Source organism: Anomalospiza imberbis, chromosome 9, assembly GCF_031753505.1.
Source record: "Anomalospiza imberbis isolate Cuckoo-Finch-1a 21T00152 chromosome 9, ASM3175350v1, whole genome shotgun sequence".
In the NCBI taxonomy this organism is placed as follows: domain Eukaryota; kingdom Metazoa; phylum Chordata; class Aves; order Passeriformes; family Viduidae; genus Anomalospiza; species Anomalospiza imberbis.
The window spans coordinates 30542747-30610296 of record NC_089689.1 but is presented as its reverse complement, the minus strand read 5'-3'; the positions used below and the strand labels follow the sequence as shown (position 1 = coordinate 30610296).

At 55.3% G+C, this 67550-nt stretch overlaps 4 protein-coding genes across 7 annotated transcripts in view; 3 read left to right on the top strand and 1 right to left on the bottom strand.

Moving 5' to 3' along the window:
- Positions 1–18238, top strand: part of WLS (Wnt ligand secretion mediator) — a 28076-nt gene extending 9838 nt beyond the window's left edge. For both annotated transcript variants that reach the window (XM_068198971.1, XM_068198970.1), the window contains exons 2-12: positions 3408–3680; positions 9168–9292; positions 9736–9897; positions 10658–10794; positions 11127–11295; positions 11454–11551; positions 12067–12130; positions 12340–12483; positions 13766–13849; positions 15303–15456; positions 16065–18238. In XM_068198971.1, the coding sequence (XP_068055072.1) occupies positions 3408–3680; positions 9168–9292; positions 9736–9897; positions 10658–10794; positions 11127–11295; positions 11454–11551; positions 12067–12130; positions 12340–12483; positions 13766–13849; positions 15303–15456; positions 16065–16174 (1520 nt within the window). In that variant the 3' untranslated portion in view covers positions 16175–18238. The remainder of the gene's footprint in view (positions 1–3407; positions 3681–9167; positions 9293–9735; positions 9898–10657; positions 10795–11126; positions 11296–11453; positions 11552–12066; positions 12131–12339; positions 12484–13765; positions 13850–15302; positions 15457–16064) is intronic.
- Positions 18239–22486: 4248 nt separating this feature from the next.
- Positions 22487–23657, top strand: DIRAS3 (DIRAS family GTPase 3). Its single transcript, XM_068198969.1, has 2 exons — positions 22487–22611; positions 22764–23657. The coding sequence occupies exon 2, from the start codon at positions 22849–22851 to the stop codon at positions 23443–23445; it is 597 nt and encodes a 198-aa protein (XP_068055070.1). The 5' UTR covers positions 22487–22611; positions 22764–22848; the 3' UTR covers positions 23446–23657.
- A 9301-nt stretch (positions 23658–32958) lies between these two features.
- Positions 32959–50825, top strand: GNG12 (G protein subunit gamma 12). Of its 3 annotated transcripts, none has more exons than XM_068199043.1 (4): positions 32959–33023; positions 40875–40928; positions 48826–48945; positions 49809–50825. In XM_068199043.1, the coding sequence occupies exons 3-4, from the start codon at positions 48850–48852 to the stop codon at positions 49932–49934; spliced, it is 222 nt and encodes a 73-aa protein (XP_068055144.1). In that variant the 5' UTR covers positions 32959–33023; positions 40875–40928; positions 48826–48849; the 3' UTR covers positions 49935–50825. The 3 variants fall into 3 exon arrangements, with proteins under 3 accessions (XP_068055144.1, XP_068055145.1, XP_068055146.1); XM_068199044.1 differs by having other exon boundaries at positions 32961–33023; positions 40875–40932; positions 48829–48945; XM_068199045.1 differs by having other exon boundaries at positions 32991–33023; positions 40875–40932.
- Positions 50826–52596: 1771 nt separating this feature from the next.
- On the bottom strand, positions 52597–54494 carry GADD45A (growth arrest and DNA damage inducible alpha). The gene is made up of 4 exons (XM_068199042.1): positions 54353–54494; positions 54168–54269; positions 53870–54083; positions 52597–53308 (listed from the first exon to the last, which is right to left on the bottom strand). Exons 1-4 carry the CDS (start codon positions 54394–54396, stop codon positions 53195–53197), a joined length of 474 nt encoding a protein of 157 aa, XP_068055143.1. The 5' UTR covers positions 54397–54494; the 3' UTR covers positions 52597–53194.
- Positions 54495–67550: the final 13056 nt, after the last annotated feature.

Here is a 67550-nt window from a genome sequence, read left to right as displayed (position 1 = left end):
TTAATGGGAGTGCTGGAGGTGCTGGGATGGGAAGGTGCAGGATGTGATTCCCAAGGTGAGGGCTGGTGGGGAGCTGAGAGGGGGTGGAAATCCTGGAACTTGAGGGCAGAGGAAGGAGGTGTTGGAGGCTTCATCACAGGAGCTTTTTGAAGATCTGCCTAATTTATTGAAATTAAAATACCGAGTGATGGTGGCTCTTGCCCAAACCTAGGTGTATGTAATATCCCCCCCAAAAATGCCAAAAAATTGAGCTCGCTTGTCTCAGTAATTTTTTCCCTAAAGATTTAAGTCTAAAACCAGAGAAGCAGTGTGGTTTTTATGTCTTTGAGGACTAGCTCCTGAGGGAAGCTCCTTGGACCTTGTTTTCTGCTGTCCTGGTGGGATCAGGCCCTGAGCACCCTGCCCTGGCCTCCTGGCTGAATGGAAAGGATGAAATTCTGCACAGGAGTTGTTTCAGTCAGTGAGGCACAGCTGAGGTGGCCCTGGCAGTCCATGGGAAGCCCTCCCTGGGCAGTGGGGGCCACACTGGTGAAGTTGTCCAGCTTTGCAAGTATTTGCTGCCTAAAACCATCGCAGGGAGCAGCAGGATCTGCTCTGTCCCTGTAATTTGGGATACGTTTGGGATTTTTGCAGCGAGCCAGGCACTTTGGAGGCCCAGCTGGAGGAGATGCAGAGGCAGAAATTTAGGGGAAATTTAGATAAATAGATATTGGGATTTAGGAATTGTTGCTGGGAGGGTGGGCAGGCCCTGGCACAGGTGTCCAGAGCAGCTGGGGCTGCCCCTGGATCCCTGGCAGTGCCCAAGGCCAGGCTGGACACTGGGGCTGGAGCAGCCTGGGACAGAGGGAGGTGTCCCTGCCAGGGCAGGAGTCTGGAATGAGACAAACTTTAAGGTCTCTTTCAGTCTGTGATCCCGTGGCAGTGCTGGCAGCTCCAGCACCTCCTGCCCATGGCTTTTGGCACTTGGCACTGCTGGTGTCCAGGCCCCTGGCACAAGGGGTCTCTGCCCCATGGCTGCTGCCAGCCCCTGGGGCCAGAACTCCCTCCTGGGGGCTCCTGGCTGAGCTGGCTCCCAGAGAGCTGCACTCCCCCGGCTCCTGCCAAACCTTCCTCTGGAAGCTCTGCTCCCCTCTTACTCCGAGTGGCACCCGCATTCCTGCAGCTCTCATGGCAGCGAGCAGCACAAGGCTGCTGCACTGTGCTGTGCACACAGAGCTGTTCACTTACTCAATTATTTACAGGCTGACAGAGATCCTGGGATCTGTGGGGCTGCTGCACCCCCCGGGCTGGCGGCAGAGGGGCTGGGGCAGCCCTTGGCACCACAGCACAGCCCAAATCCCTGGGTGCGAGCTTTGTTTTGCATAGCACTTTGTAATGCTCTTGGCTGAGTTGGCTGCAGCTCCACAAAGCATTTTTTTTCCACTTGGTTCAACGCTCACTTGGATTTAATGGGCCAGGAGCCAAATCAGTAATGGAAGCCAAGTGCCGACGTTTGTTTGGTGCGCGATTCCCGACGAGGAATATGTATAGTAATTGTCTCATGCTCCTCAAAGCTGTAACTTTGGCAGAGGGGAGGCTGCAGGGAGCGTGCCAAGTGTTTAAAATCATAATCAGGCAGTGATGAAAACATGTATTTATGGCTATAATGAGTTGCATCAAAGCAAGAAACGTTCGGCTTCTCTGTAAGAGGGAACGCTGTCTCTTGATTCAGAAATGCCTTCGAAATCACCCAGAATGTGTCAGAGTTAAAGAGCTCAGAGAGCTCGGCTGAAATGCCTGGCTTACTTCACAGCAATATTCCCGATACTCCCTTCCAGCTGCAGTTTTAGCTCTGGTTACTGGGCTCTGCATCAAGGCACAGCGGAGGAATCAACATTTATTGCAGTGTTTTATGCACTGTGGGCATGTCCTGAGTGTCCTGTAACCTGGACTTGCAGCTTCATTTGTGTTTGTTTGTTGAATGCTTTGTTTCATTCTTCTTTGCTGTTTCTTGATGCAGTATTTAGGGTGGATAAGGTTCTTCCCCCAGGGGGTGCTGGGCACTGCCCAGATCCCCAGGGAATGGGCATGGCCTCAAGGCTGCCAGAGCTCCAGGAGGGTTTGGACAGCGCTGCCAGGATGCCCAGGGTGGGATTTGGGGTGTCTGTGCAGGGCCAGGGCTTGGATCAATGATCCTCGCGAGTCCCTTCCAACTCAGGATATGTCCCAATTCTGATACCAAGAACGTGTTCAATTTTGGGGTTGTTTTAATGTCTGAGTGTTGTGTGATTCCAGGATGCAGCAGTGCAACAATGCATCCCAGAGAGCTGGGATCAATCTGGGAGTGCTCCTGACTCCTTTCAGTGGGGAAAGCTCTCCAAGGTCAGCGAGTCCAACCATTAACCCACCTGCTCATGCCAGTCCCCTGGAGCCCACCGTTATCCTGGCATCCCTGTGCCTTTGGAGCTGGAAGAAACTCAGTGCTGTGAAAAAATGGAAAAAATGCAGTTCATAAACATTTGGCTTTTGAGTAACTTCCTCCTGCCTGGCGTTGAGTCACCGCTCCCTGCCCGTGGGAAGCCGTGTGGATGTCACCCTGTGCCGAGGTGGCGCGCTGGGCAAGGTGCTCCACGGGGCTCCTGGCTGCCATCCCAAACGGCTCCAGAGCTGCTGGGATGATCCTGCTGTGCCCAAATTACGAAGGAGCCAGGGCTGAATCATCTGGGTGTAGCAGTGCGGGGCTGGGGGCAGCCAGGAGCCCTGGCTGGGAGGGTGAAGCTCACTCTGGGGTTGTTTTCCTCCTTGGAATACTGGGAGTTTGTAGGGTGGTGTTATTGCTGCTGGGGTTTTTTTGGGGGGGGGTCTGTGATCTGTAAGGGAAGTCCTGGATGATCAGAATGAGGATGGTGACAACTTGAAAATCACCTTCTGCAGAGTCTCACTTCCCATGCCACTCACTGCCCTGGAGGAAAATCTTCCTGCCTGAGGAGATGTGTGGCCTTGCATGGTGCAGATCCCCATGGTGAATGGGGCCCTGCAGGACCACGAGGTTTGGGATTAGTTTATCCATCCAGGTTTCTCTGGGCACATGCTTTCTGTGTGGATTTGCTTGAGTGAGCAGAGGGAAAGGAAAGATTTCAGTAAATCAGGCTGATTTTGTGTGACCGAGGTATCTGAGACTGAACCAGCAGATCCCAGCTCTTCAATTAATCCTAATTTGATCCCACTACAAAGTCAGTAATATGTCTCTGGATGTAATAAACTTAATTACTTGACTGTGAGATCAAAGAGCTGTGAAGGAGCAGCACTGGGTGCATTTGTTTTAAATTGCCTTCAAAGAGTTGAGCGGGGAGCTGCGAGTTTTGGTGGGGAAACCGCTGTATCAGATGTCTGCAGGTGCTACAAGTGTGGTTCTTTTGCATTGCCAGCTCCCAGCCCCACGACAGCTGTTCCCTACATGTCAGTGAAGTGCATTGACGTGAGGAAGAACCACCACAAAACCAAGTGGCTGATGCCCTGGGGACCCAACCACTGCAAGAAGCTGAAGGACTTCGACGAGGCCGTGAGCCGGCAGATCGAGGCCAACGACATCGTGTTCGCCGTGCACATCCCGCTGCCCAGCAAGGAGATGAGCCCCTGGTTCCAGTTCATGCTCTTCATCATGCAGCTGGACATCGCCTTCAAGATGGACAACGACCTCAGTAAGTGACTGGCAGAGGGAGCTGCTGCCTGGCTCTCGTTTCCCAGTGTGCCTCCCCTAAAGGGGTTTTTACCTCGTGCCGTGAGTTGTGTTGGTGCCACACAGTGAGGTGCTGCTGGAGCAATTCCTGAATCTGGGAAGTGGTGATCCAAAGTGGTTTGGGTTGGGAGGGACCTCAAAATCCATCCAGTGCCACCCCTGCCATGCCAGGGACACCTTCCACTGTCCCAGGCTGCTCCGACCTGGCCTTGGACACTGCAGGGATCCAGGGACAGCCACAGCTGCTCTGGGCACCCTGTGCCAGGGCCTGCCCACCCTCACAGCCAGGAATTCCATCCCATTACCTAACTTTAATTGCCCTTCTCTCTGTTTGAAGCTATTATATAAATACTAAATAAATATGTAACACCCTCCCCACCCCACACACAAAACACACAACTCCCCCCTCCAAACTCAGAAATAATCCTGCATTAAACCTGCAAAATTACATTGAGAGCAGCACGGGCAGGACTGCTCTGGCCCTCCCTGGAAGGGAAGTTGTCCATGTGTTTGCATGTTTTAAAGTGTTTGGGGAAGATCCCTCTCTAACTGTAAGCTCCAGTGAATAAACAATTTGCTTTCCAGACTGGTTGAGCTGGGTGTGTGGAGCTCCTGCCCTGGCTCCAGCCTGGCTGTGGGGCTGGCTCCATGCTCAGGGATCCATGGGGTGGAATCAGTTCAAAGAGTTAGATGGGGTTAGGAGCTTTTTTAGCCATCTTTGTGTCTTGGCCCCTTCCTGCTCAGTGTGGAACTGTTCCTCCAGCTATTTATCCTAAAATCCCAGACTGGTTTGGGTTGAGAAGGACCTCAGAGCTCCATTTCCATCCCCTGCTATGGGCAGGGACACCTTCCACTATCCCAGGCTGCTCCAAGCCCTGTCTAACCTTCAGCACTTGCAGAGATGGAGCAGGGATGATTTAATGCATTATCGTTAAGATAAGTTAGAAATGAGATTGTAGAAAGCTTTCACCTGTGTTCTTATCCCTATAATTATCTCTGGAATACAGAGAGAGCAGCTTTGTGCCTTTGTTAAGGCCTCACCTCCTTCTACTTGAACAGATGATTGCATTAGGGAAACAGCTCTTTATCCCAAGGATTTTCAAGCTGAGCCACCGTGCCGGAGTCAGGAGCTGGCCGAGCCCTTGGGGCAGGCTGCTGGAATGCTAACCCAGCCTCTGGCAGCATTTCTGGCTGCGAGAGCAGAGCCTTTGCTTCGGCTTGGTGCCCTTCAGTGACTGAGTCCTGCAAAGGTGGGAGGTTTTTTTGAGACCTCAAAGCAGAACAGCTCATCTAGGGCCACCTGCTGGGTAATAAAAAGGAGGTTTGGGGATTGTCCAACACTTTGTACCAAGCTGAAGGCAGGTGCAAATTAAGTGCAGAATCTCAGGAACTAGTAACGCATTTCTTGCTTGCTAGATTGTGTTGTAACAGCTTTTGAAGAAATAAACAGCAGATTTGTTCAGCTGAATTAATTGCACTTGTGTGTCTGTCCCCTGCTGTTAAATGAAAGGGCCTCATTGATCAGGTGATTGGGATCAGCTTCTCGAAAGGGACAGTGATAAGGATGTGAAAGAACCTCAGATCTTCTTTTAAAGCAACAAATCAAGTTTCTTCTGGGGCTCTGAGCCCTCCAGGCCTTCTCCTGCTGTGGCTGATGCCAGCAGGGGCTGGTGCCAAACCAGGGCCACTCCTGGAAGGCGCCACAGCTGCTGAAGCCTCTGGTCACTGTCCTGAAAACTGTCTTGGAGCTGCCTGAGATCATCCAGGAAAGCAGCTCTGCTGGGAACTGCACAAGATTTATCCTCCTGAAGAAGCTGCTGCCTGGGGCACATCCTGCCCTCCTGGCTCCTGTCGCTCCACTGCAGGGTCTGAAGGTGCTGTGCAGGGTCCTGGGCTCTGCCAGTAACCCTTGGCCTTCACCAGGGAGGTTTCCGGGCCACAGCAAACTGTCTCCTGCTTGTTTCCTCCAATGCCCTTGTCCTCTTCCCCTGCAATTCCTAAGCAAGGCCAAGGCAAAGAGTAAACCTGCATTCAGTTTTTCAGGGTGCTGGGTGCCAAAACCCTCCTGGGGCAGGGGCAGCTGGGCTGTGCCTGTTGGGAAATGTTGGTGACTCATGGCTGACTCCTCATCCACAGAGAGCTGGAGTCAGTCCTGTGTCAGCTCTCCCCATCCAGAACCTGTGTCAGCTCTCCTCATCCAGCCAGAAAGGGTTGTTCTGGGACAGAGGGAAAGGGCAGCCCTGGTAAGAGCCTGGCAGGGGCTGAGCCTCCTGGAATACCCAGTGGGATCTCACCTTTCAGAGGAGCAACCAGCCCTAAATCACCTTCACCTTGGGATCTCCCTCTGGACTTGCAGTGGTTTTGAAACAGATTTTTTTGGAATGCAGATGTTTAGAAGCTGAGTTTATCCTTCCCAAAAAGCTGGGAGAGACTCAGGCTGTTCCTCTGAGGAAGAGGCTATTTCTGTGCTGTCCCTTTCCTTTCTTGATGTATTGTGCACTCAATTATTAAAACCCTTCCCAGAACTGGGAAAGAAGGGGGCCAGAGGAAGGAGATGGAGTTTCTTTGCAGCTGGAAAGCAACTGTGTACAGTGAGAGGGCAGAGTGCTGCAGCCTCCTTTTCTAATTCATCCAGCCTTGGGCTTTTTGGTAGGTTTTGTAATTTTAGGGAGCTAGTGAAGCATGGAAGTGTAATGGAAATAATTCCAGCATTTCTGTTTGCCTGCCATAGGCTTCTCCCCAGCCAGCTGTGTTAGTGTGCAGCTGGCACAGAGCCCCCTCCTGAAACAACTCCACTATTTTTAGGCCATTGTAATGTAAGTGAAGATATCCTGGGCAAGTATTGTCCTATAAAGTGATTCATGGAAAAGCTCCTGGGCAGGAAAATGCCAGTGGGAAAAATGACACTGGTGGTGCTTGGAGCATGAGCAGGGAGTCCCTCGGTGGGGGGAGGTCACAGAGCTCAGGGCTGGGAAACCTCCAGGAGCGTGTCTTGTCCTCATTTGGGTTGGAAGGACCTCAAAGCCCACCCAGTGCCACCCCTGCCAAGGCAGGGACACCTCCCACTGTGCCAGGCTGCTCCAGCCTGGCCTTGGGCACTGCCAGGGATCCAGGGGCAGCCCCAGCTGCTCTGGGCACCTGTGCCAGGGCCTGCCCACCCTGCCAGGGAAGGATTCGTCCCTGATAAATCTGATCCTGTTCCCTCTCAGTTTAATGCTGTGCAGGAAAAGGACACCTTGCCCTCCCCAGAAAATTGCCTGTTCACCACCTGATTAATGGGAATAAGGCACGAATCTTCTTAAGATTTGGTTCTCTGTCACTGTCCTCATTTGTTCCTCAGGGACAATGGGAGTTGCTGATGGAAGGCTGGCGTAGGGTTATCATGGAATCATTTCAGTTGGAAAAGACCTTTAAGATGGAGTCCAACCACAAACACAGCTCTGCCATCCGTCTGCTGTGCTGAAATATATGGATATATCTGTATTTTATGTTGACAGCCCTGAAGGGTCTTTGCACAAAACTCATTTCCTAGGGGAGGTGTCACCCCAGCAGAGAGACTGATGGAATTCCAGAGGGAGCCTCTAATCCATTGGTCTGGAAAGGCATGCAGCAGTTCATCTTCTGCCTTCTGGTTTTCATACTCCATGGCAGCAGCAGCTTGGACTGCAAAAATGAAATCCTGAAAGCTGTTTTTCTTGGATATAATCCCAAGCATTCCAGTTGGTTTTATGGCTTCTGAAATGGAGTTCATGGTTCTTTTTAGCCGGGCCAAGTTCAACCTTATGTTCCCATTTATCTGTTTTGCTGGTCTCCTAAACAGCGGATCTGAGATGGCAAATTCGTGTTTCATGGAAACCCAACTCCTGGCAGCTCTGGAAAGGGACTGCATATGGATCTGGAGGGTAGAGGTCACGTGCACCAGAAAATGCTCAGAAAAATCCTGAAGTGTCCACATCAGATGCACAACCCGGCCACCTCCGAAGGGCGTAAAAATAGAACTGCCAACCACAGATCCCATCCACGCCCCTTCCCATCCGGTGGGATGAGTGTGCCACCACGTATTCCCAACACAAATATAGCTGAAAAGATGGGCTCTGGAGCCATCTCCCAGTGCTTCTCCACAGTGGATGGTTCTGGAGCCATCTCCCAGTGCTTCTCCACAGTGGATGGTTCTTGAGCCATCTCCCAGTGCTTCTCCACAGTGGATGGTTCTGGAGCCATCTCCCAGTGCTTCTCCACAGTGGATGGTTCTGGAGCCATCTCCCAGTGCTTCTCCACAGTGGATGGTTCTTGAGCCATCTCCCAGTGCTTCTCCACAGTGGATGGTTCTGGAGCCCTCTCCCAGTGCTTCTCCACAGTGGATGGTTCTGGAGCCATCTTCCAGTGCTTCTCCACAGTGGATGGCTCTGGAGCCATCTCCCAGTGCTTCTCCACAGTGGATGGCTCTGGAGCCATCTCCCAGTGCTTCTCCACAGTGGATGGCTCTGGAGCCATCTCCCAGTGCTTCTCCACAGTGGATGGCTCTGGAGCCATCTCCCAGTGCTTCTCCACAGTGGATGGTTCTGGAGCCATCTCCCAGTGCTTCTCCACAGTGGATGGTTCTGGAGCCATCTCCCAGTGCTTCTCCACAGTGGATGGTTCTGGAGCCATCTCCCAGTGCTTCTCCACAGTGGATGGTTCTGGAGCTTTTCCAGCAGCTGTGGCTGTTAAGGGTTTGGTGCCATGCAAAAGAAGGCTGGGCTGTAACATGCACATGCTCATTTTGGAGCATGTTCCTCGTTCAGAGCCTTCCCTGGGATCTGTGCCTGGTAAACAGGAGGATTCTCCAGCTGGTGGAGCTGGTACAGACTTGCCTCAGGTTTTTAAACATGTTGATGCTCCTTGGCAGCCTCAGCTGCAGCTCCAGTGCATGAACTCGCTCAGTTATGGCTCCTCAGTGAGCCTGTTCCAGCCTGAAGGAGCCTGATCCAGCCTCATTCCCTCCTGGCAGCAAGGAGCCCCTGGCAGTGTCCTGCCGGGAGCACCTTTCCCAGCAGCTGTGTCCCAGACTGTCACTGTGCACACGGCCAGGAGGGGACGAGCTGCTGCTCCCACAGGGATGTGTGACCTTGCCAGGCCATGAGCTCTGTGTGTGTCACTGGCGTGCGAGCTGGGCCATCTGCAGAGGCAGGAACAAGTCAGGGCAGGTGTGGAGGAGCAGGGGAGGGCTCTAAAATGTTCTGTAGGTGAGGAAGGGAGAGCTCCAAAACTCTTCAGTAGAACAACTGAAGCTAAACAAGATGTATAGAAAATATCAGTGCTGTTGTGTGTGACTGGTTCTGAGTTTTTTCCCAGCTAGGCCAGCATAGCTCAACTTCAGTTTGTTAATTATCTTCACAAAGAAACTTTGTGTCGTGTTTTTTAATGACTCTGGGAACCTTCTGAGCCTCCTGTCTCCTTGCTGTTGCAGAGGAAAATGCAGAGATCACCCTGGATGTGTCACTGGCCTATCGTGATGACATGTTCGATGACTGGGAGGAAATAGCACATGCCATAGAGATCAGGAAGCTGAAGTGCACCTTTGGCTCTCCAAAAGTAAGGAATCTGAATGACACTGGTGGTGGGGCTGAGTGGGAGTTGTCCTCTTCCAATCACAGGACCATGGAATCGCCCTTTCCATGAAAAAAATTTCCCCGTTATCCAAGCTAAACCTCCCCTGGTATGACCTGAGACTGTTTTCTCTTGTCCTGTCACTTTTTATCTGGGAGACAAGGCCAATTCCCCCCCCTGGCTCCCATCTCCTGTTAGGGAGCTGTAGAGGGTTCATCTTGGAAGGCTCCCATTAAAGCCTGAAATGTGAACCTGTTTGAGGTCAAACTGTACCTACTCAGTGATCCTAAACAGTCAAAACCACGAGGAGAAGTGTCCCTCAGCCACTGTCTCAGGCTCTGGGTGCTCCCGGTGCTCCCAGCTGGAGGGCTCTGTGGTGTGCTGGTCCCGGGGGCTGAGGGCCGTGGTTCTGCTCCTGCCCTTTGCAGACCGTGGAGTCCGAGGGCCGTCACTACGACTGCGACTTCCTGCCCTTCATGGAGATCGGCAGCGTGGCACACAAGTACTACCTCATCAACATCCGCCTGCCCGTCAACGACAGGAAGGGCATCAACGTGGGCATCGGCGAGATCAAGGACATCCGCCTCGTGGTGAGCATCCTGTCCCTCCTCTGCCACCCGGCATCTGTGCCCGGGCTGCTGCAGCTCCTGCCCCAGCTCCTCTGCCTCCAGGGGGACTGTCCTCCTCCCTGGGAATGCCCTGCTCTTCTCAGGAGCCCTCTCTAGGCCTCCAGAGCTGGCCTCTTCCCAAGGCTCTCAGCTCCCTGTGTCCTCTGCTTCCCGCCACAGTCTGCCTGGGATGCAGTCCTTGTTACGGACAGGGGCTAAGGAGGAACAGGAGGGTTCAGAGGGGGCCTGGTCTGTCCTGGATTTGGCTGTGGCCATGTGTGGGAAGGCTGTCAGTGATGCTTGCTCTGCCCACCCTCGAGGCTGGGTGAGCAGGGATGCTTTTCCCAGCTGGAGCCCTCCCACCACGGCTGTGGTGGCTGCAGACAGCGGTGGGAGGACGCGTGGCTGGAGAAACATGTTAATGAGCCAATGCTCTTCCCACCAGGGGTGACTTGGCTCCATGAGGATCTTGTTACTTGTCTGGGAGTAATTCTGCCAGCTTTTTCCATGCTGTGTCAGAATTCCCTCTCTCCCTCGCCATGGAAGCAGTGCCTGCTGGCATTTGTTCTCAGACCTTCTGGAACCTGCCCAGGTGGCCTGGGGGCTCAGTGGGCACCCGTTCTCCGTCCATCACTGGCCAAACCATCATTGGGATGCACTTGCACGTGTGTGCCTCTCCTGACACTCCATGAGGAGAAGCACAGGATGATGGTGTCAAACCCTGTACCCTGGTTTTCCTCAGGGCATCCATCAAAACGGAGGCTTCACCAAGGTGTGGTTTGCCATGAAGACCTTCCTGACGCCCAGCATTCTGATCATCATGGTGTGGTACTGGAGGAGGATCACGCTGATGACGCGCGCCCCCGTCCTGCTGGAGAAGTGAGTAGGGGCCCGTGGTGGCCCAGGGGACCCAATGAGGTGGTCATTGCTCCCAGGCAGAGCCCATGGTTGGGAGATAGGAATTGTCTCTTCTCCATCCCCCCCCCTCCTCCCAGGCACACTGGGAGCTGGAGACCTCCACAGCTTCTCTCTCCTGTTAAACCCCTGGAGAAAAAGGAGCTCAGTCCTAGGTGGTTTGGTGGCAGTAGGTGACACTTCCCAAAAAGTGCTGGATTTCCTTCTGTTGCTCTCCACGCACAGCTTTGGCTTTTGGGGCTCTGTCCTTCCCTCGCACACTGGGATGTGCAGAGATGGTGTTTGTGCCTCTCCAGGGTCATCTTTGCTCTGGGAATTTCCATGACGTTCATTAACATCCCCGTGGAGTGGTTTTCCATCGGATTTGACTGGACTTGGATGCTGCTCTTTGGAGACATTCGACAGGGCATCTTCTATGCCATGCTGCTCTCATTTTGGATCATCTTCTGTGGGGAGCACATGATGGTGGGTACCACACCCATGGGAAGGTGGTTTCCAGCCCCGCTTCCAGGAAAACCTGGCAGCCGATGGTTGGACATGATGCTGGCGAGACTTGCACCAGCTGAGGGGATTCCAGGCTAACTTGCTTTTCCTTTTTCTCCTCCTCCCCACCTGGTGACCAGGACCAGAATGAGCGGAATCGGCTCTCGGGCTACTGGAAGCAGGTTGGACCCATCGCTGTGGGCTCCTTCTGCCTCTTCATCTTCGACATGTGCGAGAGGTGGGTGCAGCTGCACTGCCCAGGCTCGGCCATCCCAGAGCAGAGTTTCCTGGCCACCTCCTGCAGCAGGGACCAGCAGTTCAACCCCATGGCTGGGTGCACAGCCCCATGTCCCAGAGCCAGGAGAGGCTCCTGTGGATGCTCCTAAGTGTGCTGGCTGTGGAAACACTTCCCACCTCACCTTCTCCTGACCCACATGGGAAAGCAGCACAGCTGGCTTTTCCCCTGCAGAACCTTGGGGAAAGGTTCTTCCCCCAGAGGGTGCTGGGCACTGAACAGATCCCCAGGGAATGGGCACGGCCCCAAGGCTGCCGGAGCTCCAGGAAGATTGGGACAACGCTCTCAGCCACAGGGTGGGATTGTTGGGGTGTCTGTGCAGGGCAGGAGCCGGATCAGTGATTCCTGTGGGTCCTTCCAATGCAGGATGTTCCCTGATTCTGTGATTCCCAGGCTGCAGAGTGGTCAAGGAGCCCTCTGAGCCCTCTGACAGTTGGTGTTTTCTCTTCTCTCTGCAGGGGAGTGCAGCTCAAGAACCCCTTCTACAGCATCTGGACCACTGAGGTGGGCACGGAGCTGGCTGTATCCTTCCCCTGGTTTGTGGGAGAGGGAGGTGCTCCCTCCTGCCAGGTCCCTGGGAGGTGCGGGCAGACTCCCTGCTTTTGGGGCGCAGGGGCTGGCTCAGGCACTGCAGGAGATCACTGGGGAACTGAATATCACAATCACCTGGATAATGTTTTCTAGGATTTCCTGTTAGCTTGTAGCATGTTCCCTTAACTTCCTCTGCACAGATGGCCTTTATTATAGTCGCAGGGATCTGCCTGTGCCTCTATTTTCTCTTCCTGTGTTTTATGGTCTTCCAAGTGTTCAGAAACATCAGTGGGAAGCAGTCGAGCCTCCCTGCCATGAGCAAGGCTCGCCGCCTTCACTACGAGGTAAGGGTCCTCCTTGGGGCACAGATTCCTTGTTTTTAAAAGACATTTTGGACCTCAGAGTCTGTTCTGAGACCCCCTTTATCCATAATCTCCTCATACTTCCATTTCTCCTCCTCTAATATTAATTTTTGTGTTTAGTGGGAGGTCTTGCTAAGACCATCTGGTTTTTCAGGGTATAAATTTGGATTTTTGGGGTTGTTGTTTCCTTACGGAGTTGCTGGAGGGTCAAAGCACAACACATTTTCTCCATTATCCCCATTTTTAGCCCATGATTTTGTATGTTTTTCCATCCTACCTGATTTGTCTGCTGCCAAAGCCGAGGAGCTCACTCTCAGTGCTTAACCTGCTTCTACAGGGGTACAAATATTTATCCCCAAAGTCGTTCTGTTAAATTATGGTCACTTCTTCTTTAAACAAGTCGTTATCACCCATCAGGAATGCACATAAAAATTAGAAAATTGGACTTGTAAGAATTTGAAGGAGATACTGAGTGTTCTTCCCTCTAGCAGGAGGCACAGGGGTTCAGCTTGTGGTGCAAAGCTGCTGCTGTCACACTCCACGCCCAAACATCTGGGGAGCACGGATCTGGTGTGGAAGAGTTAAATTAATAGTCCTTTGTTGTCGTGGTGTGGCAGGGTAATTACGCAGACACTGACATTTCCACCTAAATTCCAGAACCAGGTTAAAAAAACCCACGCACTCACCCAAAGCCAAAAGAATTTGTAAGTAAAAATGTAGAACCAGTGAACGCAGGGGCGGTGGGCAGCGGGATTGCCAGCCAAGGAGTTTGTCTCGGAATCTCCGTTCTGTGCTAGCCAGCCAGGGTTTGCAGACGCTGGAATCGCTGCAGCCGGGCTGGGGGTGAGGATGAGTGTGGTGAGACCCCGAGCCCACGCTGGGGCACCGGCCCCGCCACGTGTTTGTTTCACAAGAGCCGTGAGCCGTCGGGCCGTGCCCCCTGCAGCCTGCTGTGCCACCTCTTCCGCTCAATTAACTGCTGCTCAATCAGTCACCGGGCAAATGTCATGGAAAGGCAGCGCTGTCCAGACGTGCCCACCCCGCGCGGAGCTTCCGGCAGGAGCGCAGACGTGTGGGGAGCGGAGGATATGGGCTGTGCTGAGCACGGCACAGGAGTGGGTGGAGGTTGTTTTGCTTTGGGGTTTCGTGGGTTGGACCCTTGTTTTATTTTTTATTTTTTATCCTCGTGTCTTGTCTATCCGAAAACCAAAAATGGGTTTTGTGGATTCTGTTAATGTGACCAGTGACATTTCTCTCTAAACAGGGGCTGATTTTTAGGTTCAAGTTCCTGATGCTCATCACCCTGGCCTGTGCAGCCATGACCGTCATCTTCTTCATCGTGAGCCAGGTGAGGGGTGGCTCTGGGCTCCCCGGGAGAGCATCAGACGCCGCTCATCGCTGGTCAGACCGGACTGGCCTGTTCTGAGCACGTTTGATAACAAGTTGCTTTTGAAGAAGTTGTTTTGGTTTATTTGAAGCTCTGCCATGCAGTTGCTGAGGCTGGAGCCAGCACAAAGGCCCTTGGCTCCCAGGGAGCGCTGGGGCCGCGCTGTGCAGAGATCGGCCAACAGGCTTTAGTCATTTCTGAGAACTCAGCGAGAGGAAAATGTTCTGTTCACACTGAAACACTCGGGTGGCTTTGTGTGCCCACGGAGACGTGACAGCATCCAACCTTCTCTGGGCTGACTGCAGCCCTGCTGTGCCCAGCAGTAGCTGTACCTGTTAGTCCTGTGCACCGATGTCACCTCTGTACCAAAGCGCTTTCATCACTGCTTGAATCATGGAGTCACAGACTGGCTTGGGCTGAAGGGACCTTAAAGCCCATCTCGTCTTCTTCCACTGTCCAGGCTGCTCTGAGTCCCAGTGTCCAGCCTGGCCTTGGGCACTGCCAGGGATCCAGGGGCAGCCACAGCTGCTCTGGGCACCTGTGCCAGGGCCTGCCCACCCTGCCAGGGAACAATTCCTGCCCAATGTCCCATCCATCCCTGCCCTCTGGCAGTGGGAGCCATTCCCTGTGTCCTGTCCCTCCCTGCCTTGTCCCCAGTCCCTCTCCAGCTCTCCTGGAGCCCCTTCAGGCCCTGGAAGGGCTCTGAGCTCTCCCTGGATCTTTTGCTTCTCCAGGTGAGCACCCCCAGCTCTCCCAGCCTGGCTCCATGGCAGAGGGGTTCCAGCCCTCAGACCATCTCCATGGCTCTCTTTTTAAGCTACTTTAGTTTTCTTCTTGGCCTTGATGTTGTTCTTTAATAGAAAGCAACATTGCAGCCTGAGCAGTCTGTGTATCTTCAAGGAATATTAATATTGATGATATTTTCATGGATGTTCAGAGCCCTCGGCATGTGGCAGGCTGGTGCTGTCAGCCTGGCCCCTCCTCAGGCAGCCGTGCTCAGCACATCAATTCCCCCATTATTCACGCTGGTTTTCCTGCTATAAAAGGTCTATTTTTAGCAGGTGGATGTTTTGGGATGTCAGTGGTGTCCCCAGGTAGTGCCCTTTGTGTGCCAATCTGTGCTGAGCCCATGCTTGTGGTGGGAGTATCGCAGAGCACAGTGGTTCAGTCACAGTAAATGAGACACCAGAGCTGAAGAAGTCCTGAGGGAATCACTCTGTCAGGAGCATTTTCTCCCTGCAGACTGAGTCTGAAGAGGAGAATCCCAGCCTGACTTCTGCCTCACTGAACCTGTTACACTCCATTTCCTCCGTCCTGTTGGATTGATGCTGTTCTCACTGATGTACTCCAAGGCTGCGTCTTTACGGAATTTGCTCTTCCTGATGGCCTGTCCATGTCTGTTTTCCCTGGACAGGTGACAGAAGGCCACTGGAAGTGGGGGGACATCACAATCCAGGTGAACAGCGCCTTCTTCACCGGCATCTACGGGATGTGGAATCTCTACGTGTTCGCCCTCATGTTCCTCTACGCGCCATCCCACAAGAACTACGGCGAAGACCAGTCCAATGGTAAATGTCCCCAAATGACCTGAAGGCTCTCATGGGGACAAAGAGGTACAAAGTAGGGGGTGCCTTCTGTGCCTTTTTTTTTGGCCCAAGTGCACACTCAGCGCCTTGAAAAGTTTTGCAAATGATGGTTTGGGTTTCCAAGCAGGCACTTGAATTAATAGCTGGGTTAGACGGGTTTGACTTTTAGCCAAGGCTGGCTGGAACCATCGGGGTGGTTTTTGTGCCTTTTAGCATTGCCCAGATGGAACTGTGTAGCTGAGATGGAGGGATGAGGAGTGGAGAAAAAAGACCCTCCTGTCAGTTGTGGAGACCCAGATGGTTCCGACTGAGCCTCCTTTTCTCCAGGCTGAGCCCCCTTCCCAGCTCTCTCAGCCTCCCTGGGGCTCCAGCCCCTTCCCCAGCTCCATTCCCTTCTCTGGACATGCTACGGCCCCTCAATGTGTTTCTTGTGCTTCTATTTAAATAACTGTAAATAAAATAATTTATAGGAAAGTCGCTGGTCTGTGGCTTAGGCAGCTGAGCGGCTGGAGGGAATAAACTGGATCTTTTCCTTTGGAATAGTCCCGTATTTTATTGTGAGACCGCACTGAAACACCTTTGTTTCTCAGGTGACCTGGGGGTGAACAGCGGGGAGGAGCTGCAGCTCACCACCACCATCACCCACGTGGACGGGCCCACGGAGGTGTACAAGCTGGCTCGGAAGGAGGCTCAGGAGTGACACGGAGGTGCCTCAGCAGGGACCGGCCTGGGGTGGGGAGCAGAGGACACACGAGTCCCTCTGGCTGGAGACCCCTCCGGCCGCATCCGCTCCTCGAGCACCCCGTCCCTGGTGCATTCACAGGGCAGCGACAGCGAGCAGAACATTTGTAACTCTTTACTATGGTGTAGTTATTCCTGGGGGGAGGGCTGTGTATATTGTGTTACGCTCGGGCACGTAAAACCCTGCTGGAAGGGCACTGAGGTTGCAAAGTCGCAGGTCCGGACGTGGGGCCGGGGCAGAGCTGCCGTGGGGCTGGTTTGATTTTGCTGGGTGTGCTGGTGCATAAAGGTGCTGCAGGGAGCTCAGGCAGGAGCATGTGCTCAGTACTCTGTGTTTGCTCCTGTGTGCAACTTGCTCGAGGTGTTGGTTGCAGGGGGGAGCCTTGTTGTAAAAGCATTTAATTCCACCACTGTAGCTGTACTGACCCTTGTCTGCATCTTTGGGGCAGCCCTGCAGCCACCCTCTGTCGCTGGATGAAGCACAGCTGGGAGAGGAGTAGGCTGTTAGTAAGGCTTTAGTAGAAGCAGCGACTGCTTTCTCAGCAGGTTTCACAGCTGTTTGCTGGATACAGGGAACGGCCAGCCTGGGTGCTGAGCTGAGTTGCAGGAGAACAGAGCACTCCTGATCCAAGTTCCCAGCTGGCTGATCCCACAGCCAGCTCCTCCCTGTTCTCAGTCCCTTTGGCTTGCCGTGCTTTTGTGGCTTCCTCCACCTTCCCCTTTTGTTACAGTGCATCCCTGGGAGCTGGGCAGTCTCGCTCTGTGCGCTGCCAGGCTGGAGCAGAGCTGGATTCTTCCAGGGATTATCGGACTTGAAAGGATCCGCTGGTCACGCACTAATGTGGATCTTTGCTTTCCCAGAGCAGACGCGGGTGCCAGGCTCGCTCAGCCCCGTGCTGGGAGGCCTTTGGCAAAAAGAGGGGACTGGGAACTGCTCCGGGCTGGAGGCTCGAGCTGAACCCTGCTGGGCCCAGTTCAGAGAAGTGAATGGTGGGGAAGGGTCTGCGCTGCTCAGGGCACACCTTCCATGGCCCGGAGCGTGCAGAGAGCCTCATGAGCGGGCAGGAGTAAACGTCTGTGTTAACTGCTGGTGGCATGTAACTCACCCTCCCAGTTCTGGCCCCACAAGATAACAATCTGCTGCTGCTGTGTGTTGCTGAAGCATTTTAGGGGCGGCAGTGAAGGGAAACTCATTCCTGTCAGCCCAGGTGCCATCACAATTCCAGGTACCATAACAATCCCCACTCCAGAATTTATTCATCTACTCTCATCCATTTATCAAAGCTCAATACTATGAAGAAAGAGAGGGTGGCACCACAAGATCCCCTTTGCATGGGTTTGATTGCTGGGCACCATCACAGGGGGCTCCTCCAGTCAGGACGTGTCACACTGGGCAGACCCCTCTGCCAAAGGCCTGCTCCCTGTGTATTAACTGCAGCTCCTACTGGATTTTCTTAAAGCAATTCCGTTCGTTGTGTTTGCCCTCCCCGGGATCCCCAGCTTCCCCTGCCCCTGGAGGCAAAGCAGGTCCAAGCAGTGTTCCTGCTTGTAGTAGCTGCTCCATTAGGAGTGAATTAAATCGACGCACATCCTTGTAACCCCGGAACATTCCCAGCTGAACACTCGACTTTGCAACTTTACCATCCCTTTTCCCCTGGGTTCTTACGTGATATTTATGTTGTTCCCATAGCTGTGTCCGTGGGTTCTTTTCCAGCTTAGACTATAGCATTGCGTTTTGTAAAGGCTCCCCACGAGCAGGGAGCTGCAGCTTTCAAACCAAATTTTGTGTCAAACACTAACAATTTGTTTACGGGGCGCGTCTGCGTGCGTGTGTGGGTTTTTTAGTTCTTCATTCCTCAGCCCAACTCATATGTCTCGGAAATAGTCCCTGGGTCTTATTAAAATATATCCTCTTGGTTTTTTTTTTTTTTGTTTAGGTTGAGTTCAGTTTTTACAGAATGCTTTAAGCAACCTGGAAAACATGTAGGTTTGTTAATTTAAATAAAATATACAATATTGTGGATTTGTCGTTGGAATTTCTCCTCATCTCCAATCTCCTCTGGCAGTGGGAAGCCATTCCCCCTTGTCCCGTCCTTCCAGACCCTCATCCAAAGACCCTCTCCAGCTCTCCTGGAGCCCCTTTAATTACGGGAAGGGGCTCTTAAGGTCTCCCCGGAGCCTTCTCTTTTCCAGGCTGAACAGCGCTGCAGGGTTTTTCTTCCTGTCCCTGCCAGCCCTGGAGTTGTCACAGCTGTGCGGTGACCTTTGTGTGTTGGCCATCACCCTGCTGCAGTGTTGATTTGGGCATCGCCCTCCATCTGCTGCCATATTTCAAGGTGCTGCTGCCCACTGCTTGGAGCCTGCTCTCCCTGTGTTGTCTGGCTGTCTACAATCCAGGGAAAGTAAATTTCAAAAAAGTGTTGGTGTCTTCCCCCAGCGAACAAGTGACAGGACAACAGGAAACAGGGGAGGTTTAGACTGAATATTTGGGAAAATTCTTTTCATGGAAAGCGTTGCCCAGCCCTAGCACAGCTGCCCAGGGCAGGGGTGGAGTTCCCATCCCTGGAGAGATTTGAAAGGCGTGCCGGGTGGCACTTGGGGACACGGGGCAGTGGTGGCCTTAGCAGTGCTGGGGGAATGACTGGACTCAGTGGTCCGAGAGGGCTTTTCCAACCTAAATAATTCTTCGACTTGCACTCGGGATGTAGTGGTAAATTTGATGAAAACAGACGAAGTTCAGCATCAAGAGCCTGAAGCCCCCTTGCCGGAGGGGCTGCCCTGGTAAAACAGCACCTGAGAGAGGGCCCGGGTGTGAGCTTTAGGCAGAGCCCAGGGCTCCGTTCCCGCTGCAGCCAGGCCACAGGCAGCGCAGCTCTTTGGGACCTAAGGAGTGTCAAAAGAGCGAATAAATGAGATTTCAGCGCCTGTAGAACCGCCACCCCCCTCGCACACCCTGCCCTGGTAGGGCTCTGCTGCCACCTGCTGCCCCCAGAACCCGGCTCCGGGCTGGACGGAGCACACACCAGCCATCCCTGGGCAATGAAATGTGGGAATTCGGTGATGTGAGGGAGCCACAATTGCCTGCAAGGTGCTGCTCGGGGTCCGGGCTGTCCCTGGAGCTCGGTGTGTCCGCGTCGCTGCGCAGGGACACAGTGAGAACAGGCAGGGATGGGAAAAGCCACCTGAGACTGCCAGCACTGGCTGGGCAAAGGGAGCTGCCGGGGTTTAAACCCACTTCCAGCAGCCCCCAAACAATTCCTATGTTGTGGGACACTGAAAGACGAGCCCTCTCCCAGCCCAAATCCTGCAGCCCAGAGCTGTCTTCTGGGATTTTGTTAGGATGCCAGTGAAGGGTTGGGGACAGAATGGCAGGAGATGGAGCTGCAGGAGAGGAGCTCCAGTTCTGGTTATAATGACAGTCACCTGCTCTCGATGACGGGACAGCGTCAGAGCACTTTTTTGGGGTAAAATAAGCAATGAGCAGCAACAGATTTATTTTTGGAAGGTTTTGATCTGTGGTGGGCACATGGAAGTGTCATGGGTCTGCTTCCCACTTAGCACCTGACACCACACTGTGCAAGAGCTCTTAGAGTTCTTCCCTTGTCAGAGCCTATTATGGGAAATCAATCCCAGCTTCAGGCTTTAGATCTGGAGGTTTAAATAAAACACCTCTTAGAAAGAACCATCGGAAAGCTTGGAAAACATCTGAAAATAGGATAACCGAGCAAAAGTGGCTAGCACGGAGAGCGAATTAGCTACTCATTCCTAGCCAGCATTTCATTGTGGCGAATAAACACCTCATAAGCACCAGAAATGACGGTTTGTAAATCTGCTTTGAAAATCCCCAATAATGATGGGATTCAGGCAAAGTGAATGGCTTGCAGGTTATGAGCCTTGACCCAGCCTGGAGAGACAGGAACCGTAAAAGCAGATGTAAGATAAACAGGAATTTTTTTCCAGCAAAAGGAAGGTGAGGGGTGCTCCTTGGCCCCATGTTAACCCCACTAAAGTTGATTAGTGGACTTTCACAGTTCTGCTTTATTCCCCTGTTTTCATTATTATCATTATTACTTCAGACAGGAACTTTCAAAGCATCTCAGTACAAATGGGCACCTGGTTTTAAAGAGGCCATTTCTTTTTTAAGGTCTCAGGTTTAGTTCCCCTTGCATGGGGATGGACTTGGTCCAAGTTCTGTCCCAGGTATTTTGGCCTCATGTCAAGACTGAAACTCCTCAGGGTTTTTGTTTGGTTTTTTTGTTTGTTTGTTTTTTGTGTTATACAAAAAACTCCACAGCAGTATGAAATAGATCTAAAGAGATACTTTTTGTTGGTCTGGGATAGAAGCATTACAAGGCTGATAGAAGTGGATTTAAAATAGGAGAATACCACAGCGTTACAAACGCAAGAAGGATCAGAGGAAAAAATAAATGTTAACTCGGAAAACCACAAATGGTTTGGGAAGAATGAGCTTGGGGAAGGACTGGGAAGTGTTCCTCCAGAAGTGCTGATTTCAGCACAGTTACTGAGTTGTTTTTATGAATTTCTTCTTCATTTTGGGAGTTCTGCCACATGTCCTCGTGGTCCATAAATCCGGCATTCCCTGTGCCCACTGTCAGTGGTTCACCCCAAGCTTTGTTCAACTCCCCCAGGTCTGAGAGCAGAGAAACATGCCCAGCCCTAACCTTAACAATTCTACCAACAATTCATTTGGTTTTTTTTTTTTTTTTAATACAGGGGTATCGCTCAGAGCTTGTTAGGGCGTGAGGGCAGGCTGCTGTTTCACAGATTCAATCTTTTTGTTGATTGGGCTTGAAAGCATGCAAAAGTTCAAACATCAGAAAAACATCCTTTCTTAAGGAAATCTTACATACCCCACATTTTGCAACGTCGATGACCCACAAACAGAAATACTTCATAAAATGCATTGATTTCGGGCCGACCCCCTCAGAGGCCGACGGCCATTTTGGGGCGTGAGGGCGGGCGGTCCCTGGGCGGGAACGTGCGGGCGGGAAGGGGCGGGCAGGGGCCGTGAGGGCAGAGCCGAGCCGAGCCGAGCCGAGCCCGGGGAGGGAAGGGGCCATGAGGGCAGAGCCGAACCGAGCCGAGCCCGGGGAGGGAACCCATGGCCGGGCAGGGGCCGTGAGGGCAGAGCCGAGCCGAGCCGAGCCCGGGGAGGGAAGGGGCCGTGAGGGCAGAGCCGAGCCGAGCCGAGCCGAGCCGAGCCCGGGGAGGGAAGGGGCGGGAAGGGGCCGTGAGGGCAGAGCCGAGCCCGGGGCGGGAACCCATGGCCGGAAAGGGGCCATGAGGGCAGAGCCGAGCCGAGCCGAGCCCGGGGAGGGAACCCATGGCCGGGAAGGGGCCGTGAGGGCAGAGCCGACCCCGGGGCGGGAACCCATGGGCAGCAGGAAGGGGCCGTGAGGGCAGAGCCGAGCCGAGCCGAGCCTGGGGCGGGAACCCATGGCCGGGAAGGGGCCGTGAGGGCAGAGCCGAGCCCGGGGCGGGAACCCATGGGCAGCAGGAAGGGGCCGTGAGGGCAGAGTCGAGCCCGGGGCGGAGCGGGGCGAGGAGGATCCGGGGGTAGCTCTGCTCCCCGACCGTGCCGGAGGAGGAACAGCGGGGACACACGGCCGCCTGCCCCTGTCAGGCACCGGGTGGTGCGAGCGCCGGTGTCCCCGCATGAGGGCGTTTGGAGAGACTGCGTTGGGGGAAATTCCTAATAAACGAGGAGAAATACGGCTTGTGATTATGACACACAACTACTCTTATTTCATGCGGCGGTGTGAAACCAAACAGTGGAATCGCAGACTATCCCGAGCTGGAAGGGATTACACGGATAAGGTCCTGAGCGGACCTTGCTAGCCATGGCCCCAGGGCTCGGTGGCTTGTCCGAGGAGGGCAGAGAAGCTGCTCAGGGCATCTCTGCCCCGCAAAATGTCAGTGGGGGCGAAAGCCTGGCCCGGATTTGAAGTTTTTAAATTAAATCAGCCCTAAATTTAAGCGGAGAGATGCGCAGGGTGGATGGAGGACGGCAGAGCCCGGCGGTTCCTGGGGGTCTGAGGGAGGGCGAGACTCGCCTTTGTGCACGGAGCGCGGGACGGAGCGGCAGAGCTCGGCTGCAGCGGCTTTAATTCAGGCGGCTGTGTTGAGTATTTATTTATTTTCTCGGGGCGGTTGAGTGGAAGGCTGGGTTTACGAAGGCACGGAGCCTCCCCGCCCCTCCCTCGGCGGCGGCGGCGGCGCTCCGGGCGAGGGTGGTACCGCTTCCCGGGGGCTGGAGCACGCCTTCCCGGGGGCTGAGCGCGGCTTTCCCGGGGCTGGAGCACGGAATACCTCTTCCCCGCGGCTGCCAGGCGATTTCAGCCCCATTTCGCTGCTCGGTGGAGCTGATGGCTGCAGGTGAATTCTTATTCTCTTCTCGTAGCGTTAAACGTGCATGGGCTGCATGGCTGGGGTAGGGAGGAATAGTGGTTTGTTTAAAGAAAAAAGGATGGGAGCGGTTTATTAATTGCTGATTTCAGTAACGCACCCTTTCCCCTCCCTCTCCACAGCCCACCTCTGCATAGGGGTGTGTAAACTTGGTGGAAGTCGGGCTTTCTGTGTGAAAACCTGCCCTCGCGTCTCGGCGCAGCCACCATGCCTGAGCAGAGCAATGATTACAGGGTGGTGGTGTTCGGAGCAGCGGGGGTCGGCAAAAGCTCCCTGGTCCTGCGCTTTGTAAGGGGCACTTTCAGGGAAACCTACATCCCCACCATCGAGGACACGTACCGGCAGGTGATCAGCTGTGACAAGAGCATCTGCACCCTGCAGATCACGGACACCACGGGCAGCCATCAGTTCCCTGCCATGCAGCGGCTCTCCATATCCAAAGGGCATGCCTTCATCTTGGTGTACTCCGTCACCAGCAGGCAATCCATGGAAGATCTCCACCCCATATTCGATGAGATTTGTCAGATCAAAGGCGACATCCAGAAAATCCCGATAATGTTGGTGGGGAACAAAAGTGACGACACGCAGAGGGAGCTGGATGCCAGCGAGGGGCAAGCGCTGGCCAGCAAGTGGAAGTGTGCCTTCATGGAGACCTCAGCCAAAATGAACTACAACGTGCAGGAGCTCTTCCAGGAGCTCTTGAATCTGGAGCAGAGGAGAACTATCAGTCTCCAGGTGGATGGAAAGAAATCCAAACAGCAGAAAAAGAAAGATAAACTGCAAGGCAAATGCTCTGTTATGTGATTGCCTTTGGCTGGACTTGCTGCACGGCACAGCTGGAGTGTGGACTCCCACAGAAAATACATTTCTGCTGGAGATTTTAGAGGAATCCATGCCTTGCAGGTGGTTGCTTTCCTCTAAAATCCCCACTGGGTAATTGTATGTATTGTTTTTAAGGAGGATGGCTTCTGCATGTTTATTTTTTTAAACCAATAAATGTTCCATGTTAGCAATTACCTGTGACTAGAAGTTTTAAATGTAAGAAGTTTTCCAGAGGGAAAAAATGTCTGTCAAAACAAACCTCTCTATTCTTGTGAATACATGCCAGTTTTTAAATATCTCCAGCCTGTTAACTCAGAGGAAATAATCTATAATGTGTAGAGTTAAATTGTTTTCAGGAATCTGTTGACCAAATCTCTAACAAAGTGAGGCATTTGCTCTAAAAATGAACATGTGTGTGGCTCTGCTTGCCTAAATTTTTGATGGACAGACTGGGTTGCCCACCAAAGCTGCAGTTTTTGCATGACAGAAGTGGAGTTTTCCTGTGTGCTGTGCAGTTGCTGAGACTTGTGCAGTTCTGGGAGTGATTACAGCTGTATAAAATCAGGCTTTCATTCCTGCTTTACTTTTTTCACTCCCAACTTCCTCTGTTCACTGAGGCAGGACTTTCCACGTGCTCTCACTCCCAGTGCAGGAGTGATCCTTGGTGTCCTTGAGCAGGAGCTGCCTCCTGATGAAGGTAACTGGGAGATTCTGAGTGCCCATTGATGTAGAAGCTGGTTATCTTCTCCTTGCCCAACCATCACCCTGGTTTTGCTGTCCGAAGCTCCTTTTCCCAGCCTTCCTGGAATTCTATCAGCTATCTATTTCCCCCCCTCCATCCAAGTTACCCAGCTGCGACCTGGGATGAGTCAGTTCAGATAACGCTGCCTGGGGAAGGAGCAGCTACACCTGGAAGCAAACGCCTTTCTGATAAGAACTTTTGGCAGATACTTCATGTGAATGAAGGGACTGGAGGGATTTAAAAGCTGTGTGGATGTGGCACTTGGGGATGTGGGTCAGTGCTGGGGAGCAGTTGAACTCCATGGTCTTAGAGGGCTTTTCAAAGCTAAATAATTCCATGATTCTGTCTCCTATTTTGGGTGTGTTTTAGCCCAAGCAGAAGACTGTAAGACTTCAGTGTTCCACCGTAGGTTTGATTTTTACACAGCAACGTGGTCTTGACACATGAGACAGGGGAGGAGAGGAATTGCTACTTTTTATAGCACTTTTCTGGTGAAGTGATTTCATTGCTGAGGGTGAACACGATATGGAACAGGAGGTGCTGGAGGCTTTCAGGCTCTTTCTGTGGATGTATTCTTGTCAGGAATGACCTGAGGGGAGCCTGTGAGAAATAGGGGGCCACTGCTAGAGGGCAGGGATGGATGGGATATTGGGAAGAAATTCCTCCCTCTGAGGGTGGGCAGGCCCTGGCACAGGAATTCCCACAGAAGCTGTGGCTGCCCCTGGATCCCTGGAAGTGTCCAAGGCCAGGTCGGACAGGGCGTGGAGCACCTGGGGTAGTAGAAGGTGTCCCTGCCCATGGCAGGGGTGACACTGGATGGGCTTTAAGGTCCTTCCCAACCCAGACCAGTCTGGGTTTCAGTGGAAGGTGCTGTAGAAGGGCCTTTTCTCCCAGACCTCTTTGTTCATGTTGCAAGCTAATACGCAAACCCAGGACATTTGCGTCCATGTGAATACATGACATTTGAACGACTCTTGGCACCTGGTGCTCTCTTGTCTCCTGTGCTGTCCCTGAGCTGCTTTTCCAGTCTCCTTAGGCTGTCCCTACACACTCGTGGGGTCAGATGGCTCCATGTGAGCCAGGGGAGTTTGCCCCAGTTTCATCTGGAGCAAACGTATTACTTATGATTTCAGAAACCTATCTTCTGCAGGAGGGTTTGGAGCTGTCCAAAAGGTAATGCTCACTTGCCAAAATCAGCCCAGAGGCTCTGCTGCTGATTTTCCCTATTGGAGAAGGGACCCCCCAGGCTCCCAGTGCTGGACCTGTGGTGCTGGCTGGTGTTGTCCCCTGTGTGTGACCTCTCCTGGGGCAGCCAGGGGGCTGTGGGAGCTGCCCTGATGGCCTTGCTTGGACATAACTCTTCCTTTCTCCTCTCTGGCTTTGTGCATGGATTTTCTGTCTCTGATCTCTCATGTCCAAGCAGTTACACAAAGCTCCTCGTGGGTTGTTTGGTTATTATTACAAAAACTATTTCAGTTCCATTGCAGCCTTTGAAACCCCTCAAAGACGTTTTCTGTCTAAGCCTTTTTAAAATGTCAGGAGACCTAATAATGTCTCTACAACTCCCACTGCCTTCATGGAGATGCCTGTGCAAAGGATCTGCAATTACTCACACAGCCAGGATGTTCTGGAATGTGTCATTAGCACTGCTGTGTGTTCCCTGTGCGGGGTGTGGAGGTCTCCGAGGGCTGGGATCTGTCAGAGCAACAATCCATTGGAACAAAACATGCTCAGGCATTCCTGCACCTGGGAGAATCCCTGAGGGAGCTGGGAAGGGCTCAGCCTGGAGAAAAGGAGGCTCAGGGGGGCCCTTGTGGCTCTGCACAGCTCCTGACAGGAGGGGACAGCGGGAGGGGTCGGGCTGTGCTGCCAGGGGGCAGGAGGAGGAAAAGGCTTCAAGTTACTCCAGGGAAGGTTCAGCTTGGAGATGATGGAAAATTTCTTCATGGAAAAGGTTCTCCAGCCCTGGCACAGCTGCCCAGGGCAGGGGTGGAGTCCCCATCCCTGGAGGGGTTTAAAATCCCAGTGGATGTGGCACCTGGGGACATGGGGCAGGGGTGGCCTTGGCAGTGCTGGGGGAATGATTCAACTGGATCGTCTAAGTGGACTTTTCCAACCTAAACAATTCCATGATTCAAAGCTTCTCTGGTTGCCATGAAACCAAGACTGTGTGGCAGTGGAGATGCTGGGGTGCTCCTGGGGGTGCCCCAGTTTAGAAACCCAAACCAGCTGGGCAACAAGGGACACCTGCTGTGTCTGCCTTTCATGCTCTGTAAATAATCTATGTCTTGGGTGTGCAGCTCAATTGTACTGTAAATTAAAACTGTATTTATTAATAAATAAATTACGTAATTGGCTGTTTCCATATGAACTGAACTAACCTGGCTTTTGTGTGTGCGATCTATCGTTCTTCTAGGATGGGAAATTCATTTCATTGGAGTGGGTGCTGTGTTTTGGAGTGAGGGTATATATTGGAAGGACTGGAAGGATTGAATAAGTGCAGGTTAGAAAAGTAACAGACCTGTGGCTTTTCAGTTGTTTATTTTTGATGAAGGACATTCAGGTGAAGCCATCTGTCAGCAATGAAGAAGCAGCTCTACTGTCTGATGGAGCTGCTCTGGCCTTACCTGCTGTTTCCAGCAGTGCTTTTCCAGGAGCTGGTGACAACATGTTTTTTATGGAGCTGTTTATGCATCCTGTAAACCTTTTAGCTTGGAGACATGCCCTGACACATTGTCCGTGCCTGGAGAGCTGCATGGGAACTCACTAATAATTCTCAAGTTGGTTGTTTTGGTCTCTTCTTCATTTTGTCCTACCCCAGAACACTCTGGTTTTCTGGAAGGTTCTTCATGAGGTCAGATGTGGTGAGACAAGGTCACAGAAGATGCTGACACAACTTGTTGAGCTGCTTTTAATGCCTCCATAGCGTCTTCTCGGGATGACGAGCTGAACACTCTGAAAATTCCTTCTGGGATATCCTGAAGGAATCCCCAGACCCGCTGTTGCCTGGGTGGCTGGTGAAAGCTGAGACTTGTGAGGGCAGTGAGTGACTTTGAACCGAACCACAGAATCGTGGAATCACTGAGGTTGGAAAAGCCCTCCAAGACCATGAAGTCCAATCTGTGCCCAATCCCCCTCTTGTCACCCAGCCCAGAGCACTGAGTGTCACCTTCCTTGGATGGGGACTCCACCACCTCCCTGGGCAGCCCATTCCAATGTCCAGCCCGACCCCCCTTTCCATGATGGCAAAGAAATCCTTTTCCTCTCTGGGATGCTGAATTTCAAGCATTTCTCAGTCAGCACTCCTTATTTCCATACAACACTCGTTGACAGGCTTGAGGCAGTTCCCTTCCCGAGTTCGACGAACAAAATCAGTGTCAGAAGAAAACACTGGGGAGGAGAATCACGAACAGCTCTTCTTGTGAGAGAAAAATGTGAGCAGTAGCTGGAGTGTCCACCCACACATGTATTTTAAAAACAAGCAGACAGAATATTGCTGTATTCCAATTCCTCTTCCCAGAGCAAAGCAGGCTCATGATTAATGGAACAAACAGCTCGGAATAATAAGCAATATTGCTTTATATGCAGGGTCCGTAGCCATGAGGTACCTGGCACACTCCAGAAGAGTAAAAGCTCGTCTTAATCATTGCCTGCCTCCTCTGCAGTGTCTGTGTCATAAATAAGGGACATCAAAAGCTTTGGAGAGCTAATGAAAATGCTAAAGAGGCTCCAGACCAACGGGCAGCGTAGCAGCCTCCTCCTTAATGGTGTTGCTGTGTGCCACGCTAGACCTGCCACCCCCAATTATTTCCTTTTTTCCCACTTTGGGGAAAAACGATGACATGGAATCCTATTAGACAGGAGGACATTTAATAATGCAAAAAGGATGGAGGAGCAGAGGAAGGAGGGGAGCCCAGCACTGCCGTGGCTCGGCTGGGTTTGTTCACAGTCCCGTGGTGGTGGAGCCGAACCTCGCTGGCACAGCTGGGCACTGGAACAGGGTCTGGCTTGGGCAGCTGCCTCTGTCCTCATCTTTGTCCTCTTCACACTTCCAGCAAGTCTGAAAATAAGAGGGAAAGGAGTGATTGTGTTTTCCTGGATTAGCACAGAACCAGAGTCTGCCAACCCAACCGTCCCAACTGCTCCTCCCGTTGCCCTCAGCTCCTATCCGGGTGGGAAGGGGGGTGTGGGGTCCCACCAGAGCCCATCTCTTCTTGGCAGCCTGTGTTGAGAACTTGCTCCAAGCCTTGAGCAGAGGGCAAATGCAGCTGATTTGCAGTGAGAGGGGCTTTTCATGAAGGGGATTGGACTTAAACTGAAGGAAGAGCAGGTTTAGATGGGATTTTGGGAAGGAAATTTTTCCCTCGGAGGGTGGTGAGACCCTGGCACAGGGTGCCCAGAGAAGCTGTGGCTGCCCCTGGATCCTGGCAGTGCTCAAGACCTGGATGGGGCTTAGAGCAGCCTGGGATAGGGGAAGGTGTCCCTGCCAGTGATGTCTCCTCCAGCTGAAGGCACGAGGCTTTCCCACACCTGGATATAGGTGCCCACAGGTACCTCCTTCAAAGCAGGCAGAGCACTGCTCTGAAGCCTCTGACATGGAGAGCAGCAGGGAGCTTTCCTTTCATAGCTCAGTGATGCATTTGTGCCTTTCAGACTAAAAATATCTAAGGATGGAGCTACGAACACTCTTCTCTCCTACGTTATGGTGTTCCTTTGTTCCTACATGTTTTCCTCCAACCCCTGCATGCCATTATCTGCCTCAGGCTGCCCGTGGGTGAAGGATGAGCAGCTCACACCCTGGCAGTGAAAATCCCTCCTTGGAGGGAAAAACCCATCCATCACATGGAGTCCTTGGATCAAGACCAAGGTCTCATCTGGGATGGGAGTGAGGAAAAGGCTGCTTCTGCCAGCGCTGGCTGCCCACAGCCTGCTGCCCACATCCTCCTGACTGCTTGGAGCATCCCTCGAGCAGGGATGGAGCAGATCCCAGCCTGCACCCACGTCCAGCCCTGTACGGGCCCATAGGGACCTGCTGGGATTGATATGGAGGTGAGGGAACAACGGGATGGACTCCTTGTGCCCCCAGGGAAGAGCACACCTGAGCTGCAGCACACAGGTCTGTCCCTGGGTGGTTCTGACGTGCCATTTCAACAACATAAAGCCCAAAAATAGGGAAGAAAATTAATAAATAAGGGAATGTTCATGCTCAGATTGTTTTAGCCATTTCTGCTGTTAGATGCTTTACCAGCTGGCCAAGCTGAAACTAGGGGAGAGTGGATGGTTTTGTGATTATCTGGAAAGATGAGCCAGAATATGGCTCAAAAATGGGAAATATTTGTATGAACTGTAAGAAATTACTCATTCCCACAGGCGTAATTCCAGACATTGATTCATTTGATTAATTTTTAGTGGAAAAAATAAGTTTTACATCCAAGAAAGAGGATGCTGAAGGGTGGCTGGTGTTTGCTATGTGGAACACAAGGACATTTGGTGTTTAATAATTTTTGTTGCATTAATGATTGCTCCAAACAGCCTTAGCAAGGCTCTTCCCAGGGATGTCCAGCGTGAACACCCAAAATGGGACCGTCTATCACACATGCTCCTTTTGGACAGCCTTTTCCAGGGAAGGTTGGGTCCGGCTGCCCAGGGATGGGGATTTAAGGGATTCCTTTGTGGAAGGAATACTTGATAAATAGTAAGGGAAAATAAGCATTGGGTGGGTTCAGACCATATTCCTGGGGGCTGGTTCTTTGGGACAAGGGTGGGAAAAGCCAGGGGAGCCTGGGCTCCTGTTCCTTCTCGATGACACTGGAGGAGGGAGGGAATGGCAGCCGTTGATGCAGCAGGGAGGGAGATGGGAGAGCAGGAGCTGCTCCTGGCCAGGCGCACGGGGACAGGCACAGGCTGTGCCCTGCAGAGGAGAGATGAGGGACGGCTGTCCTGGAAATCACATTGCGCCGTCTCCCGCACCTCCGCTTCTCCCACGCGGAATTCGATTACGCTCCTGCTCCAGAGGAAGCCTTCCTTGGCTGCTGGCTGTGCACAGCTGTCTGCTTTGTTTGTGAAGTCCCTTTCTGTCACTGCCACTCCGGACTCCGTGCCCAGGGATAATCCCAGGGTTGCTGGGAGCACCCCCCTCCTGAAAGGCAGGACAACGACCTCCACCCCACACTGGCCTCTAACCAGGAGCGAGCCCCTGCCTGCTCCCAGCTCATTTCAGGATTGTTTTTCTCTGCATTTCTGGTTAAATACAAGCTCAGTGAAACCACCAAACCAAAATTCCCATTCTGCAAAGATCCTGGGAAAACCGAGTCAAAATTCCTGTTCTGCACAGATCCTGGGGGAAAATCGCTGATTTTGAGGGGGAACATGGTATAATCTTGATGATTTTATCCAAGAATTAAGATTTTCTGCTCTGCCTGCTCCTGCCAGGATTATTGGGGCCAGGAGCAGTGTGGCTCATTTTCTCCAGCATCAGAGATTTCCATGATCCCTCTGGGAAAGCCCCCTGAGCTCATTCAGTGAATCCCTCACCTCCCTGGAAAGGGATACGGAGCATCCAAGGTGGGAAGGAGCAGCACTGTCAAACAGGCAGAAGAAATCTGGCTTTGCTTTCTCTGACCAAAGTGCACCCTGAGAGCGGAGCTGCTGCAAACCATCCCAGGCTGAGCACTGCAGGCAGCCCTTGGCTGAACTCTGCACCTCGCTCTGCAGGAAATAACGAGAGCTCACAGAGATAAATGGTGGTGGGGGACAGGATTCCACCCTGGATACTGCTCCAAGGCCTGCTCCGAGTCCCTCCCAGCATCTCACCAGACTGGCTTGGGTTGGGAGGGATCTCAAAGCCCACCCAGTGCCACCCCTGGCACGGCAGGGACATCTCCCACTGTCCCAGGCTGCTCCAGCCCCAGTGTCCAGCCTGGCCTCGGGCACTGCCAGGGATCCAGGGGCAGCCACAGCTGCTCTGGGCACCCTGTGCCAGGGCCTCATAGGGAACAATTCCTTCCCAATATCTAAGAGTGAATGCCCTGATCTAGGCTACTACTACACACTAATAACAATAACAAACATTTTCATATATATTTGTGCTTGTAGGAGAAAGGGAAACCCGTGCTTGTATCACCAGGATCTGAAGAACTCACTCCTGCCTTCAGACAAAGGCGTGACATCCACTGGGTGAATGTCTGGGAGGGAGCAAAAGGAAGGAAAAACAACAGATCCCCTCTTGCTGAGCCTTTATCCCGCCCCTGCTGGAAAGGAAAATAAATGTTTAATAGAGAAAATACAAAGTTCAAACCAGTGTGCCTTCCCAGCGTGTCCACTGCATGTCCCAGTGTTCCCAGTATGCACAGTACAAGCCCCAGTGCAACCAGTGTGTGCCCAGTCCATGCCCCAGGGAGCCCTCCCAGTGTGTGCCCCGTGGCAAACTGGCTGGAATGGGACAGGAGCCCCAGCAAAGCTCCCGGGATTCCCTGACAACCTCTAGGGAACACACGAGCTCCTGCTCGGGTCAGGGGCTGCTCGCCTGCGAGTGCTGCACTCCCAGACAGTTAATTAAGGCTGGCTAATTAAGCTCTTGGTTAGGACGGAATGGTGGGAAGCTGCTGCTTTAGCCCACGAGAGGGCAACGCTTCCCGCCCGGCTGGTGGCCACACTCGGGAAAACCGCATTCCTGTGCTTTTAATTAGGAATCGAACGAGGAATTCCTTCCCTTTTAACAGTCTTCCTAAAGGTTTTGTTTGGGTTTTTTTCACTGGGGCATGATGCAGGACAAGGTCCTCCTGTGCACCCCTGCGTTCCCAGCTGGAATGGCAATCAGGAGGAGCCGGGCAGACGGGTGAGCCCATCTCCTCTCCCAGAAAAGCTGCTGGGAGACAGGCTGGAGCCGGGGCAGCAACAACCCGCCTGTGCTGGCATCGGGCAAAACCACGGAAAAGGGCGAGGAGAGGTTTTCCTGGTGCTCCCGGGACAGGGATGCTCCGTGGGGACGCACCCTGGGCAGAGGTGGTGATGGGGACGAGCGCAGCTTCTGCCCCAGTTTTCCTGGAATTCTGTAGCATCCCAGACTGGTTGGAGCTGGGAGGGATCTTAAATCCCATTCCACGCCTTGCCGTGTGCAGGGACACCTTCCCAGGTTGCTCCAAGCCCTGTCCAGCCTGGCCTTGGGCACTTCCAGCGATCCAGGGGCGGCCACATGCTCCGCGGACAATCTGTGCCAGAGCTTCCCTCGTTTTCCAGCCCTTCTCCCTCCTGCCGCTCCCAGGCAGGAGCCCGCATTTACATTTCAACCCACACCCTCCCCTGCCTCTGGAGACAAATGTGATCCCAGGTGATCCCAGGATCAAAGCCCCACAAGCACAGGCACGCCGGGCTCGTCCGGGCAGCAGCCAAGCCTTCGCAAATACCACACCTGCCCCTCCCTGGCGACCGCCGCAACCCCTAACTCCCAAAATTCCCAGGATATCCACGCTCCAACCCCTCCATCCCGCCGGATCCTCCACCACCATCACCCCCAGACCCCCGCGTGTGCTCCCATCCCTCGGGCGCACGCTTTTCCCTCTCAACCGCTTCCCAACGCCCAGCGGCCTGAATCCACCCTCCGGAACGGGACAGACCGGGTTTGGCTGTGGAATTCTGCACGGGTTCGGGAGAACCGCGTGGCCACGCCCACCGCCCGCATCGCCCCGCCCCGTTCCGGGCGGGGCGGGGCCACGCGCGGATGGGCGGGGCCGACGGGCAACGGGGCGTGGCTTGGCGCTGTGGGCGTGGCCTCCGCTCCCGCTCCGGTCGCCCGTGGAGACACCGGGAGCGGCGCTCGGTGAGTACCGGGATCCCGGGACAGGGGGGTTCCCACCGGGAACAGCGAGCGCTGCCGCCCGGGACAGCGCGCCCGGCACCGCGGGGGCCGCGGGAAGCGCCAGCCCGGCCCCCTCGGCTGCCGGGCCTGGCGGGGCGGGCCGGGCCCGAGCGCTGCCGGGCTGCTTTTGGGGCTGGTTTGGAGTTTTTTGGGGTTTTTTTTTTGTTTTGTCTTTACCGATTTTTTTGTTGTGCCGAGGACGGTTCCCGGCGGGAGGCAGCGCGCGGGTGCGATGTGGTTCAACCAGCGGCGTGTGGCGCGGGAATGAGGGAAAAACCTGCTTAATTGTGTAAAAAATAATCTGCTTAATTAGGCAGAAATAATTCTGAAACAGGCAATTTTTTCTTCCTTTCCTTCTCCTCCCCGCCTCCTTCCCTGCAGAGCTTCCCCGTGGCACCGATGGACACCCAGGGCTGGCGGCTCCAAGTGCACGGGGCCACCCCAGCTTTCAGCTAAATCCTTTACGTTTTCCCAGTTTTAGCATTCCCAGCCGTCCGGCCACGGGTTTGCCTCGGAATCGCCCAGCTCTGCTTGACGGAGGAAGTTTCCCACGTGCGGGGAGTTGTGGGCCGGGTGTGGGAAGGAGGTTAATTAGTGGGAAGCGTCATTATTCCAGGAGGTTTCGTTTTGATACTGAGATTACACACCCTGTTGCAGTAATAGGTTTGCTTGGAATCATGGAATTGCAGAACATCCTGAGCTGGAAGGGACCCACACGGATCATCGAGCCCAACTCCTGGAAGTTTTTAGTTCCTTTAGTAACTTTAAAATTACGATTCTCTATTGCAAGCTTGAATTCTTTACTTTTTTGGGAGGGGGGGAAAGAGGAGATTGAGTGTATATTGTGATTTTAGCCTGGTGTTTTTAGGAAGGAGCTGGAGCTGTGTCAGGAGGGGTTTAGGTTGGATTTTGGGAAAGGTTCTTCCTGCAGGGGGTGGTGGGCACGGAACAGATCCCCAGGGAATGCCAGAGCTTCCTGAGGCTTCCAGAGCTCAGGGAGGCACAGGGTGAGATTTTTGGGTTGTCCTGTGCAGGGCCAGGAGCTGGACATGATGATCCTCGTGGGTCCCTTCCAGCTCAGGATATTCCGTGATTCTGTGACTTAATTAGGGTGGCAATTGGAAAGTGGCAAAATGGAATTCCCAGCAGTCTGCCAGGCGATTCTCCGGGGTTTTAATTGGCTCGGAACCCCCAGGACCAGGGACACGTTACCTGTGCGTGTGTGTCTGGGGTGTAAATTGGTTCAGAAATTCTGAATTGGCACAGTTCTGGGAGTAGAGGGTGAGTAGTGGACAGTGGCAGGATTTTGTGCGGCTCGGTGCCACTAAATGAGCTCGAGGGATTAGTGTGGAGTTAAAGACTCCTCAATCCCGTGTTTCAGCCCGGCGTGGGATGCACCACAGCATTGGGGATATCTCTGATCAAGGAGCAATCAATTCCAGAGAGGAGCAGTGATGCTCTGATGCTGAGGGCGAGCTCATTCTATAATCACCCAGCTGATGGGGGATTTTTCCTTGAAAGATTAAATTCTCCTCTTGCCCTGAAGGAGCTTCTTGGGCTCCCAGGCAGCAGAACAACTGATCTCTCATGTCTTGCTGGTGTTAAATCAAATTACTGAGTTGTGCTGTAGGGTTTTAGATATTTTTTATTTCAAACATAATGTGATAACTTTTTAAGTACTGAAAGTTCTTAAGGTTTTAGGTTATGTTGCTAAAAAGACTCTGGATGTTTGAGCCAGATTCATGTGGAGTTCATGTAGGAGGACCTGGGGTGACAGAGAAGAATTATGGAATTCCAAATGGTTGGGGTTGGAAGGGACCTTAAAGATCTTGTTCTGTTCCCCTGTCCCAGGGACACCTCCCACTGTCCCAGGCTGCTCCAGCCCCAGTGTCCAGTGCCCCAGTGTCCAGTGCCCCAGTGTCCAGCCTGGCCCTGGGCACTGCCAGGGATCCAGGGGCAGCCCCAGCTGCTCTGGGCACCTGTGCCAGGGCCTCACCTCCCTCCCAGGGAACAATTCCCAATTCCCAATATCCCATCCATCCCTGCCCTCTGGCAGTGGGAACCATTCCCTGTGTCCTGTCCCTCCCTGCCTGTTTAAAAAATCCCTCTCCCTCCTTTTTCTGTGGCTCCGCCGTCCCTGCAGGAGCTGCTGGATGCTGAGTGGGACGTGCTGAAGAGGATGCTCAGTGGGGTGGGAAGGTGCTCCTTCCCTGGACACAGCTGCCCAGATCCCAGCGCGTCCCTGTGCGACCGCGCTCTGTTGCGAAAGCAGACCCATATTGCTCCAGAAATCCGTGCTGCGGCCCCATAAATGCTCACCCTCCGCCCTTTCCCTTTGTCCCCTTTGCCGGAGCAGAGATCACTGCAGGGGGCGGAGGGAAGCCTTTCCAAAGGTTTGCAGATATCCAGGGAAGCACCACCACAGCCCTGGCCCCGCCACGGAGCCGGATTCCGGGGAGGACTGAGTTGCTGCAACTCCATCTGTGCTTACACAAACCCTGGGAATGGGGGAAGGCTGCTGCCTCCTGGCACAGAAACACCCCTGAGCAGGGGCAGGGGTTGGAGTGAATTGTGGAATAATTAATAATTGATGGAAACTCCATTTATTGGGATGGAACGCCCCCAGTTCTTGAAAGTCGCCGTGCATTCGCTTTTTCTTGGGAAATGGGAGCTGCAGATGTGTGGTGGCTCCAGTGATTCCTGCACTGCTGGAATTGTGCAGCTGTTTGGTGAATTTTGCACTATTACACAGCTGGGGCTCGTTTTTCCAAACCTCAGAGTTCCCCCTGCTCTCAGTGTTGGGAGCTCTTGGTCCCACATCATTTCTGCTCTCAGGAATCACCTGGGGGGAGTTTGTTAGGGTGAGACAGCACTGATGACACAAAAAAAAAAAAAAGAAAAAGAAAAAAAAAAGAAAGGAAGTTGAAAAAAAAGCAGAAAGTTTCCATTCCGTGTTTTGCAAGGATTGATGAGAAAGAGCAGAGGCCGTGACAGAGTTCCTCAGGGGTGTGGTGGGATTCTCCGTGGGATTTTAGGGAGGGAGGTAGCAGCAGGAAGGTGGGGGTACCCATGGGAGGTGGGAGTGTGGTGGGGGTACATCCAGCCCCTGGAGAGACACGTGGCGCTGGGGCATCCAGAATTCCCAGGGGATGCTGGATTCCTTAGTGTGGAGCTGCTGAGCCCCTTCCAGCCAGGTGTCCCTGGGGAGGAGAGGATCCACACCTGGATCTTCTGGGGTGTCACCAGAAGATGCCTCCAGATCTGGGACCCTCAGGAGAGGAAGGACCAGGAGCTGTTGGAGGGAATCCAGAGGAGGCACCAGGGGTGGAGCAGCTCTGCTGGGAAGAGAGGCTGGGAGAGCTGGGATTGTTCACCTGGACAGGAGAAGCTTTGGGGTGGGCTCAGTGTGGCCTTGCAGGGCCTGAAGGAGCTGCAGGAAAGATGGAGAGAGACTTTGGACAGGGATGGAGGGACAGGACACCGGGAATGGCTTCCACTGCCAGAGGGCAGGGATGGATGGGACACTGGGAATTGTTCCCTGGCAGGGTGGGCAGGCCCTGGCACAGGTGCCCAGAGCAGCTGGGGCTGCCCCTGGATCCCTGGCAGTGCCCAGGGCCAGGCTGGACACTGGGGCTGGAGCAGCCTGGGACAGTGGGAGGTGTCCCTGCCATGGCAGGGGAACAGAACAAGATCTTTAAGGTCCCTTCCAACTCGAACCAGTTGGGATTCTGTGAAAGCTGAGGCCTGGGGTTCAGTGTGCCCCAAACCCCAGCTCCCCGGGAGCCCCAGGCAGCGTGGCTGGGGCTGGGTCACAGCTTTGGGATGTTCCTGGACACCAGCAGCTGAGTATTTCTAGTTGTGTTCCTTTGAATATTTGGTAAAACAGGCAGTGTGTTTATATTCAGCTTCCTGTGTCCGTATCAGCGTCTTGGCATGTGCTGGAGTTCCAGAGGGAGGAGGGAAAGGGAAGAAAGTGTGTTGTGAGGATTATTTGTGCTGCAGCAGCTGAGGCCGCTGGGATCAGCTCCTTGTTTAAACACTGGGCTCAGCTCAGACAGGAGCCAGCCTCGCTCCCTCTTTGTTCACCCCCTTTGTCTTCCCATCCCTTCTCCCATGCCTTTCCAAACCTGCTGTGCGGGGACGGGTGAGTTTTCGGCACCCTTTGGTGTGGGATGTGCGATCCAAGCCCTCCTGCCCCGCTCTGACATGCAGCACCGGCCCCCAGCCCTGCTCTGTGCAGGGGCTGCTCTCCAGCCTGGCTCTCGGGGTGTTTGCAGGTGGAAAAGCCCACCTCGGTCCTGCTGGGAAGGAGCAGCCTGCCTTCCCAGCCTGCCTTCCCAGCCTGCCTTCCCAGCCTGCATTCCCAGCCTGCATTCCCAGCCTGCATTCCCAGCCTGCATTCCCAGGCTGCTGCCCTGATCAGCTGCTCTGTGCCATCACCCCTCGCCCTCCAGAGCCATTCCCTGTGCAGAGCCAATGAGAGCACACGGGGCAGGTTTTGTTCGGTTTTCCCATCTAAAGGAGGGTTTTCCTTGTGCCCAATCTCCCCCAGAGCCCACAACCAGGAGGTTTCCTGGTGCTGTAAGCTGAGGAGGGAAAATTCTCCCTCCCAGTTTCCAGGAGAACGCCAAGGGGATGCCCTGGGACCCAGCCCTTGCTGCCTGACCCAGGGAAACATCGAGGACTGGTGGTTACCACAGAAAGGGAAAAATAGGGCAGGTTTGGATGAGATATTCATGATAAATTCCTCCCTGTGAGGGAGGTGAGGCCCTGGCACAGGTGCCCAGAGCAGCTGGGGCTGCCCCTGGATCCCTGGCAGTGTCCAGGGCCAGGCTGGACACTGGGGCTGGAGCAGCCTGGACAGTGGAAGGTGTCCCTGCCATGGCCAGGAGGGTTGGGATGAGGTGAACTTTAAGGTCCCTCCCAACCCAAACCAGTCTGTGATTCTGTGGTTGCTGTGAATAATTTTGATCAGATCTCAAATTACATTTTCAGCTCTGTAGCGTCAAGCCCCCTCCCAAAGTCAGGGATTTTGGTCTGAGCTTGGAGCTGGGATCAGCAGAAAGTGTCCCTGACTTTTATGGGACAAGGACCATCCTTTTCCCAGCTGAATCTGGTTCATGTTGCTGTAGAACTTGCAAGGGATTCCTCCTGCAAAGCAGGGATGCTCCAGCTGGAACTGGAACTCCTGCAGTGCAGGAGGAGCTGGCGGGTGCTGCCAGCCTTGGCCAGGGGGACTGGGACCCATCCAGCTGTGGAATTTCCTCAGCCCACGTGCCCTTCCCGGATTTATTCCTTCCCCAGCAGGGCCTGGCCTCTGAGTGGAGGCTCTTGCAGGGATGCATTACTCCAGCCTCAAACTATGCCAGCAATGCTGGCTTTGTGGGTTTTTCTGAGTGGTTTGATAGGAGCTTTGATTAGGCAGGAATATCAGTGTGGCTCCGGGCTGGAAGGCGGCCCCGGGAGCTGGAATTACTGCTCACATGAACTAAAGATGGGCTTGGGCTGCCTGATCCTGGAGGTCTCTCCCAGCCCAAACCATTCCGGGTGCTCCCTGGTTGTTTTGACTGTGTTTTCATCCCCCTCAGGATGCACAAGTGAATTTTAAAATTCCTAAAATCGATGAGAGAGAGCAGAGGCCGTGACAGAGTTCCTCAGGGGTGTGGTGGGATTCTCCGTGGGATTTTAGGGAGGGAGGTAGCAGCAGGAAGGTGGGGGTACCCATGGGAGGTGGGAGTGTGGTGGGGGTACATCCAGCCCCTGGAGAGACACGTGGCGCTGGGGCATCCAGCATTCCCAGGGGATGTAGCATTCCCTCTAGTAGCCCTGTAGATGGGCTTGGGCTGCCTGATCCTGAAGGTCTCTCCCAACCCAAACCATTCCGGGTGCTCCCTGGTTGTTTTGACTGTGTTTCCATCCCCCTCAGGATGCACAAGTCAATTCTAAAACTCTCCTTATTTTTCCCTGACAGTTTCCAGGGCGTGTGAGCAGGTTGGGATGTTGCACAGATAAGCAGAGCAGCAGCTTTTCCATTCCAGCTTTGCTTTTGTGCAGCAGCAGCACGTCCGTGGAGGAGGTTCCCTGTCACATTTATTTATTTTGGTTTCCTTGCTGGATGTGGACAGGACAAGCCTGGCACGGGGACAAGGTCTGTGGCAAGGCAGACTGTCCTTAACACAATTTATTTTCCTCCTCCACACAATGATGCGACCGGCACTTTTAACAAATGTGGTCCCGTTTCCAGCACGGGAAGTGGGGTGTGATTATATTGGGAATACTGCCCCTGCTGCCTGTTGGAATCTGAAAGGCAGGGAATTCTCAGAACTTTGGGCCTGTGAGCCAAAGCTTGGAATTAAACCCAGGATTTGACCTGAGCCCCTGGAAAAGTCTCCCAGACTGAGGTGCTAGAAGTGAGAATGTGGATTTAGAGTTTAAAGCAGAGACACGTTAAGCTAAATAAAAGAAAGTTGAGAGTTTTAGAGTTTAAGATACAGACAAAATAAAAGTAATTACAGGAGTAAACAAGGAGTTTAGAATGCAGCACTGTAGGTTTGTGTGCCATAGCATGACTGGCTAAGGAAGCGCTCACTGTAGCATGAGTCCATAAGATTAAATATTTAAAGATTGAGTCAAAAACATAAATACCCTTGTTGACAGTGTTTTATTAGTCAATAACTCCTTAAAAAGTCTTTTATAACTAAGGGTCTTGAGACCTTCTAAACCATACTGTAACAATATGAGCCAAATTCACCCTTCCTGCCTATGTAGAAGATAAGAAAAATAAACCACATCATCAAAAGTCCCGTCTCAAACTCCTTCCAAAATTCCCTGCAAGTAAATTGTCACTGCCTGCCTCGCTCAGGACCATCCCTGGGCAATTTCAGGTGGGTTTTTCCCTCCTTCTGCCCTGGGAATGAGGGAAGGGGATGGCTGTGGTGGCTCCTTGGCCGGGCACGGAGCAGCTCCAGGGCTCGGTGCCAGGGCTCCACCGGCCCCTGGCAGTGCAGGTTGGATTCATCCCAAAGGCTGAATTGCCAGGGGCAACCCCGGATCCGGCCGTGCCCTGGCTCTGCCAGCTCAGGAAGTGCCTCTGATCCCAGTTCCACCCTGGGAACCTGCACTGGGAATTCCAGGAGAGGGTCCCACGGGAATTGCCAGCCCCTGTTGGACTGGGAGGTGTTGGAGGCTGACCTGTGTGTGTGCACACCTGTGTGTGAGCTGCAGGGATTGTGCAGCAGCACAGCCAGGAGAGTGAAGGGAAAGGTGATTTTACTTGTAAATCCCCTCCCTGCTCCAGCTCTCTCAGAATTCCCATCACCTGATGGTTCCCATCACCCTCACAGGGCTGGGCGTGCTCACCTGGAGAGGAGAAGGCTGCAGGGAGAGCTCAGAGCCCTTCCAGGGCCTAAAGGGGCTCCAGGATACAAGGGCTGATACAATTCCAGGGTTCTTTCTGCGTGTGCAAGGCCTCCACAGGGAATGTGAGCTCTCAGATTTGTTCAGGCAGTGATTTACACCCAGCTGTGAGGACACATCACTGGAGGCTGACAGCTCCGAGTCTCCAGGGACAAAATAACCCTGGAATGGTTTGGGTTGGAAGGGACCTTAAATCCCATCCAGTCCCACCCCCTGCCCTGGGAAGGGACACCTTCCAGCCTCCCAGGCTGCTCCACGTTTGAGGTGGATTTTCCAATCTCAAACTATTGTTGTGATTAGCATTAAGCCACAAGTGCCAAACACCCCCCGTTCCCCCCAGCTTTGGCTTTCTTGCACTGTGACATCCTTGTAATTTCCATTTTTTTCTTGTTTCAGGATCATTACACCGATAAAATCAAGGCAAGCTGGACAGGGAGCAAGTCTGCCTATGTAGGTGAGTTTCCAGTCCACGCTGGTTCTTTTATTTCATGCAAAATACAAAGCAGCATGACACGTCCCAAACCCTGATGATTTAATTTTATTCCGGAGCAGAACAAATGTAAAGTCCTTGGCAGGATTGCTGACACTTTTCACCTCATTCTTTTAAATGCCTGACTGCTTTTGGGTTGAATTTAGGGGGCAGAAAAATCTGCTTTTCCCACAGAAATTAAGCTTTTCCCTGTTTATTTCCCTGATTAGGGGAAAATTTTTACCAGCCTGCAAATCTTCATAATTTCTGTCTTTGCTGTGCTACACGTGTTTTGCATTAAAAAAATGCAAATTATTCTATATTCCCCTCATCCTTAAAAATAGGCACCTGGATAAATTCCTGCAGCCAAGGAGGTGCTGAAATTCTTCCCACCTTCCCAGTTCCTGGAGCTGAGCCCTGTGGGGCTCTCCCCAGAGCATCCCTGGCTTTATCTGTGCCAAAGAATCTGCTGAAGGTCACAGCACCTGGGGCCAGGCTGGAGCTTTCAGCACAGCCCTCTCCTGCTTTGCAGCCTGATTTTCATGCAGCTGAAAGTCTCTCTGCAAATGTCTCTTTGGAGTTCTTCCCTCTTTCCCTGTGGGGAGGAACAGGGACCTGCTGCGGAGAAGGCTGCCCTGCAGTTCGTTGCCTTTTTCCAGTGGCTTCAGGCTGATGTCTTTAAAATAACACTGCTCAGATGTTTTTCAAAGTAACCTTGATCTAAAAGTCGCTTTTCGTGTGTGCTAAAGGTATAAAAGTGAAGTCAGGAGAAATGCAGAGGAAAGCAAAAGCAGGTTTTTCCACTGCTCCTCTCCCAAAATCTACACTGGGTTTGACAGAATCCCACAGCGGGGCTGACTTGGAAAATCAAAGGGAGCTGCAGCCCAGTTTGATCAGCAGGATGGTGCTGGAATAACTTAGGAAGGGGAGGTTATGGAGGAGCACAGCCTTAATTAAACACCCAGAACACCAAGTCCAATTGAAGATCTTGGGAGTTGTCTGTTTCCCTTCATTTCACATCATTAAGGATTTTCATCCCCACTTCAGACACTGGCAGCATTATTTGTAATTTAAAAAAAAGAAAGATCTCTAGTGTAGAATCTCTCAGTACTCTCAAGTGTAAATTCTCTGAAGGAGGGAACATTACAAATGGATGTTCTGTGCTTTAAGGGGCTTTTATTCTGTGTTTGCACTGACAGGCACCCTGTGCAAACCAGGTGGATCTGCCTGGCCAGAATTCCCAGTTCTCATGCAGCCCTGGCTGCTGCAGCTCCTCCAGGAGGGGGATGGCAGCAGAGCTGGGCTGTGCTGGACCTTTTCTGCTGGAAAATTGGGTTTGAAATCTGAGCTGCCTGAGCTCCCCAGACCCCTTCAGCTGTGGAGCATCCCAGAGCAGCCCTGTTCTCCCCAAAACCACTGCAAGTCCTGCAGCTGCCAGATGCTCCAGCTTTCCTTTTCCAGGCTGTGATCCCTGGGGGAGGATCCTGTTTGGGGAGGATCTTGCTTTCTTTCACCAAACCTGAACTTTCTCTAGCTCATATAAAATATTCGTGCCACGACTGTAACTCTCACCCGAGACCTGCTTAGAAATCCAGCCCTTCTCACCTGCTCAACCAGAGAGCTGCTACTCACAGCTTGGTTTGGGGTAGGTGTGGAAGAATCCTTCTCCTTCCCCGTGATGGGAGCAGGGAGGTCATGAGTGACCCCTGTTGCCATTTTTCCTGGGAAGTTTGCCCTGTGGATGTTGTGTTCAGTCTGCAAAGGGCTGGAGTGGCTCGGGGTGCTCCCAGAAATCTGTGGAATATTGCACCACTTGTCTCTCTGCTCGCTGTGTGGGGAGTAAGGATCGTGAGATTCCAGAATTTGGGTTGGAAGGGACCTCAAAGCCCATCCAGTGCCACCCCTGCCATGGGCAAGGCCACCTTCCACTATCCCAGGCTGCTCCATGCTGGCCTCGGACCCTTCTAGGGACGGGACAAAAGCACCATCAAGAGAGAACCGACCCAAAAGCATCTCAAGTCCCTGCTTTACTCCACCCTCAGCTCCATCTGCTGGCTGAGGGCAGGACCCCGGTGCTTTCCTGCTGCCCAGCTTCCTTTTCCATTCTCTTTGGCAGAAGGAGAAGATTCCAGCTCCGGTGCTTCCACTGGGTGTCAGCACGGCCCCACACTGGGCCGGCAGAGCCCTGGGCTTTCCCTTGGGCTGCTGGAAAAACCAGGCTGGCAGCATGGCTGGGGCAGGGAGCAGCTCTGCCCGGCCAGGACGGGCTGTTGGGCTGGAATTCCTTCCCCTCCTTCCCCTCCTTCCCCTCCTTCCCCTCCTTCCCCTCCTTCCCCTCCTTCCCCTCCTTCCCCTCCTTCCCCTCCTTCCCCTCCTTCCCCTCCTTCCCCTCCTTCCCCTCCTTCCCCTCCTTCCCCTCCTTCCTCTCATTCCCTGCCTCCCTTCCTGGGGCTCTCCTTGTTCCAGGTGCTGCTGTGCTCCGGGGTGTGCAGGGTCTGGGGGACCCCTCAGCTCTCACTGCGCCTCCAAATCCCCTGCAGCACTTGGGCTGAAAATAGAGCCAGGCACACTGAGGTTCCTCCAACAGATTCTTCCACTGGAGGCCTAAAAAATCAGAAATCAGAACTAGGGAAGGTCACAATCCCAGAGGCTTTGTGCTGCTCCTGTGGAATTGTTCCGGCTGTGGCTGTGCTCCAGTGCCTGCTCAGAACTGAGTTGTTTAGTCCTGCCTCCACCTTCAATGCCAGCAGTGGCCTCCTGCCTTGGACTGGGAGCATTTTCAGGTTCTGCAAGTCATGACAAACCCTGAGCTCCCCAGGGTGCCCTGTCGGAAAACCAACCCCCAGCATTCAAGTCCCGACCAGCCCCGGCTCCCGCAGAGCTGCCGGGAGCGCGGCACGTGCAGAGCGCCCCGAGACCATGGGAGCCTCGCCCCACACCTGCCCTGCCCCTGGAGTGGGGCACGAGGGTCAGCCCAGGCCCTGGCATCACCCCCTGCTCGTGCCACCCCTCCAGGGGCCGTGGGGGCTCTTTTTCCCTGTTGGCCATAAGGATTTCCCTCAGCTTGGTGCCGCTCTGTGCATCCCCTCTTCCTCTTCCTCCTCCCAGCGCCTTCCTGCCCGACAAATCCCTGCATTTGCAGGAGCAAAATGTTATTCCTTTTATTCCTGTGAGCTCTGGGGGGTGTGAGTTGCTACGAGGAGGCAGCTGGAGCTGGGATTTGGGGTTTGCCGGTGTTATTCCCAAATTGTTTGCAGGGTGCCAGCTGAAGGCAGTGGGATGAAAGAGGGAGCAGGATGGTTTCGCAGGCAAGGCCGTGAAGCAGCAACCAGAACCTGTGTCAGTGGTGGTGACAAAGCAGACCCAGCTTCAGAGTCGCCCAGCAAGCAGCAGGGAGCTTGCAGGCCTGGGAATGGTATCACTTGGAGACCTGCAGCACTCGTGTGGAATTCCTGAAACCTCTAACTCGAGCTCAAGGCTGGGAATGAGCTGGGAGCAGCAGCTCTGAGCTCGTCCAGCTGCTTGCTTCCCTCTTTTCCCCCCATTCCTCTGTTTTTAAGAGAAGTGGGATCATTCCCATGGTGGAGATTGTTTCTGGTTAGTCAGGCAGCAGCATCCAAACATTTCTGGGCTGGAGCTGCTCCAGCACGGATTCCCTGCAGCAGCAGCAGCAGCAGCAGTGACTCCTGGGGCTCCCTCCCTCCCTCCCACTCCATGGGCCTGCAGGGTGTGCAGGGCACCCACACCAGGGGGAGCAGGGTCAGTGGGGGGGTTGGGAACCCCCCAGGTCCTTCTCCTGCCCTTTCCTTGGCGAGCTTGGCACATCCATCCTCCTTTCCATCCTCCCCAGCAGGGCTCCAGTGGCTCTGGAAAGGGAGGGGCCTTTGGAACCTGCATTTGTAGGTGAGCTGTGACTTTAAATCCCTGCTGGCAGCTCTGGAAAACCAGCCAGGGGCTGGAAAACCAACCAGGGGCTGGAAAACCAACCAGGGGCTGGAAAACCAGCCAGGGCCTGGCGGGGTGTTACACAGGTGGGTGCTGTCCTTGTCACTGGTGTTGGTTTGTGTTTTGCCCAGCCTGCTGTGTTGATCCAAGTTTTGATTTATTCGCCTCAGAATCTGCTTTATTTCAAAAGAAACAGTTACAAGACCCATTTGAGGGCTTATCCTGCTGCCAGCCAGGCATTGCTGCTCCGGTATGAGCTGGCTTGGCATAACTGGAGCAAACTGGGAGCTGTGCTCCAGGCAGAGCTGCTGGGATTTCCAGCAGATCCCCAGCCCTGCTTTAGCAGTGCTGATTTAATTACCTTTCACTCAGCAGGTGCCTCACAAGTCCTGGATCTGAGAGAGTAAATAAGACAGTCCAGAGTTTAATTATCCCACTGGAGCTGGGCTTTGGCAGCCAGCCCAGGCGGATCTGGGGTTCTGCTGCGTGGCAACCTCACTACCTAAAGCCTGGGGAAAGAAACAGGGCAAGGCCTGGAAAAACAGGGCTTTTCTGTGGAAGAGGGGCAGCTCCACCTGCCTGCAGGTGTTTCAAGAAGGGAAAAAGTGCAGGTGTGCGGCTGCAGGAAGTGCACTGGAAGTTTCCTGTGGTTTTGTCTTTTCCTGGCAAAGTGCAGCTGGTGGGAATCCTCCTCTGCAGTTTTCAGTGGGTAAATGAGAAATAAATCCTTCCCTGGGAGCGTGGCCAGGCCTGGCACAGGGTGCCCAGATCCAGCTGCCCCTGGATCCCTGGCAGTGTCCCAGGCCAGGCTGGATGGGTTTGGAGCACCTGGGACAGCGGGAGGTGGCCCTGCCACGGCAGGGTGGTGCCCAGGGGAGGCTGTTCTGGCTCTGATCCTTTTGTCTCGTTTTAGGCTCTGAGTCAGGCCCAAGGGAGAGTTGCAGCCGTGCCTGCAGCTGCCCTGGGCTTTGAGAATCTCTGTCACCACCACCCTGGGTCCTGCTCAGCTTTGTCACACCCAGGGGACCGAGGTTGTCACCAGTGTCCCTACAGGGAACCCCCTCCTGCCTGGGGCAGTGTGAGGTCACAGCAGAAAATCCTGCAATGCTTTGGGCTGGAAAGGACCCTAAATCCCACCCAGTGCCACCCCTGCCATGGCAGGGACACCTCCCTCTGTCCCAGGTGGCTCCAGCCCAGTCCAGCCTGGCCTGGATCACCAGCCACGTTTTGGTTTAGGTGCTGAACGGAAGAACTTGTTGAAAATTAATTTTTGGTGCGTTTAGCACAGAAGGAGGAGCTGTGACTGGGAGTGCTGGGACACGGGAGATCCCAAAGGGAAAGTAGGGATGGGGGAGGCTCTCAGGGCTCCTCTTGGCTCAGGGCTGCCTGCTGAGCACCAGGGATCATTTCCTAGAAATCAGAGCCGTGCCCTTTCCCACTGAGGGGTTGTTTCTTCAGGGAGCAACTTCTTCTCCTGGCAGATCCTCCTAGCCCAGAAAACCCTGCCCAGGGCTCTGAACCCCACATTCTGCAGAATTCTGGCACCTCCAGTTTAAATCCAGGGAGTTCTGGGGAGTCCAGGGTGCCCTGGGAGAAATCCCATGGCTTCAGCAGCTCGGATCCGTTTCCAGGAGCTGGGAAGGAAAACAGATTTATTGGGAGCTGACCTAGTTGTTGTAAATCTCCCCGCAGAAGAGATTTAGTAATCTTAGGAGGGCTATTAAAGCTCGTGTTTGTTTGGAGATGGGCAAACGCAGCAAGTTAATTTTCAAATCTTATGGTTTGGCTTGTTTTGTTTTGGTTTGTTTTTTCCAAACATCTCATTTATTAACAAAGCTAAGCAGCTGGGAGGATAAGCACTGGAACTTTCCTAAGGAGGTCAATCCGTGTAGGGTGGGAAGGGATCCAGACAATCCAACAGCTCCAGTAGCAAAAGGGGGTTTGGGGCTGGGGGAGGGAAGGCTGAGAGTGGCCTTTCCCCAGTTAAATGAGAGGATAATGGTTTCTCTCTTAATTTTGCAACTTTTTTAACCTCTAAAAAAAAAAAAAATACTAAAACTGGAGAAATCAGCAGCTCCTGAACTGTCCCCTCGGAGCTGCATTTGTTACTGGATAAAAATAAGTTGCTTTTTGTTGGGTTTTTCACACTGCAGTTTTTGAATCTCGGGAGGGAGAAGTGCAGGGAGTTTGGGCTCAGCTTGTGGTGGGTCTGTGCTTCTGTATCCATGTGAAACAGCTCCTTGTTGTCCCAGAGATGAGGGGTTTGGGGCTCCAGAGCCCCTGCTGATCCCAGCAGTGCCTGTTGGATTTTCCTGCTGGGAAAATTCATTTTTCATCTAAAGGGGCTCCAGGAGAGCTGCAGAGGGACTGGGGACAGGGCAGGGAGGGACAGGACACGGGGAATGGCTTCACTGCCAGAGGGCAGGGATGGATGGGACATTGGGAACTGGGAATTGTTCCCTGGCAGGGTGGGCAGGGGCTGGGCTGGAATTCCCAGAGCGGCTGGGGCTGCCCCTGGGTCCCTGGCAGTGCCCCAGGCCGGTGGGACAAGGCTTGGAGAATCCACGGATCCGCAGGGGCATCTCCTACTCTTTGCTGCAGGAAGGGAGTTTTTAGTGGCACCAAATCTGAGGAGTGCACGTCCCTCCCCAGCACTTCTGCCTCTCGGGAATTGCTCTGCCCAAAGCTTTCCCAAGGAATGTCCCCTGCAAACAGGGCCTGGGAGCAGGAGAACGCTGTTCCCAGCCTGCTGGGCTGGCACGAGCACCAGCTGGAAAACAGCCCTGCTGCCAGGCTGGAGGAGAGAAACCTGAGCCCTGCAGGGGCTGCTCCCAAAGGTCAGGAGCTGCCTCGGGTCCTGCAGGGCACCGGGGGCTCCAGCCCACGAGGGGCTCCAGCGCAAACACAGCTCCCCTCACCTCCTGGAGCCGGGCAAAACCAGCAGAGCCCTGCTCCAGCCTGCAATACAGCCTGGGACACGGGCAGGGCTGGGCTGGACTCTTGGGATTCCTGCAGAGCTGAAGAATTTGCAATCCCAGATTGGTTTGGTTGGGAGAGAACTTAAAGCCCGTCCAGTGCCACCCCCTGCCATGGGCAGGGACAGCTCCCAGTGTCCCAGGCTGCTCCCAGTGTCCAGCCTGGCCTTGGGCACTTGGGACTAAGCCTAAGGTAGAGAACCAGCCTGGGCTGCTGGGATCAGCCTGTGCCAGGATGTTATTTCTTCCCAGAAAGGTTCTCCAGCCCTGGCACAGCCGAGTCCCCATCCCTGGAGGGACTTAAAGCCCTGTGGATGTGGCATTTGGGGACACAGGGCACTGGTGGCCTTGGCAGTGCTGGGCACGGTTGGACTGGATGGGCTCAGGGAGCTTTACCCACCCCAGTATCCTGTGGTTCCATCCTGGCTGGGCTCAGGAGCCTGTCCCCTCCCTTGGGGCAGCTCCTGGCGATGTTGTGGCTTTCCAGAACCCTCTGGGATCCCTGGAACCCCAGGGGAAGCTGCAGAGGTGGGGGGGACCCACTGGCCCGAGCTGTGCCACAGCCTCGGAAACCTGCACAGTGTGGGAAATGAATTTGTGGAGAATTCTCCAACATATAAAATAGTCAGCTCCTGGTTGTGACGGCGTGAATTGTAACAGCTGTGTTGTCTCAGCCTTCTCAGGAGACTGGGAATGGAATGAAAGTTTTTAAAACACCTCTCAGCTGCCCCTTCTCTGGTCAGAAAAGGGCCTAATCTGACAGCACAGCAGCTCCCTGCCTTTCTCTGGAGTGTGTTTTACCTCCAGAGTTGTTTTTTAGCCGATTGCCCCCGTTGGGAACAATAATAATAACAGTGTTTAAAGATCACTTTTTGCAGTGTGTAGCGGATGCCTGTGTGTAGCAGCAGGTCAGGGTGCTGTGCTGCCTTCTGGAATAACAACCCCCTGTCTTGCCAAGCAGAACCTCCCTGCTCCACTGAAAATGTCAGGCAAGACAGCCACCACCACCAACAACATCGCCCAGGCCCGCAGGACCGTGCAGCAGCTCAGGATAGAGGCCTCCATAGAGAGGATAAAGGTGAGCACAGCCTTCTTCCCGCTCCTTTTCCTTGTTTTCCCCTCCTGGCTGTAGGACAGGGCGATAACAGAGTGTGTGTGTGTGTGTTTTGTGTCTTTGTGCAGCCACAGCTCAGCGTTCCCCCCTGCCAGAGCTCAACAATTCCAAATAAATCTATTTCTTGTGGCCCGGGATCCCCCCCAAGCCTGCCCTCTGGCAGTGGGAAGCTGTTCCCCCTTGTCCTGTCACTCCAGGGGAGATGAAAATCCCTCTGGAATTATTTCGAAGCCCTGTGGGAAATACATTTGTAGAGAATGCCTAAAGTCTGACAGAAGGTTCACGTAGGGTGTATTTGTATGTAAACTTTGAGATAAGAAATGCTGATTTAGAAATGGACTGGGACAGACACTGTTGAGAGAGAAATGGAACTAGAAACACGTTTCGAGGGGTGGTTTTGCGAATAAGACTGGATACTTTGGAGAAATAGATCTGTGAAAGGTGGACTGATGAGGGGTAATTTTAGATGATTGGTTCTCAGGTATTTCTAGCACAGTGTGGTAAAAGCTGATGGGTTAGGGAACACTTACAAGGTGTTGTAATTAGGAAATAGCTGGTTCTGACCGTGATGGGGGGGAGACCCTCCTGTTTGTTTCCAGTTTGCTGTGGGAGCCAGGTGGAGCCTTTGCCTGGCATCACAGCCAGCCCCGGGGAGCACCCGGCTCCATCCTTTCCCTCGTTCCCTGTGGATCAAACCAGCAAACCCTGGAGAATGAGTGCATCCCCCAGCACCTCTCCCATCCCACTCAGCTCCCTCCCGGCCCCCAGCATTTTGCTGCCATTTCCGTGGCAAGCCCCTTTTCGTGCTGACTTCCCCTGCCCCGCAGGTGTCCAAGGCCTCGGCAGACCTCATGCTGTACTGCGAGGAGCACGCCAAGAAGGACCCGCTGCTCATGGGAATTCCAGCCTCTGAGAACCCCTTCAAGGACAAGAAAACCTGCATTTTGTTATAGGACAGGGCCAGCTCCTCCTGCCCAGCCCCTCCAGCCCAGCCAAGCACCGCCACTCCCCCAGGTACCTGCACCCCGTGGGCACTCCCTGAGCCCGTCCAGACCGTTCCCTGAGCTCCCCAAGGCGTTCTGCTGATCCCTGTCCCTCTCAGGAGCTTGCTCCCTCCATCCCTGTCTGTCCTGGCCAAGGGAATGGGCTCCAGGGTCTCTGCACGGGGGGTCCTGGTGGCATTTGCCAACTCCAGCACGACCAAAGTTGCCTGAGCTTTGCAGATACAGCAAAGCTGTAGAGACCTGATGGAATCACTGGGTTTACATTTTATAAAATTAGGGATTTTTTTGGGGGGGGAGGGGGTTGTGCCTGTGCTGGCAGCACCTGTTTGTGCACAGGCACGCTTAAAGTGCATTTTCTAGCAAAATCTACCTTGCAAAATGATTGTAGCAGCTGCTGGGGGGCTCCAGGGAGCTCTGCCTCAGCCTTCCTCCTGCTGGCCTCTCATCCCAGGGCTTTTAAAGGATAAAGTTGGGAATCAGAGATGCTTTCCCTGCTTTCCATGAGTTGGAAAATCAGAATTTCCAGCTTGGATTCTGCTGCGTTTTCTTCTCAAATAAAAAAATCTGTGTTTTAGTAGAAAACACACCCTCAAAGAAATTAAAAAAGAAGGAGAGGCTGGAAGTGCCGTGGCAGAGCTGGAGGAACGCTGCCCTCGCTCCCAATCCCAGCTGGGTTCTGAGCAGGGAGTCAGAACTTGACTCGTTTTTATTAAAAAATCCATTTTTAAACAGGAAAAATGCCAAATTAGCTCCAGCTTGTGGTTATGCATTTATAATTGAGGGCCTTTCCATCTAGTATATATTTTATATATACATGTAATAAAAAAGTCTTTCTCTCTGTGTGTGTGTAGATATATAAACCTTATATATTAACAGCAAATTTTGAAGGGTTCAAAAATAATCCTGGCTTCAGCTGGCTGCAAATGTCCTTCTGTGCAGGCAGCTGAAGTCATCTGCCACAACCCTGCATTTCTGGAGGATATTTGCAGAATTTATGAACCCCTTGTCACTTACGTTGCATATTTGCCATTTCTACATGAAATTATAGACCCACTTTTGATATAGAATAAAAAATTCAACTTTGTTTGACAAATCTCTTTGGCAGAGCTCCAACAATCAGCCTGACAGAGAAACCTGCTGCTTACCCCGTGCTTGCCTGCAGATTATTTTTGCAACCAGAGTATTTTTCTAGTGGCAGCCGAAAGAAACCCAACAAGGTGGCTCTGCACTAATTCCTTTTCAGCGTGTCTGTGTGCCACACACCTGGCCAGGATTAATGAGCTCTGTTAATTGCTCAGGTGGGGCTGAGGGGAGTCCAGCTGTGCCCAGCTGCAGGTGGGCTGTGGGCAGGGAGGGAGCCTCGTGTTATCCCAGGAATCTGGGAAGAGATTGGAATTTTTTTTGTTTGTTTGGTTTGAGATCCCTGGATGTTCTTGGTGTCTGCCCTTCAGTAAAGCTCGTGGCAGGGTGCTGATCCTGCGTGGTGATCCAGCACAGCTGCCCAAATCTGCCAGCATATCGTCCAGAGATTCTTGGGGAACTCGCCATTTTTAAAATACAATAAACACTGAAATCTGGAGTGGTTAGGTTTGCTCTTTGCTTTTTGCCATCAATACCCCCAGAAAGAGCAGAGGTTGTAAAACCTGGGGAAATGCAGACTCTGCCCTTGTAGATTTTTTAAAAAATAAGTGAAACCATTGCATCCACAGGTGCTGGGAGAAGCCCGTGGTGAGACCCCACCCTGGTGCATCACTGGGCTGCCCCTCTTGTCCTTGGCCAAGCTGGCTGATGTGGGGAGAAAAATGAGAATCTGTGTGCTGATTTGAGGAGAAAAATGAGAATTTGTGTGCTGGGCCAGGTTCCCCCAGGAAGCTGGGGGTGTGGGGTCAGGCCTGGGGTGACACTGGGAGAAACCAGAGGGGTTTGGATTGAATCTGAGCTTGGAGAAATGAATCTGCTGCTGCTGCTGCAGTGTCCCCAGGCACAGGGTGGGACCTGGGCTGGGGACAGGGACACGGTGGCCTCGTGCTGGAGCATCCCAGGAGCGGGAGAACAGGTCCAGCCTCCCCTCCTGGCCGGGCTGGCACGGAGCCTGCCAGGGCTGGGGACAGAGTGACCCGGTGGCCCTGCTGGGAGGGACAGCGCTGTGTCACCGCTGGCCCCAGGCAGTGCGGGCTGGGGGTTGTCCTGCCAAATGCCACCTGTGCCAGCCCGGCTGTGCCATTACAGAGGAACTGGGAGCTGCCAGCCCCGAGCTGGGCGTGCAAACAAACCCCGGGCCAGGTTTCGCTCCCCCAGGGAATCAGGATCCCCACCTGCCAAGGAGGAGCTGCAGAAACCTCGGCAGCAAAGCCCTTTTTTGGCTTGTTTGTTTTTGTTTTTTTAGCGCCTGTTGTAGCAGCATCCAAGGACAATAAATAAATAAATAACATTCCCAACATTTCCTGCTGCACATGGGCTGCTTCGGCGTTTAATTGCTCGGGAGGGGCCAGGAATGAACCCACACTGGAGCTGCACAACAGGACCTTGCCCATGGCCAGGAGGAAGCAGCTGCTGCTCAGCCCTTGTGCCTGCACTCGGGGAGTGAGGAAATAAAAGCCTGGGCCAAAGGTTTGATTTTACACTTTATTTCAAAAAAAGAAAACACAAAACAAGAACACCATAACCCCAAAAAAACACTCGAATTTCAAACAATTATATTAATGGCACTGCTTTTGCAGCCAACTGGGAGAAGATTCGTGGTTGCAGACCAACTGCTTGAGGGCATTTCGGTTCTCAAACCTCCAAGTATAAATAATTTTTCCACTGATATCAGAAAATAACTTATTATTATTATTATTATTATATATCTTAGCGTAAAAACGTGAGAATTACATCCCTAAAATACAACAACATTGCTGGCAAAAGGCCTCGATTAACCTTGTTTGCTCGTGAAGGTGTTTAAAGCAGGAACTTTAAGTGGCACTTAAGGACAGAAGGAGTGAGGGGAGCGCTCGGGAGGGCGTCGGGCTGGGCTCATCCCTGTTCTCCTCAGCTCCAGCCCCACTGCAGCCAAACCCCCCCAAATGACATCAGTTTTAGCTTTATTATTTTCTATCTATTTTTCGTTGTTGCTGTCGGGTTTTTACTCTCCCTCCCGCCCCTCCTGGAGCCGGGGCAGGGAGTTCCTTCCTGAGCGAGAGTCTTGCGGCGCCGCGGCCGGGCCGGGGTCACCGCTCCGGGAGGTTGATCACCGGCACCCACTGGTCCAGGTACCGGCTCTCCCGACAGAAACACATCAGCTGACTCAGCGCTGGGTCCTTCCACTGCGACGCCTGCGGGTTCTGGAAAGGGGACGGCAAAAAGCTCCAGCACGGCAGCAAAAACAACCCGAGAGCGGCGGGGGGGTGGGGGGAAGCACAGCAGAAAGCGCAGGAGTGTGAATCATCTTAAATTGCTGGCGAGGCAAACAAACAAGTCAGGCCTGGGAGCATGTGAGGAGTTTAGCTTTGGACTCTGGGGCAGAGTAGGGAAGGGAAAAAAAAAAAAAACAAAAAACCAGGAGGGAGAGATAAAAGTGGGGGAAGGGGGGTAAAAATAGGGGGGAGGAAAAAGGGAAAAATAAAGAGGGAAGGGGGGGAAAAAAATAAAGAGGGAATGGGGGAAAGGAGGAAAGCCAAATGTAGAAAAGACAGGACAGCAGAAGGAGGGGAGGAACAAAGGAGGAAGACGGGGAGCACACAGCAAACGAGGGGCGAAGGCAGCCGCCGTCCCCGGGGCGCGGGAGTCACCGCGGGACCCCCGCTGCCGGCCCGCGGGTCCGAGCCCCGGGCGCGGCGGCTCGGGGGGTCCCGAGCGGCGCCGGGGAGCCGCGGGGGCACCCCGCGCTGGCAGCCCGGGCTCACCGTGACGAGCACGCAGTGCAGGTCCGCGGGCGGGTCGGGGCCCGCGGCGGGCAGCAGCAGCTCCGCCAGGCGCGCCGGGTTGCTGACGCGCAGGATGTTGATGTCGTTCTCGCAGCAGAAGGCCCGCAGCAGCGTGAAATGGATCTGCAGCGCCGCGTCCCCCGCCTCCTCCTCCTCGGCCGCCAGCAGGCACAGCACCACGTTATCGGGGTCCCTGCGGGGCAGCGCCGTCACCGCGGGCGCACCGGGCAGGGCGCGCCGGGGGTGGGGGCGGCACGGGGACGGGGGGGGCACTCACACGTTGAGCAGCTTGGCCGCCTCGTAGACGCCGAGGGTGAGGCTCCGCTGGCTCAGCGCCTTGCTCAGCACCTCCTCGAGCGCGTCCCCCGCCTGCTCCATCCTGCGCCGGGACACGCAGCACCGGCCGTCACCGGCCACCCCGCGCCGCTCCCCGCCCGGCCCCCGCCGCCCCCCCGGCCTCACCTCCCGGCGGCGCGGCGCTCCCCGGGCAGCTCCTCCAGAGTCATCACGGGGCCAGGGCCGGGCAGGGACGCGGGCTGCGGCGGACACCGGGCTGCGGCGGACACCGCGCTGCGGCGGACACCGCGCTCCGGCGGACACCGGGCTCCGGCGGACACCGGGCTCCGGCGGACACCGCGCTCCGGCGGACACCGCGCTCCGGCGGACACCGGGCTCCGGCGGACACCGGGCTGCGGCGGACACCGCGCTCCGGCGGACACCGCGCTCCGGCGGACACCGCGCCCCGGCGGACACCGCGCCCCGGCGGACACCGCGCTCCGGCCGCTGCGGCCGCTCCGGCCCCGCCGCCCGCGCCGGACAAAGGCGCCCCGCGCGCGCGGCCCCGCCCGCCCCGCCTCGTTTGCATAGCCCCGCTCCCATTGGCCCATGCAAATGAGACCACGCCCATGGCACGCCCTGTCCGGCCGGGCCTGGCCACGCTCGGGACCGGGAACGGCACCGGGACCGGGACCGGGACCGGGACAGTGACCGGGACAGTGACCGGGACAGTGACCCCGCCATAGAGCAGCCTGCTCCAGTCCCAGTGTCCAGCCTGCCCTGGGCACTGCCATGGACCCAGGGGCAGCCCCAGCTGCTCTGGGAATTCCATCCCAGCCCCTGCCCACCCTGCCAGGGAACAATTCCCAATTCCCAATGTCCCATCCATCCCTGCCCTCTGGCAGTGAAGCCATTCCCCGTGTCCTGTCCCTCCCTGCCCTGTCCCCAGTCCCTCTGCAGCTCTCCTGGAGCCCCTTCAGGCCCTGCCAGGGGCTCTGAGCTCTCCCTGGATCCTTCTCCTCTCCAGGTGAGCACCCCCAGCTCTCCCAGCCTGGCTCCAGAGGGGCTCCAGCCCTGCAGCAGCTCCGGGGGTTCCTCTGGGCTCCCTCCAGCAGCTCCAGGTCCTGCTGATGCTGGAGCCCAGGGCTGGGGCAGCTCTGCAGGTGGGGCCTCACCTGAGAGGAGCAGAGGGGCAGGATCCCTCCTTGCATAGATGCCGTTCTCTGCCTTCCCTGCCCCTGCAGGGGTTGCACTCTTGCAGTGCTCCCTTGTGCTCAGACTCAGCCTCACCAACCTTCAAACGCAGGGCCAGTGTTTGCCACAGGCAACCACGTGGCTGCCCCATCCCCAGCAGCGTCCCAGGCCAGGCTGGACGGGGCTGGAGCAGCCGGGGACAGTGGAAGGTGTCCCTGCCGCGGCAGGGGTGGCACTGGCTGACCCTTAAGGTCCCTCCCAGCCCGGCCCAGCCTGTGGTTCTGTGATCTCTCCCTGTGCAGCTTTCCAAGAACTTGGTGCTTCTCCGGGAAGCTGCTCCTGCTCCAGATGTCCCGTGTCAGCCCCGAGACCTCCGGGCAGGATTTCTCCTGATGGCTGCTGTGTCAAAGCTTTCTCAGCTGTTGCACCCAAACCCCTCCATCCTCCCACAGCCGCTGCCAGATCTCTTTCCCAACCTGGCTGTGGGCTGGCACATTCCCACCATCTCCACGGGCTGCAGTCAGGACCCTTGGTGGTCCCTCGCAGAGATTTGGCAGTGTGTGCTCTAAAGTTTGGCTTGTGTCAGTGTTTTCCTGCAGCTCCTGAACTCCGGGAGCCGTTTTCCACAGCACAATGTGCAGAGTGATGCCAGCTCCTGCAGAACCCCTGAGGGAAATGAGATATCACAGAATCCCCGTTTGGGAAATGGGATATCACAGAATCCTGGAATGGTTTGGGTTGGAAGGGACCCCAGGGAGGGTTTTCTTCCACCCCCTGCCATGGGCAGGGACACCTCCCACCGCCCCAGGTTGCTCCAAGTCCTGCCCAACCTGGACCACTTCAGGGGCATATCAAAGCGTTTCTGCGGCAGAATAAAGAGGGTGATTTCTGCGCCCCCGGCTGTGTTGGCTCCGGGAGGAAACCTCCCAGGGCTTTGTTCTGTTGTTCTGCCCCCCCGGCCTGGCTCTACCCTGTCCTGCTGCCGCAGCCTGGTGAGACCCGACACGACTTAAGGAAGCCCAGGGTGCCGGGGGAAAGGGAAAAAAAGCCCTTTTTGCATCAGGTGGAGGGGCGGCAGATGGCCGGACCGCAGCAAAACAGGTGGGAGCATTGTGTGGTGACCCTCCGAATTAAGTTCGCTTAATTTGCTGTATCTCTATTAGCAACTGCGGGCTCCGCTGCGCGGCGAGGGCTCCACCTGTGGCTCCGGCCCCGCAGCCCCATCTGTGCCGGCCCCAGAGCTAAATCTGTCTCGGAGGCAGCTGGGAAGCAGCTGAAGCCTCTTTTCTCCCTGCTGGGCGGCGGCAGCTCCCGGAGCCGGCGGGCAGCGCTCTGAAGCTGCGCTGTCCCGGCGGCTTTCCCGGCTGGGCGCAGTTTTCCCGGGCCTCCCTTTTCCCGAGGAGCGGCAGGGATGCCGGGTGCCTCGGCCCCGCTGCGGGGACAGTGGGCGGCCGTGCCGGGGATGTGCCGTGGCCGCCGGCCTGGGCAGCCCGGGATGGAGCCGGAGCCGCAGTTGTCCCTCCGTCAGCTCCCAGCTGGCAGCTGCTGCTAAACCTTCCTTTCATCGCCTGCCAAAAGCGGCCGGGGCGTCTGGCTCCCCCCCTGCCCTTTAATCCTGACTTTCATCATTCTCTAGGCCGGGCCTGCCCTCCCCTCCGTGTTTGGCATCGCAGAGTCGGGGCTCAGGAGCTGTGTCGGGCTCAGAGGGGGCTCAGCTCTTCCCCCCACTTGGCAGGTCCTCACCCCAAATGTTCTCTGGGCTGCGGGGCTGAGCTGCCCGTTGTCGGAGGCAGCTTGGAGAGCAATGGGTTAACCCCCAGGATGTGGGAGATGCCCACTGGAGCCCTCGATGGGGGAGGACGTCTGGGCCAGCTGCAGAGGTGCTCCCTGCACGTAAGAGCATCAGCTTGTTTAATTTCAGTTTTTGGGAAGGAGACCAGCCACCCAACAGCGTCAGTGAGAGGTGACAAAGCCCCATCCCTGCCGGAGCCCCGGGCAGGCGGCCAGGGCCCTTCCCGGGGGTGCCTCGGGGTGGTCCCGGCCCCTGAGCCCCCGGAGCAGCGCCAGGGGCTGCTGCTCCCTTTCCCTCGGCTCCTGCTGTCCCTCGTTGGGGTGTCCCCGATCCCGTCCCTCGTTTCCCTGCCTTGGCCCGTCCCACGTGGGACCTTTGTCCGCCCGCCGGCCCCTGGGCCATCCCGCTGCTGTGGAAAATCCCGCTGTGTCCGTTTGCTGGGACACCCCAGCCGTCCCCTGGGCACCCCCGCTGCTGTGCCAGGGCCACCGAGCGTTCCCAGTCCCTCTGGACCTGCCGGATACCGCGGGCAGCGAGCGCTGCTGCAGAGCAAACGCCAGCTTGCCCATTCCAGGGGCGGCCTGTGGTCCAAGAGCCGCCGTGTCCCCGGTGCCACCCGTTCCGTGTCACCGAGCTGACCCCGTGCCCCAGCTCCTGCAGTGTCCAGGCACATCCACCTTCCCAGAGCGGGGCATCCCGCCCCGCAGCCATGCAGGAGCAGATCCCCGGCCTCTGGCACCCGGGGAACTTCGGCTTGGCCTCCCCGTGGAGCCGGGCAGGAGCCTGGGATTGCCCCAGGATCCCCCCGCCCTGGCACCATCAGTGCCGCGTCCCCTCCAGCGCCGGCAGCACGAGAGCAAGAGGACATTTTCCCCGTTTTCCCTGGAGTCCCTCCAGCCCTGCTGGAGCTACAAGCGGGGTTCAGCTGCTGCCACCCCTGCTGCTGCTCCAGGTTTGGCTTCGGCCAGCCCGGGAGCGCACGGCACAGCCGGGAAGTCTGGCCCGCCTGGGCTTGGCTCTGGAGCTGGGCTCGGTGCCAGCAGCTTTCTCAACCGCCCAGGTCACGGCAGCGCAGCCGAGAGCCCGGCGCGGTGGCACGGAGCCGGGCTGGCACTGCCCTGGCACGGGCATTCTCCTCCTGCCGGGCCCAAGCTCCTCTGCAGGCTCCTGACGGGGGTCAGCTCCCCCAGAGGTGGGAGGGCAGGGGGCCGGGGGACCGGGGATCTGGGATGTGTTTATCCCAGCCGCTTTGCCTGCACTCAGCACATTCCTGCAGCCCTCCGTGGTGCTGGAACATCGCCGAGAGGGAGCCGGCTCTCCCTGGCTGCAGCACTCTGGGCTCGCAGCAGGAGCTTTGCAAACAGGGAGCACGAGTGGGAGCCCGGGAGTGCTTCAATGGCTTTAAACTGAAGGAGGGGAGATGGAGATTAGAGATTAGGAGGAAATTCTTGGCTGTGAGGGTGGTGAGACCCTGGCAGCTGTGGCTGCTCCATTCCTGGAAGTGCTCAAAGCCGGCTTGGATGGGGTTTGGAGCAGCCTGGGACAGGGGAAGGTGTCCCTGCCTGCTCCCCAAGGGAGTGGGACTGCATGAGGTCTGAGGTCCCTTCCAGCCCAAGCCACGCCAGGATTCTGTGATTTCATGGATCACCCATGTCCCACCACCCTGGGTAAATATCTGAAAAGTCTTTTTTCCTTCTTCTGAAGGATATTTCCTGCCGGAATATCTTTTCCTTCCCCAGCCCATGAGGTGCTCCCCAGCAAGCCCCTGCTCGGCTCCCAGCAGCTCCTCGTGCCTGTGGATTCAGGGTTGCCGAACGCTGTGCTGCTCCTGGCAGGGACATTCCCTCTGCCCTGCATGCACCCCTCCGTCCCTTCTCCCTGCAGGGACAGGCGTTTTTCCCACCCTGGCCATGCCGGGCACACGTGGCAGCCCGGGTGGGAATCACCTGGCCGGGCAGCGCTGGGCGAAGTCCAGCCTGGGGACAGAGAGAGCTGCACTAAAATAAAAACAAACTTTGTCCATTTACTGGCAGCGTGGGGCCATAAACCAGCACACCAGTGGCACTTCCATGAGGCAGCACTGCCCTACGGCACAAGGAATCACCTTCCTGTGCCGTGCCGGAGGCAGCCAGCAGCCCCCGTGCTGCCTGCCGCAGGGAAGTTCCCTGTTTCCCAGGCGCTCGGCTTTCCCCGGGCGTGCAGGAGAGCCCCGGTGTGAGCACGGGGAGGGCTGGACCCTCCCCAGACCAGCCCCCGGCCATGCACATGGAATCAGGGAGCTGGGGGGGTTCAGCCTCCAGTCACAGTGACCTTCACCGCTGCTCCTGTGAGCTCAGGGGGGACATTAAATCATTAATCTGGATTCATTTGGTCTCCTATAAGTGCATGGAGTGGGAAGAGTGTTTGGAAAGCAAAGAGGAACGACCATGAAGCCCAGGGTTTGATGGTCATTGCAGTAGAGATAATGAAACCCAGGTGGAGCCGATTTTAAAATATACATTAAAATTTATAACATAAAATGTATATAATTGTTATAGGCCCCACCTGCAGAGCTGCCCCAGCCCTGGGCTCCAGCATCAGCAGGACCTGGAGCTGCTGGAGAGAGCCCAGAGGAACCCACGGAGCTGCTGCAGGGCTGGAGCCCCTCTGGAGCCAGGCTGGGAGAGCTGGGGGTGCTCACCTGGAGAGGAGAAGGATCCAGGGAGAGCTCAGAGCCCCTGGCAGGGCCTGAAGGGGCTCCAGGAGAGCTGCAGAGGGACTGGGGACAGGGCAGGGAGGGACAGGACACGGGGAATGGCTTCACTGCCAGAGGGCAGGGATGGATGGGACATTGGGAATTGGGAATTGTTCCCTGGGAGGGTGGGCAGGGGCTGGGATGGAATTCCCAGAGCAGCTGTGGCTGCCCCTGGGTCCCTGGCAGTGTCCCAAGGCCAGGCTGGACACTGGGACTGGAGCATCCCTGCCCGGGTTTGGTCCCTGCTCAGGGACAGGGGCAGGGACAGGACAGGGACAGGGACAGGACAGGACAGGAAAGGGGCCAGGGACAAGACAGGACAGGACAGGGAAGGGACAGGACAGGGACAGGGAAGGGGACAGGACAGGGAAGGGGACAGGACAGGGACAGGGAAGGGACAGGACAGGACAGGGACAGGGAAGGGGACAGGACAGGACAGGGAAGGGGACAGGACAGGGAAGGGGACAGGACAGGACAGGACACGGAAGGGGACAGGGACAGGACACGGAAGGGGACAGGACAGGGAAGGGGACAGGACAGGGAAGGGGACAGGACAGGACACAGAAGGGGACAGGGACAGGACAGGGAAGGGGACAGGACAGGACAGGACAGGGAAGGGGACAGGACAGGGACAGGGAAGGGGACAGGGACAGAACAGGACAGGGAAGGGGACAGGACGGGGACAGGACAGGACGGGGACAGGGAAGGGGACAGGACGGGGACAGGACAGGACAGGGACAGGACAGGGAAGGGGACAGGACAGGACAGGGAAGGGGACAGGAGAGGGAAGGGGACAGGACAGGACAGGACAGGAAGGGTCCAGGGACAGGACGGGGACAGGACAGGGACAGGACAGGAAGGGTCCAGGGACAGGACGGGGACAGGACAGGACAGGACAGGGAAGGGGACAGGACAGGGAAGGGGACAGGACAGGAAGGGTCCAGGGACAGGACGGGGACAGGACAGGAAGGGTCCAGGGACAGGACGGGGACAGGACGGGGACAGGACAGGGACAAGACGGGGACACGGCGGGGCCGCCGCCGTCGCTCCGGTGCCCTCTGGCGGCCGCAGCGGGGGCAGCAGCCGGGAGCCCCGCGGGACATCGCGGCTCTGGCGCGGCAGGAAAAACGCGCTTGTTTTTAATTTAAATGTAGTTTTGCAGTGAGGAAAAAGAGAACGGTGAGCCCAGCCTTTAGTCACCGGATCCTGACGCGGACAGCCTGGTGGGAGCAGAGGGTTGGGGTCCGTTTGTGCTGAACCCCCTGCTCCACTGTGGGGCTGCAGGCTGCGGGCCACCAACATCCCAGGGAGCCACCAACATCCCAGGGAGCCACTTGGACTGCAAAACCAGAGGAAAAAGACTGAGAAACCATCCCATGGAGAGGATGGAGGCGGCGGCAGGAGCAGGGGGGGATGGAGCTTAGGACATCCCATCCTGATGGCATCTCCACGCCAAACCTGTCCAGCGGTGCAGAGAGCGGGGGAGCCCTGGGGGAATGTGGGAGTTGTGCCCGAAGCTCAGAAGCTCTTTAGGAGGAATTAGAGGTGATGAAACAAGCAGAAAAATGCAGCAGCACGTGCCCCAGAGCACCTGCAGGGCGCTGCGTCCTGCCTGGCCTCATGGAGCAGCAATGTCCCGTGGGGCAGGAGCAGGGCTGGGGGCTCCCTGGATGTCACCGTGTCACTGGGACGTGGTGACATTGCTTTCCACCTGCCACGGGGGGATGAGGACCTGCCCCACTATCTGAAGCAGCACCTGTCTGGCCAATCCTTTAACATGAACCTGTAACAACAATTTTTCTTGAGAAAATGCATTTTTTTTTTCAATACGCAGAATTTTCTAATTAGAATTAAGATTAATCGGAACAAGATGGTCTTTAAGGAGGTCCCTTCCAGCCCAAACCATTCTGTGATCCAATGACCTTGACCATGAACTTGTGCCATGGACAGGACGGGATGTCTGCAATGCCTCCAGCCTGGGGACTGCCCTCCCTGCGGTGCCTTATCAGAGCTGTCAGCCCTGCAGCTCCCTGCTCGTTTGTGTCCTTATCCAAGGGAGCAGCCGCTGGGACATCAGCCCTGGGACAGTCCGTGAGCCACACAAGGCAGAGGCTGAAGCCCTCCAGGTTGAATCCTCAGCGTGGGGAGGGGTTGGGGGTCCTGCTGCAGGTCCTGGGCTGCAGGCTGAGCATCTTTCACGTGTCTGCTGTGCCTGCAGCCCAGGGGCCAGGCGGGATGGGTGGGATGCGGGTGGGATCCAGGCCAAGGTTCACTTCCTGGGCAGGAGCTCTCCCAAACACGTCCCGAACCTTTGCAGCTCCTCCTCAGGCATTTTGGGGCCGGTGCCTTAGGGAGCTGCAGAGCCAGCCCCCGCATGCTCAGCCTGTGAGCAGCCTCCTGTGCGCTGCCCCGAGCTCCAGCCCCTTCATCCCCCCGCAACATCCAAGAAAAAGGGTGCTCTGGGTGCTCTCTGCTCCTCAGTATTCCTGCTCCTCAGCTCCGGGCCGAGGGAGCGCCCCGACCCCGCTCTGCACCCCAAGGATACACTGAGAGCCTGCCCGGGGTGCGCTGCACCTACGGGATTTGGGACGTGCTGTGCAGGGCAGGGCACTGGGACGGGCTGGAGCAGTGGGGACACCTCCCCAGCTGCCACCCGAGCCGCAGCCGAGCCGAACGTGCCACAACAGCCCCGGGGCTTGCTCGAGACGTGCGGGCCGGGCGGCCCACGCCGCTCGTTAGCAGAGCTGGCTGCCTGTAATCACCCTAATGAGTGGGTGCCTCGGCGAGCAGCAGCACAGGCAGTTCCGTGACCTCCTTTCGGCGTGTTTGATCCGCCTGTTCCTGCATTTCCTCACCCCGGCCGGCTGCTGCCGCAGCAGCTCCGGCCGGGCACGCGTGGTCCGAGAGCTCCGGGAGCCGCACGTGGGCTCAGCCGGTGCCCTGCTCAGCTCCCGGGAGCACCAGCCTGGGAATAGCAGTCAGGGAATAGCAGCCTGGTATAACCAGCCTGGGAGCACCAGCCTGGGAATACCAGTCAGGGAATAGCAGCCTGGGAGCACATGCCTGGGAATAGCAGCCTGGGAATAGCAGCCTGGGATAACCAGCCTGGGAATAGCAGCCTGGGAGCACCAGCCTGGGAGCACCAGCCTGGGATAACCACCCTGGGATAACCACCCTGGGATAACCAGCCTGGGAGCACCAGCCTGGGAGCACCAGCCTGGGAGCACCAGCCTGGGAATAGCAGCCTGGGATAACCAGCCTGGGATAACCAGCCTGGGAACACCAGCCTGGGAATAGCAGCCTGGGATAACCAGCCTGGGAGCACCAGCCTGGGAATAGCAGCCTGGGATAACCAGCCTGGGATAACCACCCTGGGATAACCACCCTGGGATAACCAGCCTGGGAATAGCAGCCTGGGAGCACCAGCCTGGGAATAGCAGCCTGGGAATAGCAGCCTGGGATAACCAGCCTGGGAGCACCAGCCTGGGAATAGCAGCCTGGGATAACCAGCCTGGGAGCACCAGCCTGGGATAACCACCCTGGGATAACCAGCCTGGGAGCACCAGCCTGGGAATAGCAGCCTGGTCCGTGACTGCCGGCGCCAGCAGGAACGGCTCCGGCTCACGGCGCACACCTGGCGCTGGTGGCAGAGGCGGTGCCACCCCCGCCCCGGAACATGCGGGGTTTCTGCAGTGGAGCTGCTGCTCCTGCAGGTCCTGCTCTGCCCAGAATCCCACCGAGATCCCGGAGTTTGCGCCAAGCCTGTTTCAGTCGAGCCTGGCGGGGAATAGGGACGCTCAGCTGAGCGCTGGGGAGCTGGTGATGGGGTCAGTCCGTGTGCTGCACCCCACAAGGGTATCTGCCCTCTTCCCCAGGGGTCCTGCAGGGCTGGCTCCTCCCTGAGCCCACACAGGCAGGAGAAGCAGGCAGGAGGATCAGGCTGGATGAGGAGAGCTGGGGGCCCTGCCCCATGTGCAAACAGCAGCGGCTGGGTGTTCCCAGCTGGCACGGAGGGCTCGGCTCAGGTCAGTTTTGTGCCAAATGCAGCTGCAGGGACAAGAAAAACCAAGCACCGGAGCTGGATGGTGTTTGGGACAGGTCCCTGCTGTGAGAAGGGCTTTGGGTGCCCGAGGGCCTGGCGTGGGTGGAATGATCCCTGCTCCAGGAGGGTTATCCCTGCGCCACGAGGCGCAGGGTTCAGCTGGTGCTGCAAAGAGCTCGGCCAAGCTCCTGCTCCTCGCTCTCCTGCAGCTGCCAGGTGGGAAACTGTGTCTTCCTTAGCTCAGCCCTGCCTTGGCCGTGCCCCAAAATAAACCTACACGCGTTCCTGCCCTGCGTTGTACTCCGTAAAACAAAAGGGCCTTTTTTATTTGTGTGGCAGATGAACCCTGTGCTCCATGCAGCCGCTGGAGGGCCAGGCTGAGCGTGGTGAGGGTGGCAGGGTGAGGATGGTGAGGGTGAGCAGGAAGGATGAGGATGGTTGTTGGAATCCTATATGCTGACAATTTTAAACTTTCTGTGCTGAAGGGCACAGACCCACCAAAAAAAAAATACTATATTTGACCTGAGGCCGTGAAAAAAAGCTTCCAAAATTAATTGATAACACTGGGATTGAGAACATGTGGTTTGATTAGAAGTGCGTAATATCACTAAATAGAAGACTTAGAGTTTAAAGTTTTAAAATATAACAATATATGTGGAGCAAGATAGAAGTTTTGGAACAGTAGCTAGTTGTTCTTCTTCAGCTTCTTTGTAAGTTCAAGTAGTATTTTGTAATTGGGCAGAAAAGTCCACATGGTGGACTTCGAGCAATTAGTTATCGAGTTAAAAGGGTGAACAGGCAGGCTGAGGATGATGAGGGTGAACAGGCAGGCTGAGGATGATGACGGGGGGCACTGCCCCTCCGCAGCCCCACGCCGGGCAGGGTTGATGTGGGGTGACTCAGGGCGCTCTCCCTGCTCCAGCTCCGCAGCGATTCCTGCGGATCCGGCGGAGCTGCCGGCTCAGCAGCCCGGCCCAGCTCCTTGGCCACCCTCCACACCCCGGGGCCGTCCCGCTCGGAGCTGGGCACACCAACAGGACGGGCTGGTTCTCAGCAGGCAGAGAACGAGCTGGGCTCGGCGCTGGCAGGGCTCCGAGCACTGCTGAGCGCAGCTCCAGCCCCACCATCGCTTCCCAGGGGACCGTGACTGGGTGAGGGTCTCCTGGACGGTCTTGCTGGCAGTGTCACCGTGGGGCGCGTTGACGCTTGTGCCCCAGAGGTTTTCAGTGCCCCAGGGACAGCGGCAGCCCAGATTTTGGCTGGCTGGCTGTTCAGGACACAGGGCAGTGTGTCAGCCCACTGCGAGATGGCAGTTGCAGGCCCTGGAGCTCCTGGCGCATTCCACGTGCAAGTGTCCCCGTCACTGCCGGCACCCCCGGATCCCTCTCAGCAGCAGGGCCTGCGGCTGTGGGTCGGGGTCAGCAGGAGGCTGAGCCGCTGGGGATGGGCAGTGGGGCAGGAGTGGGGGAAGCACAGCTCCCGAGGCGCACGGAACACGCGGTTTAACGTGTTCCCCTTCCCGCCGCCCACGGGGCTGCGGCACCAGCACAGCCAGCCTGAAATCAAGTGGCACAGGGGGAAAACCACGGCAGACTGGCTTTTGCCAGGCAGAGCAGGCCCTGCTGCGGCCGTGTGGCAGTGCCGGCGTGGGAGGACAGAGCCGGGGCAGCGGCAGCGCGGCCGGAGCTGCCCGTGGCAGCAGGGGCAGCTCGGGCAGGCAGGGAGGAGCAGATTTCTGCTCACACAGTCACCAGCCTGCCCAGCGGGTTCCACCTGGGCACGTCCCAGTCCTCTCAGCGCTGCTGCTCTCGGCCCTTGGCCGTTTCATGGAGGCACCTCCTAATTTTTCCCCCCTAATTTCCCCCAGTAATGACCCTGGGAAGAGCTGCTGTGGGTGCTGGGGGTGGCAGCTGGAGGGGCTCGGGCAGGAGGGCTTGGTGCCCAGCAGGAGCTGAGCCCAGCAGTGATGGGTGCTGGGATGTGGAGGCTCCCCTTGGTCCCACAGCGCTGTGATCCCCGCGTGCCTTGAGCTCTCCTGAGATTCCTAGGAAGGGAAACACAATTTTCTCCTCTTCTCTGTCTTTTCAGATTAGGAAAGCAAAGCCTCTCTCCTCCAGGGCAGTTTCCAAAGGAGCTGTTTGACCACTGCAGACAAGGAGGCTCCCGTGTGCCCAACCCTGGAAGCGTTCAAGGCCAGGTTGGGGCATTGTGGTCTCGCGGAAGGTGTCCTTGCCCACGGCAGGGGGTGGAATGGAATGAGCTTTTAGGTCTTTCCAACCCAACCCCTCCTGTGATTCCATGATTCCATCCCCCAGCCCCTCCTGGCACCCCCGTTCCACAGCTTTGAGAGCCAGGGAAGGGGTGGCTGGAGCACAGCTCAGAGGAATCAGCCCGGCTCACAGAAATAGCAGCGACAGAAGGAGTGTTTGGTGTACCCGACCTTCTGCTTTGTACAGCTCCAGTGCTGCTTTTCCAAACTAAAAATACCTCTTACCTTGACTGCTCCAAGGAAGAACACTTGCTCGGCAGGTTGTTTAGGATTCAGGGGAAGAAAGTTCAGGCAGAGCTCAATTAGTCTGCCTTAATTTACAAGCCAAGTTCTGTGTCTGCATGATTTGCTTCGCTTGTCTGTGCACATTTTAAAGCACAGAGCAATGCTGTGGGAGGGCGTTTTTCACTGCACGTACTTAGGGCAGAAATTCTGCTGTTATTCACGTTTACAGCCCTCCTCATAATGAAACTGCTGCGTTTTCTGCCATATTAAAAAAAAAAAAAAGCAACCAGTGATGTGCTGAAATGAGCAGAATGTGTGGGAGGATAAAGAGGTGCGTTGCAGATCGTGGATCTCCTCGTGAGCTCTGCCTTCTCCTGCTCATTCCCGCTGTCCAGCTGGGCAGTGCAGGTTAATTCTGGGAGCTCTTCTCGGAAGGGATCCATGTGGGGAGGCAAGCTGAGAAGTTGCTACGTTTCTCTGTGATGTATGTGAATTTTTTCATGCTCAGAAGTCATGGCTGTACTCGACTTTATTTGGAAGCAATCCCTGCATTTCCTGTGGCCTAGAATCACAGAACCATTAAAGCTGGAAAAGACATCCAAGACCATGGAGTCCAACCTAAGGGAAGATTCCTGTAAAAAAAAATCTCCAAGCAACATCCTCCTTGTCCACATATTACCTATGCTGACAGTGAAATAACCAAAAACCCCTGCAAACCAGACTCATAAAGTCCAAAACTAGGAAAACCGTGGTTTTGGAACGGAGCAAGGACCCGGCTGAATACTTTTCGCCCTGCTGCGAACCTGCTGCATTTCCTATTCCTGCTTATTAAGCAGGCAGCTGACAGCTGCTGGCAGAGCTTGGGAATAGCAGAGGAGTGCGGCGTGTCCGAAGGCTCTCCGGGCCTCTTTTGGGCAGCAGCTCGGGAGCAGCTCCTTAGGTGGGATATCCACGGGCCATGGAGCTCCGCGTGTCCCAGCCAGAAATAGCACTGGGAATCTGCTCCTCTGCCCACTGGGAACGCCGGTTTGCTCGGTGGGAAAGGAGAACACACGCGTCTGTCGTGCGGGAGGACGCCAGCCCAGCTTTGGGTGGCAGCTCCTGGAGGATCTCGGGGTGTTTTTTAAT

Bases quoted from the DNA above. Each gene is read 5' to 3' on its own strand.
- DIRAS3 (XM_068198969.1), top strand. From the start codon at position 22,849: ATGCCTGAGCAGAGCAATGATTACAGGGTGGTGGTGTTCGGAGCAGCG.
- GNG12 (XM_068199043.1), top strand. From the start codon at position 48,850: ATGTCAGGCAAGACAGCCACCACCACCAACAACATCGCCCAGGCCCGC. The intron at 48,946-49,808 runs GTGAGCACAGCC...CCTGCCCCGCAG, and splicing joins CCTCCATAGAGAGGATAAAG to GTGTCCAAGGCCTCGGCAGA.
- GADD45A (XM_068199042.1), bottom strand. From the start codon at position 54,396: ATGACTCTGGAGGAGCTGCCCGGGGAGCGCCGCGCCGCCGGGAG. The intron at 54,270-54,352 runs GTGAGGCCGGGG...GTCCCGGCGCAG, and splicing joins GAGCGCCGCGCCGCCGGGAG to GATGGAGCAGGCGGGGGACG. The intron at 54,084-54,167 runs GTGAGTGCCCCC...GCTGCCCCGCAG, and splicing joins GCGGCCAAGCTGCTCAACGT to GGACCCCGATAACGTGGTGC.